Source organism: Centroberyx affinis, unplaced genomic scaffold (genome assembly GCF_046629955.1).
Source record: "Centroberyx affinis isolate AG114_WGS23_722 - 3 ecotype Tasmania unplaced genomic scaffold, CSIRO-AGI_Caff_v1 ptg001435l_1, whole genome shotgun sequence".
Classification (NCBI taxonomy): domain Eukaryota; kingdom Metazoa; phylum Chordata; class Actinopteri; order Beryciformes; family Berycidae; genus Centroberyx; species Centroberyx affinis.
In genome coordinates this window covers 81-71,139 of record NW_027279910.1, presented here as the reverse complement: position 1 = coordinate 71,139, position 71,059 = coordinate 81, and the positions used below count along the sequence as shown (strand labels likewise).

Below are 71,059 nucleotides of genomic sequence, written 5' to 3'. Positions count from 1 at the left end.
GGGCGTTCCAGAGAGCGAACTTTGACTCCGTGAATCATTGATTTCATTGTATGCTAGGAGGTCTTCATCAGTAATGTAACAGTCCAGTGGTGAAAGTCGTAATGGTTTCCTATCATCTGCTTTTCCCTCCCTCACCATCATCTGCTTGCCAGGTTGGATAACATATTCCAAGCTCTTAATGTATGAATATTTTTATTTACTTGAAAATGTTCTGAAACTGCTGGAACGAGACCGAACTACTTTGTGATATTTGCTCTGTAAATAAACACAAGATTTAAGATTGCAGGCTTGCTGAACATCTTAATCGTTTTCAGATTTTGTCGGATGTTATGTAAGCGATCTGAGCACCGGGATCATTCAGTAATTTCTTTGCCATGCTGCAAGATTATCTCTATTTTAGGTCTGCTGTTTGTTGGTCTTACCATTGATTTGGCTGATATGGTGTGGAAAAAATGCAACAGTGGTAAAGGCAAAAAACAGCATTTAAAGCAGCAAAGAACATCGTCCGACTCCGGCGGAATAATTGGTGGAGACAGTTCAAAGTCATCGCGCTCGCCGCCAAGCGCGCCCTTCTTTGTTTACTGGCTCTCCAAGAGACATGGGAACCAGATGAGTAGCCATGTTGCTGCCATTCAATCCCAGAATTCATCTGTGTGGCATCCATGCCCTCTGACTCACCCCTGCTTACTGCTGTATATTGCAAAACACCAATAAATATGAGGCGCACATTCAGGCTGTAAATCACAGGCATTAGGCTCATGCTGTAGAGGGTCTGGAGGGCTTCCTGTAGCTGTGGTTACAGTTGCAGTACCAGATATGCTGGTCAGCTCTGTAAACACTGCTGGTATCTATTGATTTCACAATCCATTATGCTTGTCAAATATGCATTCCTTGAGGGAACTCGCAACTCATTGGTGTTACTTTTATGTCCATCCTGGGAGTATTGATGAGATCTGGCAACATACAACCCACCGAGGCACAAACAGTTCTTCCATTGGGCTTTACCAAATAAAACAGTTATAAACAAGGCCCCGGCTTTCCTACCATTCCAGCATCCCAAAACAAAACAAGATGCTGAAGCTGCAGAAACACTTCCCAGATGTTCCCCATGAAGTGTGTGAGACTCTGGCTTCATAGAATGATTGCACCGCTGCTCTTGCTGAGACTAAGGATCATAAAAACGTAGATGTCATGATTTTTGCCTTCTGATGACTGTCTTGTGAATGTCTCATGTATGAAACAAAAAAATTACAGATAAACCAAGGCATTCATTGGGTTCCAAAAAATGACTGATAATTTCCACCAAGGGAACAATTTCTCATGTACAAATGATTTTGTTTTTATGTCTTCCTCTGCGTTGTTTGACTTCTCGGAGGTGTTAAACTAAAACTATCCTTACTTGCTGACCAGCCCAGAGCTTTCAGCTACCAGTTGGTGGCTTGTCTTACTGGAACGTGACCTACAGGCACTTAGTGGGAGAGCAGGGAGTGTCATACTGACTTCCAGACCTCTCTCTCTTGCCCCTCTCTCTATCTCTCAGGTGGGCAAAGTCACAGGGTGTACCGCACATCATGTCACATCGTCCCAGCCTTGAACAAAGTCTGAACAACCAGAGAAAAGAAGGAAAGGTAAAAAAGAAAAAGTAAACGGTGTGAGAGGTAGGGAACGTTCGGCCAGTCATTCTCTCACGGCCATTTGCTGACGATCAGTGGAGTATCAGACGTCATGAAATATCTGGGAAACCTTGGGGAGCTTTACTGTAACGGCCTCACGCTGCTGTGCGCTGGGCGTATGGGAAGGATCCAAATCCTTGGAGACAAATTAATATTCATGTGCGGATGGATGTGAGGACAGCTGGCGCACGCGTCTTCAAGTTTGAGGCCGGCTGAACAAAACGATACAAAAAGCGGTGTCCTTTGTGCCAGAGAAGTAGTGAAGGGGAGAGGGTAGCGTGACGCCACTTGACAGCTTTCAGCGAATACCAGCAGTTGACCATCAACTCATCTTCTGTCAGTACCAGATGATCAAAGAAACAAAAAAAGCTGATTTGTGAATTTCCCTGGCGAAGTTCAGGCTTGATCCGGTTGCCTCATAGTTTTAGGGCATGTACAGGACACTACAGTGTTTTGGATTGACGAGAAAGGTCCTATGGCCAAAATGTGGCCGTAACTGAAAGCATATTCTACTTAGTTTGGACTCAGCACAGCATGTCATACCGGCCTTTGAAGCGCAGCTGTGGATTTTTTTTTTAAAGAGGGAGGAGAGGAGAGGAGGGTGGAAGGCTCGCCCTGAGCTATGAGGTCCATCTTGGGGAACAACACTTACTGTACAGGAAACATCCACTGCCAGGTCCTATGTTTACCCTATCACCGCTTAAACATGCTTAGTGAATATCTATCATGTGCTTTTATGTAGACATTCTGGCCCATTTCGCCCAACCACATTCCCCCCCGCACAAGCGCAGGTGCGTGCACACTCACACACGCACTCTGACGCTCACTGATAAACTAACATTTTCCCCTGTAACAGAAACAGTCAGCCGTCTGTATTTAGGCACGGGCGAACAGATTGCTCCTTGTGGGACGTGCACATCAAACATTCCCGTAAAGGCAGAATCTGGGGAATGCTCAGTGGAACGTCGATGTTTCCACGTCTGTTTCGGGCCGTCCTACAAGCTGTGTGGTGGGGAGAGGATGACAGGATGTGAGCTTAGTAGGACTGGCTCTAGGCGGAGGTGGTTTACAGTAAGGTTTATGTGTGTGTGTGTGTGTGTGTGTGAGTGTTGGAAGGTATGGGACACTAATATGTACCTTTGCTGACAGTAAATGTTTTAGAGGCATCTTGTGAAGCAGGCTGAAAGCGTCTCTAACATAATTACACAGCCTGTCAAAGCTAAAGAGGAGGTTCCCTATGAGAGGGGAACTGGCAGGTCGGTGTGAAGAGTGGAAACCAGACTGCCAAAAAGGGGAAATTGTTGACCAAACACCTGTGTGTGTGTGTGTGTGTGTGTGTGTTGAAGTGTTTTCTATATTAAGCATGGTTTGCGGTTGATGAGCGACGGTAATAACCCCGCTGTACGTTGGAGCTGCAGATGGAATCCAAGTTGAAAGATTTTAACTGTGCTAGTTTGGCATTACAGACAAACTGCTACATTTCAGGCAGCTTTCACTGGTTGATGTGCGTTTCTTTGTGCTTTCCGTCCTTGTCGTTCCATTATAGATAAAAAAAACAAAACAAAAACAAAGTAGTGTTTCTGTAGAATGATCCTCAGGCAGAAGTTTACAGGTCACATTCTCTCAGCTCTGTGTTGTCATTTTGGTGTTTGCCAAGAAACAGTGGCATCTCTTTATTAGTTTACAGTCTGCTGCTCTGTCAGATCAATGTGGACAAATACATCACATGTGGCCTAGTTTGAACATGGCACCGTATCCTCGTCAGTTCTGGTCCCTTTGGTAAAGCAACAACCCTGAAACAACATGAGCCCTAACAAGAGTCACAATATTAATACCAATACTACTACTTCTACTACTACTAATAATAATAATAATGATATTAATACTTCCACTGCAACTGCTACTACCTCTAGCACTGCTATTACTTCTACTACTGATACTACTACTACTAATAATAATAATATTAATACTACCACTACAATTGCTACTACCTCTAGTACTGCTATTACTTCTACTACTGATACTACTACTACCAAAACATTGCAATATTAATAGTACTAATAATAATAACTCTTAAAAGTGTTCATGTTTCAGAAAGTACAAAATAGTTAACAAACAAACAAAACAAAATAATAAAATAGTTAAATACTACTACTAATGGCTGTTAATAGTGCTCATGTTGTTTCGGAAAGCAAAATAATAATAGCACTATTATTATTATTATTATTATTACCATTAGTAGTAGTAGTATTAATGACAATAGTATTATTGTTTTTGACCATTTCATCACATTAATGTTAAATTTGCCAGTCATAATGCTTTGGGCTGTAATTTTATAGCTTCCATAAGAAAACTGAAGTGTCAGACTCGGTGCACACCTGCAGTGGACTGCCCATGGGGACGGGGGGGAAGCAAATCAATTTCAATCCCACATGATATTCTGTGAGCTTGGGTAACAGTTCATGAGTTTATCACCCCAGGCGATGTTTAATGAAGTGTCTGCTGATTGGAGACACTCGGATGATCCTGTGGTTCAATATGGTAGAGCGTGGCACTGAACCTGCCAGGGTGAGGAGTTCAATTCTCACTGGAGCCACTCACATTAAAAACAACGTATGCACTCACAGTATTGCAAGATAGTAGTCTGGGCAAATGTGTCCACTAAAGCTGCTGGCAACTTTGGACAAATGAGCAAGAATTTGAAAGTATATTAAAAAAAAATACCCCCTATCTCCCTCTCTACTCCCTCCCTCCCTCCTGTAAACTCCTCCCTCCAATCAAAGCTCAGCAAAACACAGCTCTGCTAGCTCAGTCTAGTTGTTACTTAAGTATTCGTTGGCAAGAATTTTTTTTTTGTCATGCATAGATTAGCAGATAGAAAGCCATACCTACCTAACACCAGTTGATTGACTGACTGACGTGAATTTGGCTCCTTTCTGATGAACCGTCTTGTGCAGTGGGGAAAATAACTGGCTTCCTTACACAACAAGTTTATTCCAGTCCCAGTACTCAGTATGGATTATGGCTGTTTCACCTCATCTCTTCTGTGCATATATGTTTGTTTTCTCTCTGCAGTTTTCAGGCTGGTCAGAACTAGACTGAGCTATGTGCGTGTGATGAACAGGCAGGTAGGGGCGGGACGCCTCCTTCATAGCTGTCGGGATGTAAAGAGAATTTCACCAAATATTACCAAAATGGTTCTAAAAAAATTGCCTACCCCAACTTTAAATGGAAAATATTAAGAAGTTCACATTTTGTATAAGTGGTTGAGAGTAAATTCAAACACAAAGGAAAAAAAGAAATGCCAACTTACCAACACATTCCACTGATTATCATGTACAATTGATTACACTCCTCTCAAAGACCTGACATGTCATGTTCTCTAATGAAGTGATGACTTTCATGTAAACATTTTGTCAATAACACATCCCAGTATATCAGACCAGCGGCGTTCTTATGGCATGCCATTGAGCTACATCATAAATATCCCTTTATGCAATGCCAAATCAACAGGCAACTAGATCCAAATTGTCTTTTCCTTTTAGTAAAATCTTCACTACATGGTTGTGATGTTTAAAAATTTGCGGTTTCATGCTCGGTTGGCGTGTTCTTGATTGGGGTTTCATGGCGCATAAGGATATGGGAAACAGCGTCCATGTTTTTTTTTTTTTTTTTCAACCGCAGCTTTGTGAGTCAAGGCTTGGCACCAGTCACGACAGATTGTGTGTAAACATGTCATATGAGGCTGATCACAATATGCCCATAGGCCCTCAGATTTGGCTTGCTGTTTTATATGCTGTTTTCTGATGTTTCTCTCCTTGTGCATTGTTCTGACTGACGTGTCTGTTATCAGAAGCTCGATAGTGGCTTTCAAATCTGAAGGTTGGAATATGACATCTGCAGATTAGGATTAGACTGATATATTGGCCTTTTATTAAAAATTGTTTATGGTCCAGTCAGTGTCATCCACCTTTGATATGATGGATATGATGCAGTTTGATTGATTACATATTTGTTGTAGGGATGCCCTTAATCTGAATTGATTCTAATGAGAGATTTTGATCAGATTCCACACAAGTATCAGTAAACAGTAAACACATGAATGTGTTTATTACTTATTACTGTTTTTTTTATTTTGGGTTCAGTGGAGTTTTAGTGTCCCATGCTTTAAATGCAGTTTCAGAAGATTTTCCACACTGCCAAGTGTAAAATTCTGTAAGAAACACATGGAATACATGGCAGCTTTTGGAATTTTTAGCATGAAAATGGTCAAATTTAAAGATATTGAACATCGGCACAAAATATCAACTGTTGGCTTCTTCAGTCAAAAAAAACGCTTCAAAAACCCACATCAGTCAAACCATAGATAACATGATTGACCAACCACAGAGAATCAAATAGAGAAGACAAGGGAGTGAAGGGGGGTTGGGGGGGGCAGAAGTACAGTGAGACAAGTTGTGTGTGTGTGTGTGTGTGTGTGTGTAGGAGGGATGCTTTTTAATCAGGTGAGCGGAGGTAATGGTAATCAATGGAGGAACGTTTGGCATGCTGACAGAGAGGCGAGAAGATTGTAATTATCCAGATACAGCTGACTCTACCAGACCCTGCATGATGCAGCTCTTCTAGCCTGCTTAACACACACACACACACACACACACACACACACACAAACACAGACAGATATATTACAGCCAAGAGTGTGCACACTCATGAAGTGTGTGAGACAAAAATAGAAAAGTGTACCCACATATAAATTAAGTAAACAAAGAGCTTGCACACAGACACACACACCACACTACATACCACCCACAGAGCAGCCCAGAGCTTATACACTAAACTGACACACACACACAGACACACTCTACACCTCAAACAAGCTTGTGCCTAATACTAGTTTACTGATAGTTTTATATAGGCAGAAAACTCAGTATGGAGCGATAACACACATATTTTACATCTGTTTTAAAATTCATACCAAGATAAATAAAATGAGGAATAGACCGGCACAAAGACCTAATGATGTTGAACTATGGTACTTGTGTACAGTAGTTTTTTTGTGACCGAATTTTTGTTACTTTTGTTACTTTGTTAATTTTTGTTTTGTTCTTCAGCTCAGCTGCAGTCAACAAAACAGATGTTTTATAGGCATGCTGTTCACAAACGCCTCTCACACTGCCGAATACCCCTAAGCAAGGTCTCACCCCATTTTACCTCTTACACTGGTTTTAATTTCTGTTCAGAGAACAGACGATTATTTTGCCAAGAACTCGTGAGCCAGCATAGGAGGAGAACTATTTGGTCTCAGCCCATAAAGTAAGTAAGATTGATGCGATGTTTGATCTGCCAAAAGGAAGCCTGTCTTTCTGTCTCTCCACCTCCTTCTCTCCGCCTCTCTCCACTTCAGACGCTAGCTGACATGACTTATAAGGTGGTGGCCTGCACCATCTGAACGCATGACCCCGTGTGTCTCTGGGAGTGGTGTGCGTCTCCTTATTACTTCCACATCTCATTCCATACTGTCCGCATTAGACAACACCGCCAGAAATACAACACATCGGCCCGGGACGGAATTGCAATCATCCAATTACTCAGGAAGGCATCCTGAACTTTGGCCCGATGGAGGCTTCACAAACAGGCACGTCCGTCCATACACTGTCAGGGTTTAAATTTGGCCAGGGGTGAACTGGGGTGTGATGGTGTGTGTGTGTGTATGTGTGTGTGTGTTTGTGTGGGATGGGGGGGGGGCAGAGTTCCACCTAAGGTCTTTGCTCCTGCATTCAGACCCAGCAGAACTGACCCCTCCCTAGACTTTAAAGCTGCAATATGGAACTTTTTCTTTTACATTAAAATAACAATAAATAAATAGAATATATTATACATTATCACTCTCTGTCTGTCTGTGACAGTGTATGTTCATGCCTAAATCCCCCCGTTTAACTGTAATTATCTTCTCTGTGATTTGGGGACATTTTGGGGCGTGTACCATTTGCTGTGGGTGTGTGATATGGGCGTGGCCAGTGGTGAGTTGGTTGTAGCTAGCAAGGTGAGGCTTGTGGCCACAGAGCAGGGAAGTCATAGCAACAACAACAACAGTGGATAAAATAAAAGAGAACAGAGAATTGAAACGTGTCAGACAAGAACCGCTCAAAAACACAGTGAACATCAGGGTTGTTGTTTTTTTTAAACTGCAGATTGACTGGATTTGCTGTCTGTCGCTGGCTTTTTCAATGCCTGTGGCGGCTTTACACTATGAACATAAACAGCTCGTCAAGATGAGTGACAACAACAAATGTAACGTTACCTGTTAGCTGACAGTAGCTTGGACAGGAGCTGTTGGCAGCTGTCAGGAAGTGAACTGCTCTTAGCTAAGCGGCTAGTAGCGAGCTAAAGGCAAAGCTTCCCTGTACCAGTCAAGTCAAGGCAGTAGTAGTAGATCCGATCACACCGCTATAACCAATCCGGCTTTAGACTGAGGTAGGACCGCATACCTTATTAACATACAGACACAGAAATACAGAAATAAATAAATGTAGAAAAGTGGAAATACAGAAATAAATAAATAAATAAAAATAGAAATATATAAATAAATAAATGAATAAATGTAGAAATACAGAAATAAATAAATAAATGTAGAAATGCATAAATACATGTAAAAATACAAAAATAGTCTTTTTCATTACCAAAATGTATTTATTTTTCTTTTTTTTATGTATTTAATTATTTATTTCTGCATTTATTTATTTATTTATGCTTTTGTCATTTTTCATACATGTGACCGAAGAGGAGAGGAGGGGAATAGTTTTTAGAGGATTCAACTTCAATCTATTATATTTAGAGGGGGTGATAACAAAAGTAATGGATTCGCTTTTGATTGGTAACTATAATATTATTACTGATTACTACTGAAATAGTAATTTGTTGCCCTAATTATCTCTGGGAAAAGTAATAATACCCAACACTGCTTGTCTGCGATCAGCGTGGCTTTTAGCTTTTGATCTAATTAATGTAACTGAATAGGAAGGATTGAGCTTTTTTAAAAAATGTTTTGAGAGAAATTGTCTAAGCTGCATACACACAGTCTAATAAACACTGACAAGCACTGTCTGGAGAGAATAAAGATCTGTGTATAGGAGCAGAACAGCATTAGATTATGGTTTCTTGAGTCTGATTCAAATCATATGCGATCCATATGGTGGATGGTCTGTTTTGACTTAGAGGCACGTGCGTGAGTCATCGCCACTGAGGAAAAAACAAGTATGAAGGTCTGGGACATACAGTACTAATGCACGCTGTCCTTATCTCTGTCACATCATAAAATCACTGTCATTGATCTGCTGTCAGTGAACGGTGCCAACAAACGTGCTCGATAGACAACAAATAAATCTGTTGGCTCTTTGTCATGGCGCACTGCTGGTTTTGTTTTGCCGTTTGGTGCTTTGTCCATACTCGCTATTATACTCTCTCCACTTGCTGTTGGTACCTTGTCATCGCTGCTCCTCTGAGTTTGATTAACACCTCTGAGATGAGAGACAGAGCGGAGAGGATAAGCCGATATATGTCATATTGTCAACGACGTGACCTGCGCTTGGCTCAATGACTCTCCGGGGCTCTGGCTTCAATAGGGACGCACACTGGTCAGCATCTAACCAGAACAAGCTGTTTTCCACCATCTCTGCCCGGGCCAACGCATCATCATTTTGTTTGGACGCTCGCCCTGTCACATGTGTGTCACACTGTCTGGATGCTTCGCCTCTACTGTAGCTCTTTGTCCCTAATTGGTTGTGCACTTTCTTCCACTGCTGCAGAGAGTTCATTATTTGTGATGAAGTGCTCCCATTACACAAACGGGATCATTAAAGGGATTGATAATATACATTAATACTGTCTTTTCTGTGATCACAATCCAGTGTGCACTAGTCATGTGCAGTGCTGTCTGAAGCAGGCTTGAGTGATATTTAGGGAGAGTGGAGAGGTAGATGGAGAGAGTGTGTGTGTGTGTGTGTGTGTGTGTGTGTGTGTACAGGTATATTGAGTTCTGACTTATCTAGCCTTGATCAGCCAGATGCCATGCTGGCTCAAACAGTGGGTCTGAAAGGCCAGTGTCACCCAACATCAGATTGGAGAGTTTGAAACGTCCAGAATTCAATAACATCACACTGTGAGAGCGCTGCCATTCGCTTACCATGGAATATCAACATCAAAGAGTAGAAAATATCGAAAACACAATATTACCTTCGAGGCAAAGGGAGAGCAGGCTGGTTTGCGCCAGACAAACTGTCTGTACCACGGAGCAGAGCGGAGTGGTTACAACAACAGAGAGGCGTAAAGATTAGAGGACTGTTTTATGTAGCGCACAGTATGAGATCCATGTGGTCGAAACCAAGACCATGTGAAAGGATATGGAACAAGAATAGGACACAGTAACACTGCAGTAGAAAACGTTATATTTCCTAAATCAAACAATGGCTCATGTAATACTCTTGTTATCATCATTGCTTGAATTTCAGAATCATGCTTTTACATAGAAACTATAAGTAAATACACATTACAGGAAATAGATAAAAGTAGAATGTAGAGGCAAATCTGATTAAAGATATAGTATCGGCCTATTTTGGGGTCTGATTGAAAGGATCAGTCTTGCCATGCATTTCGAATAATTCAATAAATATGAATAATCCACGGATATTGCCTTTATCAGTCATATCAGATTATCTTATGACGCACAAGCCTTTGTATGTCACCAGGGGCTAAATGTCCCCATCCCTGTGACTCACAGCCTCTCGTCACAAATTCATGACGTTGAATATATCAGTCAACACTCTCTGGCTGCCAGTGACAGAAGACGTCACTGTGGGAGTCAAGGGTCAGCGGTCGGGGGTTAAGAAGCCAACATCAGCCAGAGATCACTCCTCATGACGTCTGTTTACGGGCATGAATCACAGCTAGTGGCATATCATATGGGAGAAATTCACGATGTGCCCTCTGGAGACTAAAAGCCTCTTGAACTCTGGGAACATGAGGAAAATAACATATCAGTCAAATCCCTGTTTGTGTGTGAGCCCCTAATCTGTTGCAAAGGAGCCTGAGTCTTTTACACAACGCTCACTCGCTGCTGTTCAGGAGACGGTTTTGCTCTTCGGTCTTCGGCCAGTGCAGCAGCTGCATTGAAGTAAATGGCTGCGTATCTGATCCGACCCTTCAGACACGGAACAGAAACGCACCTGGTGTAGCTGAACTGCATCCACATCTTCATGCTACGCTGGACTTCACAGACACCTGAAGTCATTAATTCCAATGGAAGATGTTTTGGCAGATGGTAATGGATCAGCGCCCCTAGTGGCCATCGGCTCCGGTCAAAATAGCCGGAAGTGACAAAAAAGATGACTCTGAGAACTGGTTTATGGGATAGAAAGATTTAAACAAAAATGGAAATGAAAAGTGAAAAAAAAGCATTTTCCCTTTGGAATGAAGGGTCTCTTCCCGCTAATTCTGACATAAATACATACATACAATAGACAACTTGCAGTTCATGCATTCAACATGAAATTTAATACACCAAGTACAAGCTTTCCTCCATCTTTGTTTGAGTTCCATGACTTCTGTCAGAGCGTGCTGCTGGTACTTTGTTCTGTCGGCAGGAGATTGCATTGAGGATGACACTGAAACAATGGAGAAAGATGTGAATGCAGCATTAGCCTGACAATATGGATGCAGCTTTACATTAAAATCTTCCCTATTGCAACTTTACCGACAATGATAAGCATTCAGGATCGAGTTATCTACTGGGATTTCATTTCTTTAAGCATTACGATTCCTTTACAGCAGTGGTTCTCAACCCAGGAGCCAGAGTCCTGCTGGTTTTCTATTTTATTTTACCTGGTAGCTGATTCCATTCACCTGGTGTCCTAGGTCTCATTCAGCCCCTGATTACACCAGGGGAATGAAATCAACTACCAGGTAGAGTAGAAAACCAGCAGGACTCTGGCTCCTGAGGACCAAGATTCACAACCACTGCTTCAGAGGATTGGAATACTTTTGCGGAGACAAAAAATGTCATGGCCTTCCACATACATCTGTAAAGACTGCAGTGCAACATTTTGGTCAGAACCCATGGAAAAACATCAATTGTAATTAGGGGTTACATCAACATGTGATAGATGTTTTTTTCCTCCGCGTGGGGACCCAATTTATGGGAGAACTCTTTGAGGTTTAAATCACAGAGAAAGTGAGAGCGCGGCTGTCAGACTAATTCAGACAGGATGACATGGAGGCAGTAAGGAACACACAGGGTGGTACGGCCTCCGTTTTCCTGAGGTTTTCTTACTGCGTTGTGTTGTGCTGCTGCATATTTCAGTGAACCCTTGAGGGTGGACAAGTTCAAGTTTCAACACTGCCAGTGGGGACACTTGGAGTGGGGTGGTTGCAGAGCTAAGTACAGTTCAGTTCAGGGCAGATTAAGATGAAATGAGGATAATGTTATAACTTGTGTTGACCTGCATGTCCCATAAAACAAGCATAATACACAGATGTAGCACATGGCTATTACATGGAGTACAATACAAAATACTTTCCAAGAAAGAGCGCTATATACAGTTTTATGTGATATAATCAACATGGGACCAGGCTCTTGGGAACAGGGTTAAATGATAGGGTGTACTTCTCCACGGAGGGAAGACGACACCAAAACCTCGCACGATACAATGTCGTAAAGTTCCCACTCATCCAACCATGGCATCCAACTTGGAGAGCCAACGGGCCAAAGACTAGAGACAGATTTATCTTTACTACATCTCTGGAGGTAAATAAAGTGTACTGGACTCTACGGGGAGGCGGTGCAGGACATCTACCACTATAGGCCACTGTCCGTCCCAGTGACACAGTGATTATGTCTGACCTGAGTAAATATTTTACATGGCAAAATGGGGATTTGACGAGAAGAACTGAAGGATGATGAACCCCGAGAGATCTGTAATTACATCGGTGCCATGCCCTTTGATGCCATATGGCCCGGTACTGCTGAAGTCACATAAGGACGTGTAGTCTTACACCACGATACTATTCCAGGTTGCAGTAACAGTAAACACACAGTAATTTGACAACAACCAGGAATCCACAGAGTCCACCGGCAAACACTGTGTGGTAGTAATGGCTGGTGTTCATCTCCTAGCATCTGTGAAATCTTCACATCTCCAAACAACCAGAGGCTATAGTGCAACGTTCAGTAAAATAATAACAAAATGAAATACTGTGTTCATATCTTTTTTCAATTGATCTCAGGGCGAAACCACTTCCATGGGACCCTGAGAGGAACGTGGGCAGAAGAAAGAGACGCTCTCTCTCACAGGCCGTCTGGTGAGTAATAGGAATGAGTGATGGGAGAGTGAGTCAAGATACCTGCTGCAACTGTAATTGCCTACTGTGCTATCTCAACGTCAATTCCCAACACTTAGTTTCTGGGTTCAAAAAATGGTTAATTTAAAAAACACGGGTTGTATAAGATACTGCAAGATAGTGTTCCTGAGAAACAGAGATTGATTAGATACAAAGGATTTATTGATGCTATTAGGATAATTTGATAATAATGAATACTGGGATTTGTCCTATTGGCGCAGCAGAGAGGGTGTTACTCTTAGACAATTTATCAGTTAGGGCTTTGCCATCTGTGATTTCAGATTTTCCTCTGTTGCTGTCTTTAATCTGTGAGCTCACAGGTTACTCATATTGCCAACATTTTATGTTGAATTGTACGTTCCTTCCAGTAAGTCTCGAGGCCTTTCATTGTCGTTGCTCTAACGATACTGTACGGTGCTTCAGCTCTCTTATTACCAGCTAGATGGACTCGCATACAGATAGAAATCTCAGCTACAAATTCTCACAACCCTACAGCACTATACCATAAAGATTTCCTGGAACTTACCTGCACTCTTAATCAGATCGGCTGCTGCGTTCGGTTTATTGGAATGTGAATCAATAAAGGGAAACTTGGAGAGTTTTCTGCATTTCACAGTACTGATGAGGCGGACACACTGAAATCTATGGGAAAGCATCTGAAGTCAGTGAAAACACATAAAACTAAATCATATGTTAAAAAACATTTTCGTATTATTGTCTCAGCTGGTGGTAAATAATGAGTTCTGGGAATGTTAGTTAGCTGTATTTTTCTTTCCCTTCTTCTATGAATAAAGTACTTTAGTATATCAGGTTCCGTAAAAAGACTCTGGGAATACACAGATATCGCCACAAAATTCTCTGCAGCTATCAATCACACATGCATAAAAGAGTACATTTTGAGTGTGTGTGGTCCCTGTATTTGTGTGTAAACACACGTGTGTGTGTACTGTGAAAGAGAAAGGCAGAGAGAATGAACAGTAAGAAAAGTAAAAGTAAAAAGTGCGCCTCCATGTAAATATTAGTGTAAATCATGGTTTAAAGTGCAAATAGCTCCCCAGGTCTGCAGCCTTGAATGCATAAATGCGACCACACAAACCTGGCAACACTATTTTGCCAATCTTTATCCCATTCAATGCCATTTTCTCTCCCAAAAATGACTTGCATTTTAATGTCAGCCCCGTTAGATGAGATGCAATCTGAAAAAGCTTGAAGCATAGGATATGCAAGCGTAGGATATGTGGAAATAAATAGAGGAGAGAGCAGGATAGACAAAGCACTGAGTTAAAAACACAGAGTGGCTCAGCTGTATTTAGCGATGTGTCAAACAGGGTACGTGGAGATGAGAAACAGCCTTCTGTGCTAGTAACATTGGCGAGTGGGTGGATAAACACTTGCATACAAAGACAAACAGATGAATACATTGAGAGGCTGACAGAAGGAACGCAGGAGGTACGAAAAGAAAGAAGTCAATGAGCAGAGGAAACAAAGTGGTAATCTGCAAGATCCTGTTTTTTATTTTTTTTTATTTGGTTTGCATCTTTTGCACTAAGCGCTCATTGCTGTGGTGTTTCTGCACTGCACTTCCCACAGATCACCTGTCAATCAAACAGTGTGTCCAGTACTGTGACGTCTTTCTCCTTGGATTTTCTGTTGATGGAGTTTGACATTCTGTAGGTGGTGCTCTTTTCTTTGTCTGTTCAGCCATGGTGGCTATCGCTGCTCATGCTAACTACCCAGTTCTTCTTCTATTTATTCCAAACAAACCGGAAATGTAAAACACATCACTTCCAGTGAGCCATCACTTCCAGCAAAGAGCTACCAGAACAGTTCAGAACAGCAAATGTAAAAGCTTTCATGAACCGGATATCGGTTGAATCACTGTTGCGCTATAGCAACTGGTGATGGAGCGCAGCAAAACATAAATGTATTCATATGAAAATGTCATGGATTATTAAAGAGCGTGTCAGAGATGCTTGTGTGAGGAGTCACAGCAAAACTCCTCCCTAACACAGAATTAACATAATGTTATTCCTATGAGATCATACAGTTCAGTCAACATTTGTCAACACAATGGATTCTCTCCAGAAGCTGGAAACCGGAGAGCCCAAGAATCTGTGATGTCATGACAAGACAAACTGACTTTGCAGACCCAGAGCATGTTTATTTGAGCTTTTACATTTACAAATGAGCTTTATTTAATTGTGGTCAGTGTACTCACTGATCCCAGTCAGATCCCCATTCACTTTCAACAGGAATTTGTCTCTTAGTGACGCGATGGAGAGTTTTGTCTGGCTCGTTTCAGCTTCGGGGAAAATGGTAACTGTGGTGCTTATAAGGAAATAAAAGGTCTCATAAGTGTATTATAAACACATGAGTACATTATTATAATCAGAGCATGATATAATAAACACAATGTGCAAAAACTTTAGAGGGTTGAATTGCTTTATGGGGCAATTTTATGCTTAATGGCATTTAAATGCACTTTTCTGACATTTATCTGATGATTATATTCTAAAAAAGTTTATCTCCGCTTCTAATGACCTTATAATCTGCTGATGTAATGCATCACAATGCACTTCAAGTGAAGTGTTGCTGGAGAAACCCATTCACATTTACAAATACTAATCTGGCTCTTTTTTCTTTCTTTCAGCACCTAGAGGAGCCATGCCCCTCCTAGCCCGGTTCGACCCATTTCTCCTCTTCCATAAAGGCTCCCAAACAGGCTGTTCTCATTGAAGTGGTATTAGTACCAATCAGTCCAACTGGCAAGCATCTCCAGAGAAACAGAGTAAGAGTCTTGATGGTTGTCTGTGTTAGGAAAAACACCGTTCACAGCTGTACAGGGAAGCATCTTTCAAAGCCAGGTCTTTTTTCCCCACAGCATCACTGAATTCCATGAATAATTCTCCATGGAGAGGCGGTGGATGGTGGAGAGGTGTGTGTTTGTGTGTTGTGTGTGTTCTTGTACTTCTATCCTTATGAAGACCAAAGTGAGGACATTTAGCCATACTTCACTTCTACAAGGCGGTAGTTTGGGGTTACAGCTTGGGTTTAAGGTTGAGGTTAGAATTAGGCTTAGGTATATGTTATGTTAGGGTAATACCAGTCGCACGAGTCCAACAGTTCACCTCCATGCATTGTCTATGAGAAGTGAATAACTGCATGCGCATGGCACCACAGGATGGGGGGCGATGCGAACCAGGTCGGTGATGCAACAAGCAGCAGTTGAAAAAGTTCTCATGGTGTGGTTGTGGCATGAGAACCAATCACACAAATCTGGTTCTCAAATTCTCTTGGTCATTAAATGTGTGTTCCTAGTTCCACTTTGCACCATGTCATTTTTTTCCGCAGACATATGATTATGGATTATATTTGGACAAAATGATATACCATAATGGCTAAGGTTAAAGTAATATTTCATTTCATTTTCATATAAATACATGTCCATTTTGCTACTCTCCATCAGCAATTGATATAACACAATAGTGATTCAGCCTATTCATGAAAGCTTTTCCATGTGCCGTGTTAAACACCTGGTGTCTGGTAGGTCTTTCCCAGGAAAAATCCTCTGGAACACAGAAAGTGATGCGTTTTATGTTCCCAGCAGCAGCAACAGTGGTTTGTTTGGAATAAATAGAAGAAGAGCTGGGTAGTGAGCTGAACTCAACCTTCATCAGCAGAAAATCCAAGGAAACAGTCACAGTACTGGACACACTGTTTGATTGACAGCTGATCTCTAGGAAGTGCAGTGCAGAAACACCACAGCAATGAGCGCTGAGAACCAAAGATGGAGACAAAATAAAAAAAGACAGATTACCACTTTCAAGTTTGTTTAGGGTTAGGGCAGGGGTTTAGGTTAAGGTTAGAATTAGGATTAGGTTAAGGTCAGGGTTAGGGGTTAGGGAATGGATATAGTCAATGGAAGGTCCTCACAATGATAGTAATACAAATGTATATGTGTGTGTGTTTATAGCATGGGGTCCAAAGCTATTCCCCCAAATATTTACCTTGGGAGTGGGGCTGGTCAGTGCCTGTGTGTTGGGGGCTGAGGAGAAAGAGGGCATGCCTGCTGAGAGTCACTGCCTTGTGTAAATACCAATGGAGGGAGATCAGAGGCCAGTTCTGGCCTAATTACCAGCATGTTTACACCTACACATCTGGGCAGCGCTGCCGAACGCTGAGTGAGGGATCACATGGGAAGTTTATCATGGGAACAGGCATGTCACCCGGGAGAAATTCATTTAGTCAGGGGGAAAATATGTGCGCCACCAAGAGCTGAGTGCTGTGTGGCAAACCAGCGCTGGTGGTGTGGTGGAGAAATGTCATAATTTTTGTTTTGTTATTATCATCCAAAAACTATAATTATCCACATGTCTGATTAGATGAAAAATAGCATAAAAGTTTACATTTTCTGGGTGGAAGTATTCACATTTCTTGGATTTTACAAGATGAAATTTTAATGATCCTCATGTGGAAATTGGGACGTTAACAGTAATGGGATACAGCATGAAAGAAAAATAGGGTATAAATAAGAATGTCATATAAACGTATGCAACCGACAATTTCAACATTAGAACATGATGGAAATGTAGAAATATATGGATGAAAGTATGAAAAGTTATTGATTACAGCGTTAAAGGGTGTGAAAAATAGCAGTAGGCTAGTTGCAGTAGATATATAGAGATATAGTAAATACACAATATGAGAATATACCAAAAAAACATGTACAGTATGAAATAAGTCAGAAAAATATAAATGTAAATACAATATATGACAAATAACGAACATGAAGGAGAAGGATGACAAGAACACTGGACATCAACGTAGTTTGGTTGATCATTCATGAGTGATTTCGGCAGGTAAGAGAAGATGCAATGGCGAAGAAGATGCTTCCAGTGAGTAATAAGTAAGTAATGAGTAATAGATTACTTCTTTGGGGTGACGAGCCCAACACTGACAACTCATCCGAAGCGGCTTAATGAGAATCACGTCGCCACGCTACCACATTCACATCGCCACGTTATTTTGAATCCCTCTCATTTCACAGTGAAATCTAAGCTCTGGCTCGGGGTATCGCTCACTGTATGGCTGCCATACAGCTTTCATGAAAATTAAAATTGATGCGAATTAATTCCTTAAATTACAGCGCAGTGGAAGCAGAATCCCCCCCCACTGCTTACTAATTTGTGGACCGCAGACAAGAGAATGTGTGGAGGCTTCGATTTGAGTTTCACTTTTAAAGAGGAGTGTCAGCAGGCAGCCAAGGGAAATGTCTGCTGGGCTCACCCACTCTTCCTGCACAAGCCTGCCTCCATGGAGGATGCAAACCCCAAACAGCTATCAGTATTAAGACACAACTTCCTCTTATCAACACCGCCGCAGGGAGATTAAAACACTTTGTTCCCTAAAACGTCTATTATTATGCCTTAAATCACCCTTGTCACCCATGATTAGGGGGAGCAAACACTTGTTAGAGCAGCCTTAATTATAAGCAGCAGACAATATTCATCTTTTAAGCTATGAATTATTATTATTTATGCAACGAATGTGCCAAAAGCGTCTGGTAAATCCTTACCAGACATGGTGCCACAGCTATGCATATTGAGCGTCAAACCTGCCATTACACCGGGGTTAAATCAACTCCCTGTCTTTGAGGAAAATAAAAAAAGGTAGCTGCAAGTTTAAAGCGTCAGCAGCGGTCCGGTTCGATGAGCTGCTGCGTGTCTGCACCCTAAATGAAGCCTTCGCTGACAGCCATGTTGAAAAGATCTGCACTGAGTCATTCTGTGAAGGCCTCGTCCGCTGCAGGCAGCCATTGTTTCGCCCATTGTTCTCCCTGGTGACTTAAATAAAGAGAGTCTCCAAAGCCACACAGCTCTAAATATGTATTTCTGCTGTGTTAATTAGAGACTGTCTGTCAAGCGGGCACCGAGCCCGGGACGAGGGATGGCTAAATATACCAAAACAAAAACAAGCTCCCAAATGGAAAATTTAGACATAAAGTCACAGACAAAATTGCAAATATAAGTGGAAAGGTGATTTTTTTTGTGTGTGTGTTTGTGTTAGTGGAAGAGGCGAGCTCTGCTGACAGGAGTCGGTGGTTCGGTCACATGTGCCGAGAATATGACTTTGGACCAGGAGCCAATAGTGATTTAGTGATTTGAAGAGGTCACTGTCAACGCAGCAGAAGCAGCAGTGTGGGGATATTAGGCACAGGTTCCCTGTGGTTTGCAATGGTTTGACATAAATGGGCAATTTCAGATTTTATCCACACTGCAAAAGTATGACTTGTTTCCAAATGTGATTTCAGTTTTTTCAGGAGTATTTCCAGAAACAAGCGTCAATATTTTGAAACAAGGCAGATCATTCCACAAGCATCGAGAAAGTGTCACTTGAATTAAGAAAATTAATGAAACAAGTTGATTTGCACAGAAAACAAATGGAATTATCTCATCCCATCTGCAAATTTTCTTTACTCATTTACAAAAATCAACACTAGAGTAAATGAGTTAAGATAGATATTTTTTGCAGTGTACTGATGTAATATGTCACATTCCATGACACCAAGCATTCCTACACTTTCATGTATTATGTGAGGAATTACATAACTCAGTGGCAGGAAAAGAAAGTTTTTCTGTGAAATTCCTTTGCATTGGATGCATCTCTGCAAACCAGCGCCAGATTCAAATTCATATGACTCACCTCTGAGGAAAGTTGGCACTGCGCGCTAAAATGATTCTTAGCAGGAGCATACCAAGGTATTTCTGGGGTCTAAAATGTTGTGCAGCTAAATCTGAATTCCTAACTAACTAACAAATTATTAAAGTGAAGCTCCAAACCTTGGGAATCCTACAAACTGCTATCTAAAATGTCTAAGCAAACATTTGCATTTCTTATCAACCAAACAACAGCTGTATTTGTCCCTGCTATACCCGACGTCCAGCAATAATCTTGGCACTTCAGAGAGTTCATGTAAGCCTCCAGTGTTTTTTCCCCCCTAAGAGACTTTTGTTCATAATTCTCTGTGTGGATACTGGCAGGGGGTAATAATCTAACTCACTCCTCCAGTGCGATCTCCTCTCTGTTCATGGTCGGTTCCCATCACTGTAAATGTCATTTCACCAGTCCCTCCCTCTCCCGTCTTCCTGCCAGCTCAGATAGAAGTGGCTGTGACTCAGCCTCCAGGAAGGTGAAATGTTTTACTGTTCACACATTTCCCCCTCGCTGACCTCAAATAACTCCTCTCTTCCCTCCTTGCAGAATAGCGTTCCTTGAGATCCTTCAGCACCGCCGACCGGCACGTCTGACACATCTGGGAATCAAGCACTCAAAGCAATGATGATATCACTCCACTGCAGCTGTACCACATAAATTACATAGGATAATAAAAAATGAAGCTGATGGTTTGAAAACTAATGTAAATTGAACTTTCCCACTCCCCCTTTTCTCTTTTAGTACATAGTGTCTTCAGTGATTAACAACATCGCCCAAAATGAGCCAGTTTCCCTGAGGAAGCTCTTTATCTTTTGGAATGCTCCGAGAAAAAACAGAAGAAATGTTGCTTTTTGCATCTGCAAATATAAATCTCGGACATGCAATTGAAATCATAACAGTATTTTGCGAAGAGTGATATGAGCCGTTTACACTTCTCCTTCCCAATGTGAGCCTGGCCGCAGATGGACATCAAAGTCTTGGATGGAGATGAAAAGTAACGGGTCCGGTTGATCGAGCACATCCGCACTGTTTTACCTATCCTGAACTTCCCTCCGACCAGCTGTGGAGCAGAGTCGGCACCGACTGACCACACGCAACACAGAGTGTACTGTATAGGATTGAATACACACAAAAGACTGTATACTGTAGGCTTGGCAGCATTTCACACACACCGACACACACATTGTTGTACTTCTACCCTTATGACGACCTTCCATTGACTGCATTCATTCCCTAACCCCTTATCCTAACCTAAACCTAATCCTAAATCAAACTTTAAACCTGAACCCAAGTCCTAGTCCTAAATTAACCCTTTGTCGTAGCGAGGATGGGCCAAAATGACTCACTTTAGAAGGTTTTCCTCATCTTATGCTAGTGAGGACATTTGCTCCACACAAACTCTCAGTAACACTGACCAGACTCTAGCTTTAGCATTCTCTCTTTTCAATTCTCCAACGGGTGCACTTAAAAGTTGGATCCAATGAAAAGACTGGGGAAAGAAACAATATTATGGTGGAAACTAACTCTAGCATACCAAAACAATGCTTGGAAAAGGTGGCTGACATTCAAAAAGAAGACAGTCGGAGGCCCTGCAGGTTTTCCTTTGTAGGTAGACAATCACTGTGTTTATTTTATTGTTTGGCACAGGGAGCCCCGTCCAAATATAGAGTAGACTCTGTTTCCATTGAAACCAATATCACAATGACATGACATCATCTGCCCAGTAACTGAGATGTTTGATTCACCAAAAGCATTTTGGGTTTTGCGAAAGTCAACTGAGAGCTGGAGCTTTACAAACACCATGTTCCCTTCACAGACAGTTTTGGACAGATGGTAGGCATTTGTGTGATATCAGCTTTCAGACACAATGATGTGCTGCTCGCAGCAAGCATGGAGAATGGAAACGCTGCCCTTGTTGAGGACGATGGAACATGCAGTACTCACGCACTCGCAAGTATCATCCATGCCTCAGTAAGAGACTCACTGTTTGCCATGGGGCGTAAATGTGCGTGAGACTTACATGCAATTCTCCCTCAATTAGGGCTGGAAATTATTTCGTTGCCACACAAATTAGCGCCACTTACGTCAGATGAGACTGAACTGGCCTCTGTGTGTCTAACAGAATATGGTTGGTACACAAACACCCGTCAAGCCGCCGGCCAGGCCAAATTACCTCCGCTGACCAAGTGTTTTTGTGTCCCCCCCTTAGCAACCATTTGTCAGCCCCAACAGCCAGAATTAAAACCAAGCCGCGACTGATTTGAAAAAACGGATGCCGATGATGAAGGAAGAGAAATTCATAAGTTCCAGTGTTCATTTGTGTGTGTGTGTGTGTGAGAGGAAAAGGTCTGATAGCCAGGCAGATGTACATGTGTTTTGTGTTTTTGCATTGTTGTGAGTGCTCTATTTGGGTTTAAAGAGGCAGTAGACCGCAGCTTGGAAACCCGGCAAACAGTATATGTTGTGTGGTGAACCCACCGCTAATGCATGTGTACATCTGCACGTTTGTGTATACGTGTGAACTCGTGTGTGCACACTGCCGCTCACAGGTAAATGTTTGATGGGGAAATGAAGGTTTGGATAAACGAGAAAAGCCGGCGTCCTCCATCCGTCCCTTTCGATTCTAGTCAGCCATTTCTGAAGCCAGATAGCCTACTGTACAGATACTGTACAAGAGTAAATGACAGTGACATGAAGGTATTCTGTAATATTCAACCTAATATAATCTTAAGAGGTTTCAGTTTTGGCTTTTTACCAATTCTGTCCTCAAAGGTGGAATCATTATCACCGATATCGCCTACAGGATCACACACCTTTTTAAAAATGTACATTTGAGCAACATCTCTTTTCTATGAAACACAATCTGAAGAGGTGACCACAAGATGAGGCACCGAGTTCAAATGCCTTTCTTCAATATACAAAAAAGGCTTAAATGCCATATTTCTGCATCACAGGGAATTAATAAAATATGTACCCTGTTTTGCATTAGTATTCCCTAGTACTGCCTTCCATGAAACTCCCGACTTGATTCGCTGTCTGCCAGGTCCATCACTATGCCAGACTCCAGCTCTTGTTGGCACATACGGCCAATACATCACTTGCAGCTTCCTTTAAGCCAGGGAACAGAGAATTGGTATCTTTAGGATGACAAGGATGTTAGCTGTGGTCACTGTGAGCCTGAGGAATCCTTTGATCAATGTAGGATTTCTCTGTGAGGCTGATGCAAGGTGACTTTCAATTTGAAAATGACTGACAGAAGCTGCGCCAGCGGTCATTACTGCAGATAAGTTGAACACAAATTAGCTTCGAGAAATGTGAATTGTCCAAAGCTGTGAGTATAATATGATGTCTTGCTCATTTGCTCTTTTTTAATAAAGCCAATAGACATGTTTTTCTTATCAGTGAAAGTGAACATGTTTCTTGGGAATGAGTTCACCTAATTCAATTATTGTGGCAATGCTGGAAAGAGCAAACAAGCCTAAGTGATATTTAACCAATTTGGCATCCAACAAGCGTTTTTCAAGCCACACATCATTTCTTTTACCACCATCTTTTCGCACTTTAACCACCAGCATAAACTAGCCCATGCTGTACCTATTAGAATTAACTATATCAAAATTAATTGTGCAGTGAATATTGGATGAATACATTTATAGCAATCCCATAAATGTGTAATGGTGCTATAAAACATGACCCGGCAACCATTAAAATGTACAGCGGGCCACATTAGAGGCCAGGCGGTTCTATAATCTTCAGTTATCTCTGGTTGTATAGTTGAACATGGACCAGAGGATCTTCACCCCCTGTAGCTTGAAGTTGTGACCTACCTCCCCTGGTTTCAGCGTTTCATGTAAATATAGTGTGTAATGACACACTGTCAGAGCATGGATTGCTATTATAGCCTTCCTACCAAGCAGAGGTCATCTCCGCCACCCCGCCCAAAGGAGGGGCCGCCTCACCACCGTGGTTAAAGGCCCTGCTTTCACCCTGACCAAAATGACAGACGTGATTTTATCTTTACATTTTGACCAGGCTTTGCGGCAGAGAGCGCTGAGAATCCTATCTGAAGCTTACAAGGGCTTAGCAGATACTCGCTGATTAGTGGCGTTGTTTCGATCATTTTGTTACATTGTCTGTTTATCTGCCCCCCCCGCCCCCCCCTTTAAGCCCGAAACCGCTGCTTCTGGGTGTTGGGAACCGCGCAAACTTTATGATAGGTGTTGAACTTACGAGGTACAAGGGAGGCCAACATTATCTCAGCGCTCAATGATTATGAGAGACAGAAAGAGCACATTTGGCATGGAAGCGAACATCCTTTGTATTCCAGCTTTGAGTCAATCTGAGAGGAGATTTACAAACTTTTCCCTTTGAAATTTCATATGGTGATAGACTGTATATTTCCTGAGAAACGGTCTGGTCAATGTTACTCTAAAAAACAAGACTTCAGTTCTATCACAACCATTCCAAATGCATTCATTTTCACAGGCTCCAATTAAAAAAAAACGTGTAGTCAGCTGGTCATATTTAGCAGTAAAGAACTTGGAGGTCTTAAAATGTGAAGATTGTTCTATTACACACAAATTCATTCCTCACACTGTCACAACTTGTTTGCAAAGTGACATATTGGAAGCAGTTCCTCCAAACAGCATGCCAGTCAGGCAACATCTTGATACTCTAAAATACTTCCAAACAACACAAAGAAATGGCCAAAAGCACAGTCACGATCTTCTCAGAAGATTCTCCAGATGCTATGTTTCAGATTAAACCCATGGGCCTTTCCCTGGTGTCCAGATCTGAGTTCAAGACATCTTCACAAGACACATCTCACATATACAGTATATCTTCCATTTGATCTCATACGGCCATGGCAGGCTGTGCCATGGGGCAAACATTGCACACACACAATTATTAGTTGTGCTTTGAAGTCACTCTCACCTTTCGCCTGAAGTCTGCTGACGGTTTGAGTTTTACACTTCAGAAGCAAATTAAAAGCAAAGACCTTCAGGCATGGGGCCATGTGGTCCAGCTGGTCCTTCTTCTAATGCACTCCACTGTAGACATTTCATTAGTAGGCGGAATATTCTTTCCCCATAGGCTTTAACTGCATGAGTAAATGACCATATGGCAACCATACTATACAGTGAGCGAGAGGACAAGCAGGGAACATACAGGTGCTGATGTCTAATGGCAGAACTGCCAAAACATATCAAGCACATATCAAGAAAATATCCAATACCACACTAACCAATAAAAAAAATGGCCCATTAGGTTTACACTAGTAATGCATCCATCAATTCCCACAAGTTTATCTCCTCTCATACAGTATGTTGTCAGTGTGAGGCTGAAATAAGCTCAGGAGACCCTAAAAGAATGAAGTTGCTGCAGCACAGTATGGGTTGAGGTGTTGTGTCTTGACCAACAGGCATGCATACATGTTGACTGAGCATAGTTTGTGAGCATATATTGCATGGAAGAGTCTGAAAAACAAGTGAAAACTACCTTAGAGTTATAGTTTCAAGCGCGCCAACTGTTTTGACTGAAGCCGACCAATATAACAGCTTAAAGTATCACATCTTTGGCTGAATTGCTCTTATATGCAGTTGAAATGAGGAGATTTCCTTTTGTGTTTGTTTCAAATGTTTTTATTGCACACAAGCGCTCTTGATGTGGTATCCATGATGCTGATGTGGTATTTGTGATGCTGTGTCCCATAGCTGTTCATTGTGTGGTTGTTGTAGTCCAGTGAGTGGTCTGTGATAGGCTGATTGTTACAGTTGGCACATAATGACTGTTCAGTGCCAGATTTACATTATATACGAGTTGTGTTGTGTAATGTAGTGCAAAAACTCTATAGTGTTGCCACATAATGTATCGCAAAATACTCTCTCTCACTCACTGTGTGAGTGTGTGTCCATCCGTTGGTGTGTGTGTTTGCCAACTAGCTGTGGTAGTACTGAGAACCCTGCAGGTACCATTGATAGTCATTGTAGGATGATGGTCTTATCTGCTTTTGAATTATTACTTGCCTTTTGTTACAAAAATAAATAAATAAATAAAAATTGATACTAGGGACAAGTTGCTTGCTATGCCAATAAAGCTGATTGAAATTGAATTGAGACAGAGAGAGAGAGAAAGAGAGAGAGAGAGAGAGAGAGAGAGAGAGAGAGAGAGAGAGAGACTGAGACTATTTTGGTCCAATAGGCTTGCTCAAAGACTACCTAATCACAAGTCATGACAAAAACAATCTGTGTGACTGCTTTGATGCCAGAGTCTGTGGTTACCTTGGCTGTTGGAGCGCAATGTGAGCATAGCCTGTGCTTACTGTCTGCTGGAGATGGGCTGTGTAGAAATACGCTTCTGGTCTGAACAGCCCAGCTGCAACTTGCGCGCGTAATAATAATAATAATAATAATAATGATGAATTTTATTTATATAGCACACTTTAAAATACAACAAAATCTCAAGGTGCTTCACAGAAAGAGTAAACATTAAAACTGGTCAATTTACATTAAAAAAAAAAAAAAAAAAAAAAAATCCCTCTACGCATCGGTTCTGCTTACGATAAACAAAGCCTAAAGGTAAAGTGAGTAAACATGCTCTATGTGCAACAATGTCGACTTCAACTAAAACCAACTTCTAACCTTCAGGCGAACCAAAAATGATAGCTAGCTAGCAGACCATCAACAAATCTCGATACAGAGAAAAGCTCACAACAAGAAAAGAGAATAGGTGCTATAATATCAAGCTTTGATAAACAGGCATTATCCAACACATAACAAGGTGTGGCCATATATTGCTGCACTAGGGTGACTGTTGGCGCGTTGTAGAACCAATCATTGTCAGTGAGGAAAATCAGTTTTTGTAAGTGTATAAAAACAGGACCTGGCCACTTTACTTCTTTTAGTGAAGGCTGATACGGAGCAGCGCTAGCAAACTTGCTGTGTGTTATGTGGATATACAAACAGCGTTTTTATTGACATAAGGGTGAGTAGATAATGACTTCATTTTTGGTTGAATTGTTCCTTTATGGGCGCTATTGAACAAGTTAATGACTTACCAAACAGTCTATGGGAACAGTGAAAATCCAACAATGAATTTAAAGCAAAGCAAATCACAAACCAAACGTATTGCACCAATGTAGATTACTTTATTTTCCTTAAAAACCACAGGTCCATTATATTAGAACAATAAAGTTTAGTTCATGTCAAACCAAATAAAGATTAGAAAGACAACGGGCACATTCAATCAAGAGTAACAGCAAAGTGAGGCAGACAGACGCATTAAACCACCTAGTCTAACAGGTTTCCCATACAAATACAGTATCCAGCTTTAATGTCTACGTGGAAATTAAATTATATGTATCATATTGACAGTCGAAGCCAAAGGAGTTTTTCAACATATAGAATAGATCATGTGGTCATTGTGGTCATAATTTTTCCCTTGAAACAGAATAAGGTTCCCTAATACAGAGGTAACAGTCTATTAGCTGGCAAGTGCAGAGGGACATCGAGCCCATATGGATACTGCTTCCTGATTGGATGGTTGACAAAGTGTCTTTTCCTGGCTGCTCTCCATTGATTGGATAAATGAAGAGGGAAGGGGAGAGCACAGAGTTCACGTCTATCAGAAGTTGGCCCTGGAATAGGAGAAAGGTTGAGTAAGTTGGCCGTCCACAGCGAATGGCAGATGGGAAGAAAAGAAGCGCTGGATGGAGGAGAAAGGAGGAGGAGGAGATGGTGCACAGGGAGGATGAGAGGTGACTATCGTTGGATTAATCTCTTCAATAGCTCCTTCCCCCTCCTTCCCCGAGGCTGACGTTTTAATGGTTAGTATTCAAAATGACATTAGCAATTAAAAAAGGATTAAAATACAGCTTAGTGGATTGACACTATGTCCCATCTCACAGGATATTACACTCACTTCTGTAACCAAAAAAAGACAACAGTCTAACCTATAATATAGCAGCATGGGGTTTCAAAACTAAATGGGGCATATCTATGACATCTAGAATGCATGTTAGACTCATCGTGCTGTTCAGGGCGAGGAAAAAGACATGGGATTTTTACAAAGCCATTGTCTCTGGATAAGATTAAAACAGGAATGTAGTGGAAGATACAGTAGTATCAAACTTATGTTATGTTATATGAAGACAGACTCTCTCTAGGAAAAAATCAATGCTTTTATGAAAATATAATTGACTTTCAAATGGCAGTTGTTTGCCCTATAATAATCACTGATAACAGGTTATAGTTTAGCCACCTTTTTATATATTTACCACTTACCATTACTGGAATAAACAATATAGAATGTGGAGTGGCTGTTGAATAACTCTGATATCTTCCATACCTAACAGGGTTTCAGTAGTTGATCATCCTCTTGATTGCGTCAAAGCACTTCCACTTGTCTGGGATGTAGAAGGGTTCAAAGATGTGAGGGAACGGAGTGTCATAGCCACAGACCCTGGCAATGGGAGCCTCCAGGTTAAGGAAGCACTCCTCCTACAACAACAAAGAGACAGAGATCAGGACTCTGTTAGTCTAATGCTGTCAGTGCTCACACATTATTCACCTTGGCAGAGATGGCATGTCTGGGCTAACGCATTCAGACACTGACAGCTGTCAGACAGCAAGGGCTTCATATAGGCTACTGCATGTCACAAGTATGCTTGATGAAGACCAGAGTAGAATCATATTTTACTAATATACAGGATGTGATGTACTAATCCCTTTTACCATAGTGCAGGGAGGAATGATGCACCAACCCACAAATGGTGACTATGGAAGACATCAGGCTACGCCTACAGGGAGAAATATAATAGAAGAGGCAGATACCAATTTCTCCACCAAGAGCAGCCTTAATAAATATTTTCAAGGAGCATGACTCACTTTCTTGACAGGAAAAACTCTCCCTCTTTTGTTCTTACTATGCTATCGCTATTGCTCTCTTCACCTACATGTATAAACCACAGCTGAATTATCATACTTTCAAGCAGTTCATATGCCCACACCGCACGTGATTTTTTTTACCATAACGAAGTGAATGGAAACGAAGGGCTGCCTGGGAGGTTGGAAAAACAATCTTGTTGAAAGTGAATATCAAACACTCATGACACCTCCATAAGGATCAGGAGTAAATTACAGCATCCCAGAGCCATCCCCCTCCACACCCGCTCAACACTAAACACAACTATAGTCACCTATCTTTTCTTACATTCCCATTTCCTAACATTATCCAGGGGCATTTACGATATCTCCAGTAGTTATTGGAAATTAAGCTGTAAAATGCTCATTTTAGAATTGGGCTAACAGTTGAATACTTGATTCTTTATTATCATATCCGACTCTTAAAATATGAGCAAAAATGGCTTATTTAGGCTGGTCAGAGTCGGCCAGCACTAAGGCAATTTGGCCAGAGTGCAAAACAGGCCATCACTCATGTCGCTCCATTGGCTTTTGACCTCATCCCATGGAGTCAAAGCAGGATGAAGTTGGCCAAAACACTCCACAGGAGACAAACCCCCAGCTGAGTTAAATGAACACACTCGGACGCATGCACGCAGACTTGCAGACAAGGACCTAAAGTACCCTCTTTCAGATTATACTGTGACCTGCACACAGCTCAAGCAACCAAAACAAAAGCAAACCACTCTATGCACAGGACCTTCCTCCTGGACAGCCTGTTTGCGCAGTTGCTGTGTCTCTTAGCCAGCCTGACAGAGGGCGGAATTTGACCTCTCTCTCCTCACTCTGACAGCATCGAAAACTCAGCCGGACATGTAATCCCAAATTACAAACCCACCAACTGACTGCCATGGTGCCGTTTGGCAGGGCAGAACTTGTATATTTCTCACTATGGTTTTTCATCTCTTATAAAACATCTGGCAGAGTTCAGGGGAATGTCAGACTTGATGAGGAGTCCTTTGTGCGTCGATAATCTCACAGCCTGTAAAAACACAACACACACAGAGAGAGAGAGAGAGAGAGAGAGAGAGAGAGAGAGAGAGAGAGAGAGAGAGAGAGAGAGAGAGAGAGAGAGAGAGAGAGAGAGAGAGAGAGAGAGAGAGAGAGAGAGAGAGAGAGAGAGAGAGAGAGAGAGAGAGAGAATGCTGTTCTGTGTCCCTGTGGAGTTGACGGCAGGTCCTGGGAGGCATTGCTTAATCCAAAAGATCACCAACCTATTTTAGCCTGAGGTTTTAGTGGTCTAATAGTACAGTGTGCAGGGCAAGGGATGATGGACATGCTAGGGGTGGGGTGACAGTTGTGGTATCTCCAAGAGTGAATGAGAACCAGAAAAAAGGGGGTGGAGAAACCAGAGCGACCTCCCAGACACCTGGTTTGCTGTCCAGGGCTCTGCGCTGGACTGCCTCTGCCATTATTCACCCTGCGACTGGCAATCCGCTCCACCCGGCTAATTAAAGGTGATTAGGTTCAATTAATGTACATCGTTTAGTGCCAGCGTCCCCTCCTCTCCTCCCCGTCGCTCTGTCTCCTCCTCCCTCTTGGGCCAAGTGGGCTGAACTGCTTCCCTTGGAGAACAGTCCTCTCCAACAGGCTGTGGCAGATCCTGCCAAGGGCAGCCTTATTGCAGTGGCATGAAAACCCAACTATGATGTTGGCATTTTCCTTTTTTTTCTTTTTAAATCATCTTTATTTTAAGCTTTACATTGCCCTTTATGTGCTGAGAAAGTTACATGGCCATGGGGTTCATGAAGTGTATTCAAACTCCATTGTATATTTTTGAACTATGCATGGGAATAGGAAACAAAGCCAGCGGTTCTGAATCCTGAAAAGTTCACTCTTTGAAGATGTGAGGCTTTCATTGAACAGCAGTACTATGCTGCAGCCTGTAGGCAGCTTCTATGCGTTTCTTCCTGAGCTCACAACAGCCTACAGCAGCTATACCAAGACTATTTCATAGGTTTCTTGGGGTCATGATAACCTCATGAGCGGATATCAATTACGCCCGAGCAAGATGGAAATGAAAACCATTCCAAGCTCATTACAACAGTTCAGTCTTGCTTTAAAGATCATTAAGGATCTTTATGAATGCATGCCATGCCTGGCACCTATCTACAATCCAAAGAAACAGCACTTCAAGTGGTCTTCTCGGGTAATTGATGTTTTCTTGGGCAAGTTTCAGTCACTCTCACTGGAAAGCTACAACTTGAGTCGAACAGGAGTGTACTTGAATAGAGTGGGCCTGGAGCAAAGCTGGATGTGGATGTCCTACTCTTGCAGTTGACAGGCAGATGGGAGGCCCACGCAATCTCACACTCCGAAGAGGATTTGTCTGGTCAGGCCTACATTTCTGTGTTTTGTATGTGATCGACACAATAAGAGCACTTCGATAACAGCTTCTGTAGGGCTTGAATCAAAACAGATCATTTTCACAGTGATTTGCATTTGACAAGATAATATACAATGAATGAGGATTTGTCCAACCTATCTGGATAAGTTTGGGCAGTTTTAAAAAAACTGGAGACTGAGGAAAAAAAGCTCATTCACAAAAACTCTACCACCATTTTTTCTTACCAATGACCCAAAAGAACCAGATACCTGAACAAGTTATCTTACTTTCTTTTCAACCCAGTGTATTGATGGAGGTGGCAGTGCGACCAATCCATGACCGCAGAGATTACAAACACAAGAGCTATTCTCTGCCCTTCTACAGACACCCAGACAGACAGACAGTACCAGGGAGTTTGCTCTTTTGTCTGGATCAGATCTGTAATCTCCTCTAAATACATTTACTGGAAGTAGGAGAAAAGTACAGTAGTCTGGTTGCCTGCCACCACAGCTGGACGGAGAATGGCCACACAACTCAGATTTCATTCAAATCGGTGTTTATCTTTTGGGAAGTGCATCATTATATGTAATATACTTAAAATGTCAGAATAAAAATATGACAACATGGCAGAACCAAGAACCTTGCGTCCTGCAGTGAGGCAGGATTTAAAAATACTACCCGGCGGGGGCTCAGAGTTGCCGTCGTGATATTGTGTCTCCTGTCACACACAAATCAGAGTTTGTCAGAGACAGCCACAGATTGGTGGGTGCAGTCACACAGGCAGTGGCAAAAAATGCCAATATCACTTGCTGTACCAGCCAAAAAAGGCAATCACAGGCCACCAAACGAACACTATGTCAACTGAGGACAGGCTGGGGTACTGCAACTGGTTTCAATTCTTGAACATGTTGCTAAACCTCTCTGCATACAGTTCAGATCAAATAAGTTCTGGGCTACAACACAGCGTTTTCTATAGACTATATAGTATATAAGACTTATAGCCTATATAGCCTGTGGTCGGCAAGCATTTATCTTATCACAGATCAATCTGCTTCTAATCATTCTTACATCTCCTGAAAAATGTCTGAACAAATATGCAGCAGTCAAACTACACTTTGACATCACCAGCTGTCAGTTTGAGTGGAGTAAATATCTTGGCGGCTGGAATGACAACTTGAACAGGTTTAGACAACAGGCTGTTATGCCTAATATAACACTATCAAAATTAGCACCACAATTAAGGCTAGATGTCAAGCTATAAAACATCCTGAAGAGCTCAGTGGAGTCCTGAAGTGTTAATTTATTACTTATTCAATTGCTTGGACAGTTACAAAGGAAGTTTATGGCAGCCGCATTCCAGGTGGTAGAGCACATCCCTAAATCTAAGCCATGTTTTCATTGAAAAACTCACTGGGCGGGCAGTGTTTGTTACCAGGAATACAGATTTGGTAGATTTATTAGACAACATAGTAGGGTTGTCACGATACTAGAATTTCTAACTTCAATACAATACCCAGGAAAATAACGATATGCGATACCATTTTCGACACCACGGGGGAATTGTTTTTTTTTTCAATCTTTTTTTTTTTTAATTTTCATGTTAAAATATAATTTTAACATGAAAACAATATTTTAAACCACTCTGCAGCTTTTTTTGCTGACTGAGTCCTGGGTAAGACGTTAAACTGCATCCAATTTCCCCGCTGCCAGGAGGGTCAGTAGAATGTCACTACACTGGCTAGGGCTGGAGTCCCAACAGATCCTCCTCTGCGTCCTGCAGGGTAGGTTTGCCTACAACAGGATGGCACGGGTAGGAGCAGTGACCGCCCGATGCTCTATTTTCGCTACTGAAAGGCTATTATGATGATGAACACGGACACAAATCCTATACTGCCAGCTGCGGGAGTCAGCAGGATGCCAGCTGCAGGAACCAGTGCACGCCCGCTAGTCGTGCCTGAGGAAGACACTCCTTCAAACCTACTGAGGAGGGGAGCGGCTGAAGTGTGCACTCTGGGACCTAAGGCGAAATTGCTCAAATGCAAGCGGAACCTCATCCTGGAGCTGGCACAGAGCATGAAGGAACAGGGTATTGCCATCTGCGGCATCCAGGAGCACTGGATTGTCCATGAGGATGGCATGCTCACAACTTTGAAGACCAGCAAAGTGCTTGACCAGTACATGATCAGGAGAGGCAAGATCTGGACATGGCTCTCACCCCACAACACCAAGCATCAGATTGATTTAATTTTAACTCGCAAGAAGTGGAGGAACAGCATTGTCAACTCACAAGCCTACCGTACTTTCGCTACGATTGGTTCAGACCACCGTGTTGTTGCAACAAGAGTCAGACTTAGTCTGAGAGCCAAGAGGAAGGAGACCATCAAGAGGGTGAAGTACAACTGGAAACAGCTTGAGGACAACCTGGAACTACAAGGCCGGTATGCAGTGGAGATCCGTAATAGGTTCCAGCTGCTTGGCAGAGAGGAGGGGGAGACAGCAACTGACCGGTACCAGCACTTCATCAGGGCAAACGAGGCGGGGGCTGAGGTCTGTCTCGAGAAGATCCCCAAGGCGAAGAAGAGAGTGAGGTCCTCTGATCCTCTTGTGGTCAAGGCACGAGAAGAGATGGTCACAGCTTACAACACCTTCGTAGCCGACTGCAGTTCCATCAGCAGACAGGCGTACGCTGAGAAGAAGACGCCGCTTTTCAACACTTACAACGCCGTCGAGGAAGAACATCTCACTCAGAAGGTCAGAGAAGTGGAGGTGGCTCATGCAAATCAACAGCACGCAAAGAGTTGGCAGCTGATAAATGAGATTTCTGGCAGAAGATTGGCACAGGCGACTCAAATCATGGGAGAAAGTGACGAACAGCATGTTGAAGACTGGTACAATCATTTCAAGAATCTCCTCGGCAACCCCCCAACTGTCCTTGACGAAGATGAAGAAATTGGCCAAGTTTTCACAGACCTCCCTATTGATGATTGCCCATTTACACAGGCAAAGTATGTGAAGGCAAAGACATCCCTGAAGAGTGGCAAGAGCTGCGGTGAGGATGGAGTGGTTCCAGAGGTGCTGACGTATGTTCCAGTTGACAACATCATACTGGACTTCATCAACCAAGCCTATGATGCCGGAGAACTACCGGACCAATCGAACCTTCTCAATATCATCCCGATCCCAAAGTCTGGTGACCTAACAAGCACAGACAACTACAGAGGGATCATCCTCAGCTCAGTTCCTGCCAAAACCTTTAACAATATGATTCTCAACCGCCTTCGGCCTGTGCTAGACCCCCTGCTGAGACCTCAGCAGAGCGGCTTTCGAGAGAAGTGGACAACCATCAAGCAGGTCTTGGCTCTGAGAAGGATCATCGAGGGAGTGCAGAACAGAAACCTCCCAGCAATCATGACCTTTATCGATTTCAAGAAGGCCTTTGATACAATCCACCAAGGCAAACTCATCCGCATTCTGAGGGCATACGGCATTCCTAAGAAGCTAGTGTAAGCTATCAGCAGATCGTACGAGCACACTCGAGCCAAGGTCAACTTGCGTGACGGCGAGACAGACACCTTCAACATCCTCGCTGGCATGCTTCAGGGCGACACTCTCGCTCCCTACCTCTTCATTATTGTACTCGACCACGCGTTGAGGAAGGCCATCACCGGACGTGAAGAGGAGCTCAGGGTCACCCTAGCACCCAGGAGGAGTCATCGTGTACCAGCTGTCACAGCTACGGACCTTGACTATGCCGACAACATTGTGCTCATCTCAAACACCGCTGAGCAAGCCCACGAGCTCCTGCTGGCAGTCGAAACTGAATGCCTAAGAGTGGGACTTCAGCTGAACTCAAAGAAAACCAAGGTCTTGGCCTTCAACACCGACGACACAGTCGTGTGCCCCAGCAGTGGAGAGACCCTCAAAGTGGAGGAGGACTTCAGGTACCTCGGTGCCTGGATCTCATCCTCCCTGAAGGACCTCAAGACCAGAAGGGCAATTGCTTGGAAGGTGCTGCATGACATGAGGAAAATGTGGAAGTCTGAGCTCAGCAGGAAGATCAAGTGCAACCTCTTCGTCTCCACTGTTGAATCCGTCCTGCTGTATGGGGCAGAAACATGGACACTCACCACTGCCCAGGAGAAATTGCTGGACGGGTGTTACACCAGGATGCTCCGTATGGCCCAGGATGTCTCGTGGATGGAACACATGAACAATGTTGACCTCTACGCTGGTCTAGCGCTGGTGACCACAAAGATACGCCAAAGGAGACTGAGGCTCACCGGCCATTGCGTGCGCCATCCTGACCTCATCGCTTCAAAACTTCCAAAACGTCCTCTGGGAACCCATGCATGGTAAAACCACACGTGGTGTTAGGAGGATAACATATGTGGACGTGCTGAAGAAGGACACTGGCTACGCCAGCGCTGATGAACTGCACTCTGGCATGCTGGACCGGGTTGCCCCAGTGGACTTGACATGATGATGAGGCAACAACCCAGCTGACTGCTACTAGTGAGAGGAGGGGCTGTGGGCAGTGGTGCAGGGTGCGTGTGTGTGTGTGGCTAGTGGAGGCGGATAAATTATTTTAGATTTTTCATTAAGAGAAAGCACTGCTGGTATCGATACTGTTACAAATGAGTATTGTATCCGTTTCAAATTTTTAGTATCGATACTTATCGAAGTATCGATACTTTTGACAACCCTACAACATAGTAGAGATGCACCGATCCACTTTTTTTCAGTTCCGATCCGATTCTGATACCTGAATTTGGATATCTACCGATACCGATACTGATTCTGATACCAGAGCTCTTTTTTCTTGAATATACAGACAGAAATTTGGCCAATTGAAGAAAAAAGGAAAAAATACAACTTGCAAAAAGTAGACAAAACAAAGAAAAATATACAAGGCAAAAAAGGATATACTTATAAATCAAATCTGCACTATAGGCAATGCTCCTTTAGATAAGGGCCCTCTGCAGACGACAGCGATCTGGCCTGCTTCTGCCAGCAAGGTCTGGTATACTCTCCCAAGGAGCTCCAGCCTCCACCTTTATATAGTAGCTGGCTCCTACTAAGAGACATCAATTAGTATTTGGCAATTAATTATCTCATAGCATTAGTTACCTGGTTCGTAATATTCCACAATATTAAATTCAACAATTAATAAAGGTCATTAGACATTTCCAAAACAACTGAGGGAAACCCCCTCCAGAAAAAGAAGTGGAATGCTCCGCCTCGGGTTTTCCGGGTCTAAAATAGAGGAACGTCCAGTGCAGCACAGAAGACAGGTGACAAACAATGCCAAGACTATACGTCTCTTGTCTTTTTATTTTCACTGAAATGTTTTGTGTAAATGCGTAAAACTGTTGCTATGTGTTAACTCTACCAATACTACTATTGGCGGCCTCTGACATCACAAACAGAGAGAGGGAGAGCGAGAGAGAGAGAGAGAGAGAGAGAGAGCAAATGCAGCGATAACACGGCAACACGGACACCTCTATGCCGGCAAGATGTAATTTGAAGACTAAAATATCTCCAAACTAAGGACATGTTGTTGAGTTAGCCAACTGCTAACGTTACTAGCTCACTACTACTACTACTTACTAGCACTGTCTCATGTTATGTTACAGCGGGTTCATGGTCCAGCGCAAGCTATGGAATGGAATCTGGATCAGTACGTGAATTGACGATGTCAGACCGATATCTGATGCGTGAATTATGTCAGTATCGGCACACGATACCGATATTGGATCGGACCCGTCCCATCTCTACAACATGGTAGTAGTTCTAGTTCAAGTAGTAGGTTCTTTCCTTTTTTCTAACCGGTTCAGCCCATTCCTGTCAACTAACAGATGCCTCATGAGATAGCTTCCACATTTTTTGGGCACAGTTAAACAAGTAATCCGCCCACCCTGGAATGAACACTGGATTACAGTATATTCCATCATCTGGTTACAAGATTTGGCTGATTTTTTTTTCAGATTGAGATCTACCTCAAGGGTCTGTTCTGCAGAGCATTAAATCTAGATAAAAACACTGCCTGATTGTGTTAGATTTAGTCTGTTTTGTTTTGTCTATTTTTGTACATTTGTAAATGGACTGCATTTTATATAGCACTTTTATCCAAAGCACTTTACAAGATGCCTACATTCACCCATTCACACACACATTCATACACCGATGGCGGCAAGCTACCACACAGGGTGCTGGCGCAACCATCGGGAGCAATTTGGGGTTCAGTATCTTGCCCAAGGACACTTCGACATGCGGACTGGAGGAGCCGGGGATCGAACCACCGACCTTCTGATTAGTGGATGACCCGCTCTACCTCCTGAGCCACAGCCACCCAACATTTGTTTATTTAAGCTGCTACCAGTAGAATCTAAAACTTGATGACCTCGAGTCCCTTAGTGGTAGTGTTTTACAACTGTCGCAAAGACTTACCACAAATATGTATATAGAGACGTGACATGAAACTGCCACAATGCAAACTGAATAATGGAGCGGGAATAAACTTGTGGAAGGAGGCAAGTTATTTTTCCCACAAAACAAGACATATTCATCAGGAACCAAATTCAGGTCAGTCAGTCCATCAGTAAGTCAAACGGCACTCTCTTACCTGGTATTGAGTAATGCTTACTTGGCCTATATTAGGTTTAGCTTTGCAACTGCGGTGGCTGATCAGTGTGGCAAACAAATATTTATTTTTTGTTGGTGAATATTTTGGAAAGCTGTTTTTTGCATAACAGGTGTGGAATTTATTAAAGGCCTATTTCACTGCTGTGAATATAATGATTTATTAAAACTAGGTCACCCATGTAGTAGAAATGTGCAATTATTTTTGAAATTGGAGCCCTATGACCAGAGAAAACTGAGAAAACGGCTGTGGATTCCCCATATCGCTCTTAACCGGTGTGTTCACGGTCAGTGTAGCACCAAAGACAAAGTTAGCAGAGACAAAGCAGCATTATATCTCTTTACTGAGGATTATTTTCATTTACAAAACGTTTTTCGAGCCAAACCAGCGCACTGGAGTCAGTTACGTTATGTGGATCAACTTACCGAGTGCTGAAGAGTGCCGCTGGATGTAGCCGCAAGTTACAGGTAAAGTTAACACAGTCGCTGTTCGCTGTTGTTCTGTATTCAGAGTTGGCAAAGTCCGATATAATATTCTGTCAGAAAACAAAGTCAGGTTCACCAAAGCACCGTGAAGTTCTAACCCTATCACCGGGCACAGGTGTTCAGCCTTCCCCGGCTGTAGGCGCGTCTCTCTCGGCTGACGCTGTTACAGCTCCCGTGGTCGCCCTCTCCTCCACACTCTGTTTTGTCTGATTCCACAGCACTATATTTGGCCTCATAAGTTGTAATAGTGGCGCCACATCTCTGCTCCGACATTATATTGTAAAGCTAGTTATTTTTTTGTGTTAGATTCAGCTCTTCTGGATGAATCACAGAGAAACTTAGCAGCTTAGCTTAGCTTAGCTGCAGCTGAAATGTCGTTCCGGTCCGGTGGTCGCTTCCTCTTCCAGACTCTGTTGTGTCTGATTCAACAGCGCGACATTCGGCCTCGTATCATGAAACTAGTTTTCTTCCAAATACACTGATATTTTAAAGTATTTAGTAGTATGATATTTTAGTGTCTGCTTTTCACCGTCCTTGAAGGCACCACTACAGAAAATGTGGAAACGTAGTTTGTAGTCTAAGGCTGATCTCCAAAGTCCGACAGATGCTGCGTTTTGCGTCACACGGCGGACTTTTGCTAGCAAATGAGCGGGGAGCTCTGGGTGCAGGCAACATGGAGGGAAGTTAAACATTGTTCATTTGCATATACTACCCATATTGTAATGATACAATGCTGGTTGAAAATCAGCGAAGTTTCCCTTTAAGTGTGCCCACTGCTAATGAAACGCTCTCTCACCTTGTATTGAGTGATGCTGGCTTGCCCAGTGTTCCTATCACAATATGTGTTTCTAACTGCGGTGGCTTTGCCAGGGAAAATATTTTTGTCATGCTTAGATTACATGTATAGTTACAACTACACTGAGCTAACAAAGCAGCTTTGCCTAACAGATATGGGATTTATTAAGTTTCGGCAATGGTAACTAAATATTTTGGCTAACAGGCTATGATACTGAAAGACAGCTAACCTACTGTAGTGTAGCAACATAGAGTGGATCTATTCTTCTTCATAGTAACTTCAACTACAGCAACAGTTGATGTTGCACACCTAGCTAGGCATTGTGGGACTGGACAGCATCTGGACTTTCTTTCTGTATGAACAAGTAGAGCAATTCAAAGTGAGTCCTCTTTCCGCTTTTGGTTGAGGCTCATATCTTTGTGCCATTTAATTTAAATTTCTAGTTTAAATAAAGTTTGTGCAATTTATACCAAGGTGGTCTCATTTTTCTACAGCCATTATGCTATCAAAATTGATGATGAAACAATCTTGCTATTGCTTCTACAACAAAGTTGCATTTCCATAATTTAGGGATTTAGCTTGCTGAATTAGTGATGTTGGCATTGGCCAAAAAACATACATAACAAAGACATACTTTCGTGATTTTAGCTCAAAGTTGAGAAATAACTCCTCATGACACCCTGCAGTTATATGAACGGCAGGAGTGGCTAATGAGTGAATCAGGCTCCGGGCTATTTCAGCAATCGCCTGGAATGAGGTGGTATAAGCAGCAGCATACCATCGCTATATGACCTCCGAGACATTACAACCTATACTGTAGTGTAGCGGTACCTGTATCCAATTCCGTATCACTTAACAGCAGCCTTCTTACATAAACACCATCCTTTGAAGGCAATTTAGTGTATTGCCTGACAGAGAGAGACATGGGGAGACAGACATGGTTTTACAGCGGAGCACAACGCCCCGGGAAACATCAGGCCGACTCTGCCTCCCATTCAAACAAGACTGACAGGCAACTAGTGCTCTGGTTCTGATTCGGAAGACATTTATGGAAGAAAACACACAAGCCTTCATTCCTCGACCAACACCAACCGGGCCGGAATGGAGTCAGTAGTCTTTGAAGCGTGTCCCAAAACAGTACCACAACTCAGCGGTAAGTGCTGGGTTGTAGTTGGATGCTGGATTCTCCTTGATTCGGATTACACACAAATAGCAGAAAGCACTAGAAGTGGAACTAGAATCAGGCAATTCAAGCGCCTCAGAAAACTGTGGTGGGTCTTCAGGGAACACTGCATGATTGACTGTAGCGTGATCTATGGTTGTGTGATTGCAGGGGGAAGATGGGGCATGAACTGTAGACAAGACTACTTAAGAAGGCACAGCTTGAACTACTAAACTACCATCTTTAGTAATGGTAGCCTACATGCAGGCATCTGTGATCTGCAGTTGTCTGCCTAAGCAGGCAAGAGTTCTCTTAGTACACCGCATGTTAACAGTCAATATGATGCAGTATTTCACTCTTGATAAAAACAAAAACTGATGGCCAAGCAGTCTTTTTCTCCAAAACAAAAACGGACACGCCAAAGTTTTTCCCAATCTGAAAAAACTATAGGCGAGGTTGGAGAGTAGTTAGTAGAGTTTAGGAAAGAAGGATGATTCACCAGTTCTCTCTGTGCATCCCTGAGGTCCATTAATGCATTGTCTTTAGCCCCATCTCACTCTGCCCTACTCTATCCTATCCAGTCAGCAGTGAGACACTCAGCAAGAGGCCAGCCAATGACACATTATCAAACCATGAGAGCTGCAGCCAAATGCTGACGATGGAAACTTGCCAAACCCTACCAAACTCCCTGCTGTTTTTAATACAAAAGGGAAAATCTAATCCATAAATGGATCTTTCTGTAAGGCCCCAGAGGCCTGAGGTGGATAGGTTAGGTCTAATAGTCCCTTAGTTGAAGCCTCTCTATCCAGAAATAATAGACAAAAGTTTAAATGGTGCTCTCAGACAACAGTGGCTAGACTATACAAGCTATATTGTCAACCAGTCTGCTATTGACAACCTTTTTCCCTTGATTTTGAGCCCTGGAGGACTGTAAAGAATTCCAGGGCTGCACTAGTCAGCAGGAAGAAGTATAACAGGTCAAGACCTTTATTGTCCACACTTCTGTTGTTGCTCTGGGCCACTCTTACTCTTTCGTCTTGAGACCCAAGTGCATTTCATATATTATTGTTGTTATTGTAGCTGCTCAGCACCTTTCCGCTGAAAGCCCTATTTTTAGCGGCTTTTCCGTTCCATCCCATTATCAGAGCCGAGCCTACACCACATCCCCGTTATTTCCGGGTGAGTCACCGTGGTTGCGACCTCGCTGCCGCTCTGCCATCTGGACAGGGGGTAAGTATGTATTATGTTTCCTGGGTTACCTAGCTGTGTGAGTGGGTCCTGCTCCAAGGTGGAGGACAACATGCCATGAGCTCACTGAATACACCTGGACAGGCTACTGTGAGTACATGGAGTACAAGTACTTTCCAACTTTTAACAGGCAAAAGCCTATATTAAGATAAGGGACAAAACTTCCTGTAACTGATAGCCTTTATCAGCTTCAGACTTATCCAAGGCCAAAGTATTCCACAACATGAATAGAAGCCTATGGGTCAGGTTTTAGGTCAGGTTGTGTACTTTTAAAATATAAAAACCAACCATCCTAAAGCATTCTTTCCAACAAAACCTTACCACTTGAAAACTGCAGATCATGGCAATCAGTGAATGCACCAACAACTTACATCACCCGCACACAATGTGAAAACATGGAAACATGGACACGAAGAGGATGACTCACCGGCCATTTAAGCCCTCAGTGAGAGAGGGAGAGAACAACAGTTGACTGACAGTAAATCAGGAGAGGATGGACTGTTTTTACAGCTTCATCTATGAGCTCACACACACTCACAGGGAAACTACTCCAAGTAACGCATACCCTACATACCATTAGCCCGATGCCTTTTGAGGAGTCGGGCAGGAGAGGGAGAGTTGCTGACGTTGTTGACACTCGATTCGCTCATTGAGAGGAGAGTGGGACTCGCTCACTGCTAAGAGCCTCACAAAGGGAGAACACGTCACACATACTTAAGATCATCATCTAACCATCCCAAATATAGACTTCATTAGGATGATGGGGAAGAAGAAAGGGGAACACCTAAAGTTTCATTTAGTCACGGATCACTTTTAGCTCAGAATTTCTTATCACCCGTCTCTGGCACTGCATGCCTTGGTTACAGTGTCCAGGCCTTCTGCATGGCCAGCAACAAGCAATACTTCATCAGCCTTATATGGGTAGTTAGACCCTCTGTGTCACCGATTGCAGATGAGTACACTGCCAAGACACCCTGTGTGTGCAGCATTGTAGATCATTGTTGAGAATGAAGCTGCTGCTCTATATAATCTACTTAACTCCTCCAGGTCTCAAAGGTATACAATACAATCCAGTTATACACTACAATACAGTCGTATACTGTAGATCAGGGGTTCTCAAAAGGTTTCATCCCACAAACCACCAACTACAGACCCCAATTGCTAAGACTTCACCCCATAGATTGGGATAATTTCTAGTGAATTAAATTATAGTGAAATTAAAGTATTCCTCGTTTTGCTGGGGACCTCCTAGAATCTCCAACAAGGACACCGGGGGGTACCCAGACCACACTTTGAAAACCACTGCTATAGATGGCTATAGACTGGCAGATATGTCAGTGCTTCTTAGGGTGTAGCTTATCACCTCTGTAGCTCTGGGCTGTTTACTGAAAGACATGGGCTATCTCTGTTTTGTTACAAATTAAGATTATTATTAACAAAGCCATTGCAGCCCATCAAGGCCCATGCCTCTCTCCACCACTTCACATTCCTGAGGGGCTACAGATTCCAATAAAATGCTATCCAGTAGGTTTTCCCATGGGAATATACAAGCAAACACACCATACCCAGACAAATACACCTATACAACTTGTCAATCATGATATCACATGTTCAACTTGCCAATCAATACTAACATACACACACATCCTATCCACCAGGCGCATGGATACACAGAGTACAAACACTCACCTGTACTGTAGAGCTGATTTCAGCAGCAAACCCTCCAGTGACTGGTGCCTCATGACTGATGACCAAGCGCCCGGTTTTCACAACTGACTGAAAAACACAGAAACATACTGATAATTACAATCGGTCCAGCATTCTGTTCAGTGGTTATTGTCAAGTATTTGGCTCACTCGCTGTGTCAAACCAGGGGTGTCTCTGAAAGACACGCAGCGCACATCACCTGCAAAATGAAAATAAAGGAAGTCGGAGCTTCCTTGTGCATCAGAGAACAGATTTAATGGTGTTAGGTCCATGGATTGCAAAGATCAATAAATGTGGCAAAACAAAATATTGATAAACTATGCATCATCTTCAGATTCAGAGTCCAAATTCATTCCCCCAAAATGACTTTACATTTATTCACAATATGTTTACAATAGATCATCCCATCATATTGTTGCATGTATTGGTGGGTCTGCATATATGTATGAAATGCATCAATAATAAAGAGGGGTATGAAACTAAACATCTCCAGCCAGCATGATAATTACAGGTGGACTAATGGAAGAGACATGGAAGATCTTACTAACACGCAAACAGCTTTCACTGCACGCTCCAACAGAGTCATCACGTGTGCTTTGGCACAGGCAATTAGACACATCGGTCTCTTAAAGTGTGTGTCTTGTCTGTGTGCATGTATGATTGATGTGTATGAGAATGTGTGTATACAGAGGTGAGAGGTAAAGTAGTGGAGGTGCCTCTGGTGAGGCCATCTGTGGGCCAGGAGAAGGGCGTTACCAAGTCAAGGCGGTTCACATGCTGCCCGCTGTGGTACGCTATATCTGCTAACTACCCTCAGGCTGTATGTGTGTCTGGCTGCGCGTACGCTCTATTTGTGTGTGTGTCCGTGCGTGTATAAAACGCATGTCACACACTAGTAAGAGCTGGAGGTCTGATTTAGGCTGGTACGCAGGGCCAGCGGGACAATCATGGACATTAGAGGTCTCAGCCTCCCAGGCATTTGCATTTGGGTTTTCTATAACCCGGCATTACTGCAGGAGGATGCCTCTGCTCCACCCGTTATCTACCACAGCATAAAACCAATACTATACTATAATCTCATCCACTCGCCACTGGTCCAGACCAAGGCTATGTCTGTTCCCTTCTTTGCAACTTCAGCAAACCTTTCTCCTCCTCTATCCATTTGTTGTATTTCTTTTTTAATCCAGCAATAAATTGTTTATACACTATATTGCAACTTATGTTGAGTAACAATAGAAGAACAAGTCAACTCTGAATGAATACCAATACTGATTTGTTTGTTGTTGCCTAAATGATCTATTTTGCTATGGCAAAGTTTCAATAGGGCATAAAAACAGATGCCTAGGCTGAGCTGAGTGAGGGAAGTGGAATCCCTGGTCCATATTTTGGAAGGAGAGTGGAGTTTCCACTGCAATAATGGGACTACTCAAAGCACTCTTCATTTAAAGACATAGGGTGAATATCACCTGCCTCCCCCCTTGCCTCAAAGCCACAAGCCAAACAGCACATGGCCAACGCATCTAAATAACCCCTGAAAATATGCAACACACAGCCATATGGTGCTGCAAATTAGGCCTGACATTTGTACCCAAGAGGACCACATAGCATCAAACACAGGAGCGTTCTGGGGCGTCATGCTGATGCTAAAGAGGCAAATGTTTACATTGCTGAGGTCCTTGGTTTGGCTGTGAAGCACGAACTGACTCTGGCAGACTGTACCACACACTAATATGGGAGCTGACTGAAAGAGTCAGCAGTGTGTGACTCTGAGACACTAATACTTGATTCGATGCCAGCGGGCCTCTTCCTGGTGGGGCACACTGGAAGGGATTGTATTGTATGCTGAGCTATTTAGAAGCTGGAATGCAAAGGATTTTAAGAGTTGTGAATTCAACAACATTAGTGTAGCAAAACAAAATTGAATGCTCATGTCAATTCACTGAGCCTGAATAGCTAGGAATCATTAAACAGCTGAGGTGAATGAGTTCAATTTGCACAAATCAGTGATCATATGACACCATCTTCAGGAATGTGGAAGTTTATAACAACATGGGAAGATAATAACAACACCTGGCAAGCTGCACAGTGCGGAGGAATCAAGCGAGGGTTTGAGACTGGGGCGATGTCTTGATATGACACGTTGCTGTTAAGTTCGCCTTAGCAAGATGACTCATACAGGTCTGACGAACAAACAGCACCGCCGCCCAACGCTCTGCCACGCCCTGATGCTGAACCCATTCCTCATCTTACGCACAGTTCCTCCATACACACACACACACAGAATGTGTTTACATAACTGTTTGAGTTCACCCTGTGACACCAGCATTGCCTCTACCTCCCTCTACAGAAACCAACCAACCAGGAGGGGAGACCCATCATCATACTCGCTGCATCGGGAGCACATTCTTCAGATGCTTTTGACACAAAAGGAGCCTGCCACTGTTATTACAATATCGTGGGATAGAATTTTGGACCCCGGGGGCCGGGGGAAACTCGCGACCCAGTTAGGAGACCCACTCCACAAGCCTGCTGCTTTAACAGAAGTGACAGTCATTGGGAAAGCCTCTGCTAGCTGGCACAAGCTAATTCAGTAGGCTATTCTCGGAGTAATGCTGCATGCCAGTGCCTAATATGACAATATGTTTGAAAAATGGCAAAATGTGGTAATGTCTGGGAATGCACATGGCCACTGGGTACATTGGTACAGTAGGTAATGCACTTTGAATGCTGAGTTGAGCTGCCATTTAGTCACAGAGGATGAAGAAAAAAACAAATAAAAGTACGCACACCGTTAAATTAAAACGATGCCATTTCCTTTCTGCACTATTGCTTCATACATAATCATACCTTATTACATTTCCCTATGAGCTGGTTTGTAATGGGCTATATAACCAGAGAGACTTGGTTTCATCCCTATGTATCCATGCTTTAGACAAGGAATTATACTGCTGCATCTCCTGTGCGGTGTAAGGAAGGATGCCCAAAAAAACAGAACAGTGCACAGGAGAAAAAACACAAACAGGCAGATTTTTGACATTTGTCTCTGCACAGATTTATCTGTGTGCTCATTTCTGTCTGTTTCAGTGTGCAGTATTCACGTCTATACAAAAGGGCAAATCTAGTGGCTTCTGTTGTCAGACTGCAACCTATTCATGGCCGGCCTCAACACTAGCACTGTCCAACTCATTCAACTCATCTCGCTGCCTGGGGTCCGAAGACACACACACAGTCTTTTTTTCATCTTTGACAGGACACACTGACAGCACTGTAACTTGTACATAGTAATTGTGGCTGTAGCCTTTAACCCCGTTGTTTCCGGTGCTGGATGAACCATCCACTCTCATCGTGCGGTTTGACCCTTTTCTCAAAAGTCAACCAGTCCTCTTATTTGCCCATCATGACCAGCCTTTCATGTTGGTAAACTTGGGACTCGGGGCTCAGAAGGGAGGCAAAGCCGTTACTGTAAAGACAGTGGTGGAGCCACAGGAAGAGAGAGGGCCCCCATATGAAGATGATCAGTCAGACAAATCCAAGAGGGAAATTATATGCCTTGAGTGAGGACAGTACAAACAAACATGCAATAAATCTTTCAGTACAACCTCAGAAAGACAAAAGGCCCGCTGGCAGGGGGATCTCTTTGTTGCGATTTTACTACTTGGACACGTGCCTGATGAGTTTATTACACAGTGGCTCTTGTCCTGTGTGCTTCCAACAGGCTCCTCTTAAAATAATGACCATTTTGGGACTACAGACCTAAGTAATGCATCAAAGAGCATCTTTTCACTGAAATATAGTGAAATGAGGTTGCTTGGAGGAGGCAGTAGGCTATACACAAATGGTAAGGTAAGAGTGATGGTGGAGAGGATGGAGTGGGTAAGAGAGGGGGAAAAAAAAGAGACACTAGTGAAGAACAGAGTTAGGGATACAAATCTACAGTGAGGCTGGATCTGGAATGGGGTCTCTTAATCTCTGAATAGGTCCTGAACGTGGGTTCAGTCTGGAATAGATCCTGGTTCAGTTCTGGTGCTTTAAGGTAAGACTATCCTGCTAGTTAGGCCAAACTGGGTTTCAAAGACGGTGGCTCAGCTTGAGGGGAAATTTCACTCTAAAGCAAAGGTTACAGGTGAATGAGTAATGGAAACTGGAGTGGGGAAATGGATGGATGAAATTGGTAAAGAGAGCAAATGAGAAAGCAGTGGAGTTGCTGCATTGCTCAATTCTAGTGAACGGGAAAGCACATTTGTGGTCTGGTCTGTTGTTTTTATTTCTCTCATGATTGTTTTTCTCATTTTCACCTGGTAATTGTTATCTGGCCTGCACATCACTCTTGGACTGGGTAAGGCCTCGAGTTTGACTGAATCTGTTTCCTAGCACTGTGTCCAGCTTCTGAGAATTGCAAATGCCAACTATGCATATTTGCATGTCTTGACTGATTTCTGTAACTCAAGAGATGTGTACATGTGTTACCTCCATCTGTAAAGCTAATAATGTCATTAACTTGCACATTTTATGTCTGGACACATTTTTGTATATATGTTCTCCCATCTGTATACCTGTAAATCTCTCAAATAAGATGCTGCATTTTTATGTGCTCTATTATTCTCCATGTTCCATTGTTATAATTGCCTATATTATCTTCAGTACTCTCCATTTGTCTTACTCTTATCTATATCCTACTTGCTGCTTCTGCGATTATCTAATTTCTTCACAGGAATCATTAAAGTTTCATCTAATTTAAAGGATAATTCTGGTTATTTTCAATCTGGGCCTTATTTTCCCTTGACATTTTGCCTTGATGATGATTGATAGTGTTCAAAGTTTCGTCACTTACTTCACTGTAGAGCCTCATGTACCCCAATTGCAGGATGCGCTGCTCTCCAATAGGCGAACCCAAAATGCGATTTAACTATATCCTTTCAACACAATACCACTTACACTGTAATGGGACCTGCTGACATCTGATTTTCCGATTATCCATTGCCTGGAACTTGCACATATTGCGTTACAAGAGATGTTATTTTAATTAGCGTTAGCTAGTTGGCAAGTGGGCAATTCAAGTACTGCATTTTGTAAATATGCAAATACAAACTGCCAACTGGGAAAAAACTTTCACGTCAACCTTAGAAGTAATTATAAGTAGGATATGTGGGAAATTTTCACAGGCTCCGATATCTCTCACCTGGCATCACGTATTGCATAAGTGTCAACACAAGCTGTAAACATAGCAGGCAATCCACTGATGTCGGTAGTCCAAAATCAAAATGATCAGTTTCACACTAATACACTAATACAATCAACCACACTCATACAGGAATAGCAAGAAATATCTGCTGTAGTTTGTTTATGGTTGATTTTAAATTCATAAATACAAATGATTTTGGATGTGGGCGTTCCAACAAGTAAAACACAAAGAACGCTTTCGAAAATTTCATTATCTACCGATATGACGTGAACGTGGCAGAAGACCGGCAGCCGGCAAAGTAAACAAGGATGTGTGTGACAACACTAAAAAATAAGTATCAAAGGGACTATTATAGCTGAAATATTGTGATAATTGTTCGATGACAGCTATTTAAAAACATGTGTAACTGCAGTGTGAGTGTTACTATGTAGAAAGAGTGTGTTAATTGCTTTTTGGGCTCAACTGTTGGACATTACTTTGGCCGTCTGAGTGTGTATTGGAGAGCAGCTTTATTATCAGTACAAAGTGTGGTTGAGGCAATGCTTTTTCTACAAAAAAAAATAAGTGGAATAGTGTGAACACCCTTTGATCAGCATTCCTACTTTCTGGGAGACGCTGGCTTGATGAATCCTGCTTCCTGCCTCTCTGCCCTGGCTCTGAGAGAGGAGGTGGAGGAGGTGGAGGAGGAGGAGGAGGGCTCCTGGTTGGTGGTGGCTGGTGGTGGCTGGGCTGGGCTGGGCGACAGCGCTGGTGGCTGCAGCTTTACTACTCATTGTGCTGCAGGGCTGTCATTAGACGGCAGAGTCGTTCCGCTGGCTACAGGGGAAATGTCATGTTTACTGCCATTCCCATACACACCCAAACGTAATGAGCGGCATGGAGCTCGTCCTCCCGCCTGCACTCCATCCTTCCCCCTTCGAACCATCCCTTTCTCCCTCCAGCTCCCTCTCCCTCCTACCCTCCCCAACTCTGTCGTTCCTCCACGCATCCCATCCTCTCTATCTATCTCAGCCCTCTCAACCGTTATCCTCCTCCCTCCATCCATCAAACCATCCATCTATCCCACTCTCCTTTCATCAAGCCTACGCTCTCAATCACAGCGCTCCCCACTAAAGGGCCTGACCGCTGAGAGACTGGCCGCCAACAACCTGGCATGGCCTCAGAGGCTAAGGTCACAGCGGTCACTCTCCCATGGCATACACACACTCACACAAAAACACACAGGGGGGGGGCACAAAAGCACGTGTACACACACTCAGCATACACACATATACTCACTCAAACGCACACACATGCTGTGCACAAACACACGCAGAGCTTTTCATAAGCTGCTTATTCAGAACTGATTGATTTAGGTTTTATGACAGCCATAGGGAGCTAGTTTCACAGGTAGTTACCTCCTGCTGCCGATGCTGTCACGATGCTTTGACATTAAAGTGTTGTTGCTTGAGCCAGAGGGAAGCCAGAGACACAAACGCAGACAGACAGGAAAGATCTAGACAGACAGAGCCATATTTATACAGTAGACAGTTATCATAGGGCACTAACTCATTCTAAAAGGACAGTGTACAGACTATGGGGATGAGGAGTGAATAAAAACAGTTCATACTTGCAGCTAAACAAGGCTGTGGTTTGACTGGTGCAGAAACACATCATGTGCTTTTGAATGACCCAAGTACTCAAAAAACAGAAGAAGCTGCCAAAGGGTTCATATATTTGTTGGATCTGTATTTTTATGCCGCTAAATTGGTTCAACCTTTCAAGAATAATGTAAAAATAGCAGTGATGACAAAAACAAAATCTGGCGTGCTTTTACTGTGTACGCACACACACACACAGTGGACTGCCATAGCCGCGGGAGCAAGTGGCTCCCAGCCTTCCCATTCAGTACGCCTCTTCTTCTCTCAGGCCGTCCATCAAAATGCGACAGGAAGAGAAAGTTTAGTTCTGTGCCGCCAGCGAGGAGTCGTCCTCGCCGCCGGGCCCGCTGGCTTTGCTCCCTTCCGCCGACCCTGTAATTGCGCTGCCACCGCAGGGTCCTAACTCATGCGCCATCATGTGATCTCCGTGACAAATGAGAGTCGAGACGCAGCTTGACTTCTTGCTGGGGCCTTTAAAGTGGCGCTCTGCGATTAGCGAGAGGGGTGAGTGCTCGGCGAACCGGAGGCCCCGTTAAATCACAGCGCTGAGAGAGAAAGAGAGAGAGGGAGAGGGAGGAGGAAACGCAAACACTCACTCGCTCTTTCAGTGCCATACAATCACTTACTCTCTCACGACAGAGGAAGGGAGAGAGAAAGAGTGAGAGTGAGAAAGCCAGAGAGAGAGAGAGGACGAGAGAGCACAAGAGTGAGAGAGCAAAAGAGAGAGAGGGGGAGAGAGAGAGAGAACAGCCTCAGCGCTGGGACTGTGGCCAAGCCATCCTCCAGAGGAGCCAGGACGCCAGGGGAGACCTCAGACAGAAATAACTCCAAACATCCCATAAAGACCCATTAAAACCAATTCAACTCAATTACACCCTGACACACACATATACACAGACACACACTCTACCTTTCTGCCCTGCAACCATATTGTACCACCAACTGTGCACCAGTATGTACACACACGACTACTAAGATACACACACGTGATGACAGCTTAGTGTGAGCATCTCACAGCCACCACATGTATGAGCACAGACAGAAAGGCAGTAAAAACAATCAACTTTTCTTTTAAGGCCCAATAAAACGGAGAATAACATAACCGAGTGGTGGATTCTGTGCGTCTAACATCCCAGCTATGTCTATAAGAGCGCAAATGGAGGCTGTAATGGGGATAACTTAGTAATAATAATATAAAATGAATATTAGGACTTTCTTGTAAGGAGGATTTCTATTTACAACAGGATAACCTGTATAAGATGAAGTAAAGTATATAGTATTCGAAGTAAATGGAATGGAAAATTTGAGTTCACTGTGTTAAAAAAATAAAATAAAATAAATCAGGGATTCAGCTAAATGTCGACACTACAGCTGCAGTGAAGGGAGGGAAGGATAACTCACAAACAAACATACCCGCCTCGAAATTCAGTAATTATTACCTCTGCCAAGGAGGTTTTGTTTTCACCCCTGTTAGTTTGTCTGTCTGTCACCAGGATTCCTCAAAAACGTATGAATGGATATCCATGAAATTTTGTGGACAGTTAGGCATTGGGCCGAGGAACAACTGATTTGATTTTGATGGTGATCCGGATCTAGGATTTGTCATTGTACGATCATCATTTTTAGCCATAACTATGAAACTAATAGAGATAGAGACTTTTAGAGAAATTAGGGATAGGAATGATGTCTGGAGAATCAGAGAGTCTGCGCTCTCCAAGAGTACAAACTGTGATGATGTGTGATGGGGGAATCACACTACTGTGCACTTGCTGAAGTTGCAATTCTCTCTCTCTCTCTCCTTTTGCTGTCTGTTTGTTTTGTTGTTCTGGTTATTTGGCTGGCTCATATGGAAACACACAAACCTACCCTTGCATACAAACACACATCTCCCACAGCATCTCTGGTTTCCCCCATCTCTCAAAACTCAGACAAATGTAAAATTTAACTGAACAATTCTTTATCCTATCATGTAGTTTCAAATCACATTGGACAGGAGCTGAATCAAATTTTATTGTCAAGTTTTCTAGTGGATCTTTCAGTGCACCATATCCTACACCATGTATGAAGACATGAATAGAAATCGCCTAGCAAACACCCAATGTCTGTACAATCTTGGTGTGTCCTAGTCTGCTCAATAGCTCACTGCCCTCTCCCTTCTCAGGCCAAGCAACATGTCTGTCATTATGATTACCAATGGCACTATAATTCCTGAGTGTGACTTTGTAAAGCCAAATAACCATCACACTGTAGACACAGAGGAGCTCACCACCTGTCAGAGGACAGCTCCTGGCCAAAGCCAGCAGGTCCCAAAGGAGGCTTCAGAGTACAGGATATCTGCAGGTTTCAGAAAGCCAAATTTAAGACCATTTTTATTTTTTAAATATATACTGTATATATAAATAAATGTCAGTTTTGCTACTCTCTATCGCTTTTACATTTTCAGCAGCAGCAACAGCAGTTTGTTTGGAATAAATAGAAGAAGAACTGGGTAGTTAGCATGAGCAGCGATAGCCACCATGGCTGAACAAAGAAAAGAGCGTCGCCTACAGAAACTCAGACTTCACGTCACAGTACTGGACACACTATTTGATTGACAGGTGATCTCTGGAAAGTGCAGTGTAAAAACACAGCAATGACCATTTAGCACCACAACTGTCGCCAAAACAGGGAATGAAAAAACAAGGATCTTGCAAATTACCACTTTAAGACCGTCGTGATGGTACCTGGAAATGGATTTAAGACCATTTTTAACAAAGTTCACAAAACCAGCCCATCTCCAATTGAACACAGCTAATGAAAGTTCAGGAACTACAAATGGAAAGTCTAAGAAAAGGGCCAAAACATAAAAGGGACATGTTAAGGGACATCCAATTGTGTTTCATACAGTAGACACAATGAAAAAAGCTAAAAAAAAAAAAACCAAAAAAACCATTCATACTGCTTTACTAACCCTGTTCTGGATTAATCTAAGCTTGGGCATGCAGCGCAAAGATCATTGCATGTTGAAAAAAATAAGACCTCTAAAAGGCTGTATTTAAGACATTTTATTACTTTTTAAGCCCTTAAATTCAGATAATTTATTTTACAACTTTATGACTATTTAAGGACCCGTAGATTCCCCGGGGCAACAGAAAATCACTGTTAGTGTCTGTGAAGCTCTTGGATGTCTGTAGCATCCTCGTGACTCTTTGCCTTTTCCACTCAGGCCTGCTATCGGCCTCCAGGCTGACCTCGATGATCTCAATCTGCCCAGACCTGTGGCCAAGGCTCCTTAACTAAACCCTTCTTCTCCTCAGTGGAAAACCGACGACCCGGCCCAGCACAGCAGCAGCCCATCAGATCTAAAGTGCCTTTTGCTTTAGAGGGTTCATTCTCATGACAACATCGTCATCGTCATCCCCCTGCTGCGAGTGTAGAGTTTAGCCAGCAAACGCAGTATGAAAAAAAAAAAAAAAAAAACAATACTTAAGAGTAAAAGCGGGGCTTCCTTGCATCATTTAGTTTATTCGCCATCATCTCAGCACTCTGTGGTAATATATTAATCACATCTGTTTAATCTCTATGGGAGACAGGCTGCAGTGAGTGACACAGTATGTTGATCTATGGTAATGATTGTAGTGATGTTATGTTGTGTGCAAAGGTTTTAGTGTCGGTGCCGTATATGATGTTTTGGCAAGGCTGCAAGGTTTTTCTAGTGTGTGCAGATGTGTGTTGCTGGTACAGAGTGGGCATCCACTCACAAACAAACAAACACAAATATCCTCCAAGAAAAACCCCTGACAGAAAAGGATAAGGATTTTTTTTGGTCTCTCGTGGATCTAGCAAACCGAAGGCTAATCTGTCTCTTTCATCAACAGAGCAACCCTATTCGATACTCACTGTGCGTCTGTCTCTCTTCTCTTAATCTCTATTGAGCGTCTATCAGAACTAGCATAAGCCTATACGCTTTTTCACCGTGTCTCTCTGTGTGGATCTAGAAAATTTAAGGCTATACTTCTCCAGCGAGTGACACATGGAGGAATTTGAGAAATCTCCAGTGCCTAACTGAGGAATGTGAGCACTGGCTGATGCCTGGAGGATGAATGGAAAAGAAGTCAGAGAGAGACAGAGACAAAGTGGTGGGGGAAGTTAGACGACAGAGATAGACGTTATTACACCTTTAAGATTTCAGGAAAGAAAAACATAGGATTGCTCAACCTCAAACTGTGAATATACCCTCCTAACCAAATAAATCACCTAAATGCCATGGGTTGAAAAGCTAGAGAACAGCATATTGCTTCTGCAGTGTCGCATTACGCCATACTTTTCATCAGCAACACCAGAAGAGAGGGAGAGGGGAGCTGGATCCACCACCGAAAACAACCATGAGTAATTTTCCACTGATATAACCGCCGAAACACTGCCGCTGTACGACACATGACAGAGTTATGACATGCACATTGGCCAAAAGGCATGCATGACCCCCCCCCCCCCTCCCCTTCTCCAGTCTTTATCCAACTCCCTCTCTCCCCCCTTGCTTTCCCTCTCTCCACAAAGTCCTGCTGGTTCAGTCCACAGCGCCCAGTGTTAACATTGTAATTACAGACGTGGGCTACAATAATAAGAATGCAGGGAGTGGGGCCCAAACCTCTGGCCACTTTCTTCCTGTGCCATTTTCTTCTACTTTGATTGTTTCCAGTGCCTGGTGACAGTGGGCCAAAGATATTAGGAGTGTTGTGGTGGGCCAGTAAGCAGATACAGGCTGAGACCTCTGGACTGCAAGGGAAACACAGGCACAGTCCCAGTCTGTCTGTGTGCTAATCACTAGCAGGAGGCCTGCCCCATCCCTGGCCCCGCTCCAGACCACAGATACAGATAAAGGCAGAGTCAGCTCGCCACTGGACTGGGTGTAAAATCTGGCCAGGTATCGCCAAGGCAAAGGCACTGCACTGTAATGGCCCCATATGAATCCCAATAATATCTACACTTAAGGTAATAATCTGCATCATTATCATATAAATAAATGTCTATTTTGTAAACTATCACTGATAGATATAACACCTGTCAACGACAACTGAAACTATAGCCAGTTCATGAGAGTTTAGCAATGACCGTTTAGCAGCAAAGATGTGGCCAAAAAAACAATAAACAACAAAAAAAAACTTAACAAGAAACTTGAGGATTGCCACTCTACGACAAAAGATGGGGCTCTTGCCAACTGGGCTCCTAGGCTTTGGAACAGCCATTACTTCAACTTATTTTTATAGTCTTGCTTTTAATTGATGACTTCTATCCCATTATTTTTTGGCATTTTATTGTTTGACTTATTTTCCATCTTGTGGTGCCTTATTTTTTTTTCACTTGATGGTGGTTGATTTATGATTGTTAAGGCCCTTTGTAAACAGTTAAAAAAAAAAAAAGTCAGCTATACTACTACAACTAATAATAATTATATTATTATTCTCATCATTATCCTCATCATCTACTTAAAAACAAAACAAAAAAAAAAAAAAACGCTAGCTACAGACTACCTAATATTATAAGCAAGTTATGCTACACACCTGTGGCTACAAGTGAAATTTCACAAATGATGGGTGCCAATGCCACTTTAGCTGGTTGGGTGTATTTATGTGTTGTTACAGCACTGTCCAGGTATTTTTTGGACACTACTTTATCCTATAACCTTAGCCATGATTCATTGCTCTACATCATTATCATGGTGACAAGCTCAAGGCTTATCTTTCAAATTGGGAAATGGAGCAAAAAGATTGGGCCAGCATTTCTATATTCTACAGTTGGCCTTCATGGAATTACATAGTTCATTGGAAGGTGCAGGATGCTGCTGGAGCAAGCACCTAATAAATTAATTTAATTTAAAAGTGATGTTGCTGACATAATGCAGGCTCCAGATTATGTGTTTGTTTGCCTTTGCAACAACTTAACTAAAACCTGCTGTGCCACGCTGGGCCTCAAGTCTCCTGCAAGCATGTTCACATGCAACAGGCAATCAGGATCAAGTAAGCGTGCTCAGTGGGTGTTTGCCAGCAGACTTGCTTCAACACATTTCCATATGGCCGTTCAGAGACCTGACTTGGTTGGATGGGTTCCACACATTTTCATAACTCAACATGATCGTAGCTGAAACACTGGCCTGCTCCTTCAGGCCCCACTGGGAGAATGAGGCTACTATGAGTGAGTGGTTGATGTCAAAGTAGCCTGCTTAAGTGACGGGATCTTGTCCAATCCTTGTAAAAATATAAATGTCTCATTTTTCTCGGCTTCTAAACAATCAAAATCCAAAATTGAATCAGTTTATTTTTTCCACTGACCGACTCATACGGCACTCAACATGTCTCAAGTTGTGAGATGGTTAATAAGCTGACATCATCACCTTTTTTCTGCAAGTTAGCTCAAGGGAGCCGAGTAAAACTCTGTTTATTATAAAGTTTCATTATCAAAAATGCCCCTGCCAGATGCAGCAGAACAGTCCTGTTCTGCTGCATCTGGCAACCTAGGGAAATGGAAAAAAGGATCAGGATTAGTGTCTAACAGTCCCTGGTGTTGCCATAAGGCAAACAGAAAGCCGACTGAACCACAGCATCCTAACAGAACCAGAACATATTGATATTAGATCAAATTTTCCAAAATGACAACAATAAAAACCTTGGGAAAGGTGGAGGGGGGCAGGGGGTAAAATCAGTGCATGCATGTTCCACTCGTTTGGTTTCACTGTCTGTCCTCCTGAAAGCAACAGCCAGACTCATTTATTAATCATAAATATTGAGGTTATGGTTTAAATGTTTGAAGTGAAGCAAAACAAATTTTGCGGCTTCTTTTTTGCAATCGCTATCAAAAGATGGTTTCCATTTGGGGGCGCCAGGATTAGCATTGCCTAAACATTAAAAATCGAATAAATATTTTTTTTGCAAAATCATCTTTTTAATGATCATGTTCCATATTAGAGTGTGGTAGCGATTCTGGGATATTTTCCATTCATCCATCTATCCATCCTGCACAGCTCTTCTAAAGTCTTTGCCCAACTTCAGTTTCTCTTTATAGGCTACTTCAAAACAACTGAAACTTATTCATCATTCCCAAATGACATATTATTCACTCCATATAATTATGGTAGGTAGTATTGAAAACAATAACAACCACAGCCGTCGAAACAAGAACAGTACGTTAAACTTGACACTGAGCAGGAAAACACTGGTGCTCCCTGAATCCATTTGCCTTTCATGTCCTTTTCCACATCAGTGCATGACAAACAAACATGTCTGAGCATACTGTGTCCTACCTGACTCCTGGCTGCTTCCACATACTGTATTTACTTGCTGTCTTTGACTAGGACACACATTATGGCTTGGAGCCACTTAGTGAGACTGAGAGGTAAGCAGAGCCTTGATAAGAGGGTCTTATCTGTGCAGCAAGTCAACAGACCCCCGAGCTCTTGGTACACTCGCACACTGCAACCTGCATCACTTCCAAGAATCACAGCGCTGCAGAACAGACGCTGCTGCACCTGTGCCTTACTTTCCTCCTTAAACCCCTGCCTACCTCCCCACCTCATCTCCTCTTCTCCCGTCATGCATACACCCATCTCTTCCTTCGTTACTGGCACTGACAAATGAATTCATATGCTGCAAGACTTGAGATATTGGTGCACTTGCGCACAGTCCTTAGATGACTCCTCCTGCATGTGTTGCGGAGTTGAATAGGTTCAGCCAAACTGGTTGCATCACCAGGAGGGCTGAGTCCCTGGAAGCACTGGAGTCACTAAGACTCCAGAGGGAGCGCAGGCCAAGAGACACATCTGTCAAGACAGAGAGACAGTTTCCGGTGCAGTGCAGTGGTCGTCGGTGCCGGCCTTGGTGCCATCCCTGATGCTGCTCCCACCTATTGTGTCTCTGACCATGTGTGTTCTGTGTGCAGCTGTTTTCTACCCTTCCTCTGTACGTGTGTGTGTGTCTGGTTGTGTTGTGTGTGTGTACGCGGCTTCCCCTCTCTCCTCTTCTCTGACCAGTGCAGTGTTCTACCTGGCAGTGACGGGTGCTGCCCTGGCTCTTCGTCGTCAGTGCTGGCCTTGCTCTTCCCTGCTGCTGCCCTCATTTCACTGAATTTTTAGCGCTGATCTCAGCCCCTTCTCATCGCTACATGCCGCCTCTCCTTCTTTTTGTCTCTCTCAGTTTTCTCCTGTCCTTGCCTCAGCCCGCCCAAGGTTTCTTCCAAGTTTTCCTACTAAGGTTTCTCTTGGGAGTTTTTCCTTGTGTGCATTAGGGTCTAAGGCTGGGGGTGCCGGGTAGGTTAGGCTATGTAGAATAGGTAGATTGTTTGTCTTGCTAAAATCTGCTCTTGCCTACCTTGTGTTTTTCGCTATGCTTGTCCTATATAATTTTGTTCACCATTGATTGTGTTTAGTTAGATCTAGCTAGAAACATTCTTTGTAAAGTCCTCTCAGACATGCTTGTGATAAACAAACTTGAACTTTACGTTTACACTCATTTAAGACAAGACAATGAGCTGGAGAAGAGAGAGTTACTGGTAGTATCGGAATCAGGACCAATCCAGCTAAGTATTCGTATTTGGATCAGCAAATGAAGATGTCCCGATATTGATACTTGAGTGACAAGCGCTTTGGCGGAATATAAAACTTTTCTGAGGGGAGGAACATGGACATGTCAAAATCCTGAAATGCTACTATTGGTTAAGTTCATAGGCATAGCAGCTACTGTTTAAAGGCTTGGCTGGCGCAGGCTAAATGCCATTCTGTTTTATTGGGACTCTACCTACCGCACTGTTGTTTAGCTGTTGTTTAGCTGGACAAGCCGTTTTTGAGTCTGTCAATAAGCCTTGTTTGACAAATGTAAAAAAAAAAAAAAAAAAAAATACGGAATTGAGAAGCTATATATTTTGTAGCATATTTGCTATTTTATTATTTCATTTGTCCTTTTTTTTTTTTTTTTTTTTACCGAGGATTGATATACAATGGTCGGTGCATAATTTCAGCAAATAAATGAACGCAACTGATGCACTTGTTGCTGATGTTCCTGTAATTGTTTATTAATAGGCCAATACTGGGCAGCATGAATGACAGCTAGGCTAGATGTAGATTCATCTTCATTAATCTACTACAGACAGACGTAAATAGCTTCCACTCTGGCAGTGAACTAGTCTAAACAGAGTTACCAGGGGCACCGCGAGCATCTGCCAACACACGCCTGTTACCAAAGCAAATGGCGGCGGTAGCAGCATCTACTGTCTCCAGCAACCTCAGGTAGCTGAGCACAGCCAGAGTTGATACTCTAACAAGGGTAAGACAGGACAGCAAGACACTTCAGCCTATCACAGTGAACTTCAGAGACAAGTAGGGTTCGACCAATATGAGTTTTTGATAGCCAATATTGATTCCAATACTTTTGGACTTGAAGCTACTGGTATCGGATATATTGTGCCGATATTCAATATATTTATATTTGACCATTTTCAGGCAATAAATGAATAACACATCACACATACTTGTGGAATCCGGTCAAAAGGTCAGATTAGAATCAGTTCAGGTTAAGGGCTTCCCATAGACAACCAGTGTCATACTGATTAATTATACAATAAATATGTAATCAAATAAACCATATCATATCAGAGCTGGATGACACTGCCTGGCCAATATCCGGTTTTAACAGAACACAAATATTGGCTCAACTTATCCCAGCAAACTGATATACAAACTGATATCAGTCTAACCCTAATGACAAGGCTAATAGTAGTAGTGCAATTTGTATAAATTATATACAACAAATAAAACACAATGAGTAACATAAGATTACATGAATTCAAGCTAGCACCGTCGGCCTCATGTACACATGCGTTCTGGGGTTCATTCAGGGACACCATACGATGAGTGGAATGTGCGGTACCTGGACTGAAAGTGGGAACAGTGTATCTTTTATAGGAGCAGATTAGACTTGCAAACTCATAGACCAGCATAGACTTGCTAAGAAGACAAACCCTAACACACTTATTCAGTCTTTCTGTCTTTCTGGGTGAAAAGACAAAAAAAACACTGGGTGGGATGACTGCTGTAATACTGAGAGAGTGAGAGAGGAGATAAAGGGAGAGAGGCAGAAATATGTCAGACCAAGCTTTGTGCTTGGCGAGAGACTAAGAGATACCAACCAAACTTTGGAAATAGCCTTCCCCCAGCAGATATTACCACTTTTTATAGTGACAGCTTCTTGGCCCCCTCCATCTAGTGCGCATATCCCGTAGTACAAGCATGTTCTGGTGATGAAAAGTTGACTTTTTGAACCCATCCATCAGGACAGCGGCGAAGAAAAGTATACATGAACTCTACTGTAAGGTTAGTGGAGAACAATGTATGACTGCTAGGCTTATACGCTCACTTCCAGCGCTCCAACAAATTGATTAGGTGAGGTAAAGGGGGCAAGTGAGCCAATCCATCCACAAGCTTCCTGGAAAACAAAAAAAATTTGACATTCATTTTTCTGGAAAGCATTTTATTGGTGACATGCGCGCAAGGAGCTTGGAGGCCATCTGCGGGGCTTCCCTGAAACTAGCAGCCACATCTTGATCACATCAGCCGGTTGAGGCCAGCAGGTTTGTCTTGGACAGGCGTGTCTGGAAGGGCAGTTGTGCCTCATGGTGGATAGAGCAGTCAAATAACTGGGGAGCTGAGTGGAGGGCCATGGGAGAATATAAGAGGCCCATTGTGGAGGGACATAAGGCACTCCAGGTCCCAGAGCTGCTGCCCGACAGACTCTATGTGAGGCATTATGGGAAGTGCCATCTCCAATCATGGCTTAAGAGCCAACAACTCTATTACAGACCGGCCTTGCGGCCCGCTCTCCCCGTTTCCACACTGGCTAGATCTGGAGTCTGGAAAACCTGAGAACGAAGCTGAATCACTAACGATGCACTAATACAATAACGGGAGCAGAGATGTTTTATACTGCTGACTGGCCCACTCAGAGCCAAGTCATACAAATGTGGAGCCATGGAAGGATGGGCAGAAATTTGGGCTGAAAGGCCATCTGAAAAACATTAAAATGTAGTAAAACAATAGGGAATGAAGCACCCCACTCAGAGAAGAATCAAAAAGCTCTCCTGCAGTGTGTGCTCTTGATAACATGGGCATCTTTATAGGACTAAAACTCCACACATACTTTGACCAAGTAAGACAGGGAGACTTTCCACAGTATATCATCTGAGCCGTGGGTCTGGCAGGGGCAAACCAGCCATTTTGTTTATCCCTTAAATGAACGACTATTACATTTACTGGACCGCTCCAGACAGTGGGACAAAATAAAATACACTCACTTTTTCTCTACTTTTACAGCAATTTCTGCCCATGATTCCCTTTGTCAACAAGAGGGTTGAATATATTTAGATCCAAGTACAGCTAGTTGCTGCCAGAATGGATCCCTCAGGAAACGGAAAGATGGCATGTTCCTCTAAAGCGCTGCTTTAATGATCTCTCATGCTGAAAGACACATCATTCTTCATTTATTTTACTCACCATGCTCAAAAACAACAAGCAGGCTACATATAAATCAACTGCACAACACACACATATGCACACGCTTTTTCAACTGAAAGACGCAAAAGGTAAATGTGACTCATAGCACATGAAAGATTTTAATTGGCTGCCAGCAGCCGGATGTGCGTCTGCGGCCTATCTCGCTGTCTGTACACTCACCGCATCAGCCCATGAGTTAATCAACGGTTCAAAAGGCCAGCTTTAAAGAGATGTAAGCATGTCGGAAAAGCTGGACACCAGGTGTGCAATCTTTTGAATTAAGAAGCCGATGCGATTACTTGCCTACTATCTCTCTAAAGTCAAGAATAGCATTCGCTCCAAGAATCTATTTATCAGAGAACAGCTTTTACAAAAGCAAAATGTATTCAAATCCAGTTTCCTACACCTTTAACTATGTATTTAATAAGCCAAAATAAGAACTCAACTTCATTTTGTGGTCAAAATATGTTTTACAGCACGCCATGCCTCGGGAATAAGGCACACTATGCGATGATTTGATTTGCAGTGATGAAAATACAGGCTAGGTTCCTGCCAATACTTATTGATCATAGCCTGGTTATTTCCTTGGGCAACTGTTTTGAGAAAAGGTCGAGGCCATGTTGAAGAACCGCATGGCCTGGGAAAAATAACAATAAAATTCATACACACTGACCTTAACACAATACACAGAAACAACTGACGGCTTTCCATAAAATGTAAATAGCATTGTATATAGACATTCCACTCATAGCAGTTCTGCATGGATGCTTTCTTGTGTGAAGAAATAGTCTCAGCATCAGCAGAGTTGCAGCCACAGAAGCATCCAGATGCCAGGCCTGCCCAGGGGCCGGGAGCAGTCGGGGAGCACCCAGTAGTTAGGGCACCACTGTTTGGGGTGACTGAGGGCACGCAGGGCCTTTTCATCATTTCATTCATTTGTCTAAATGCTCTCCATTGTTGCAGAAAAGTCATTGCTATACTATAGTTAGTAGGCGTATGTTTTTCTTCTGAGGTTTTTGAGAATAAATTTTATTTTTTGGGAAATCAAGACAATGTAATTGTGTGCAGAGCTCTGAATGTGTGTAATATTTTTCAATGAGATATGTAGAGGTTTAAGACTGAAAGCCTTAACGGCACAAATGAAAAGTACATAGCTCAAAAGAGGACCTCCACTGGTGGCAATATGTTAGAGAGGTATTCACATCAGCCAGTAATGAGTTCACTGAGAGAATAATTCTCCATCTGACTATGCCACTGACTCATAAATAATAGAAAGCAGTCTGTGTGTCTATGGCAGCTATAAAAATTAAACCTTGATAGTTTGAATTTTAGACAGTTATTTTTTATTCTTCGCCAGGAAGTCTTCACCAGTCATAATGTGGTGAAAAGGTTTTTCAAATGGCGCTGCAGTTACCCGGACGACAGCCCCTTAACGTTGTTAGCGTTTATCAATAAAACCAATGGCAAGCGCTTTAGAAACTTGTTCCTATAATGTGACAAATGCCTCGTTGATAAAAAGCAACAGATTACAATTCAAGATGTCAAGGTATCCTATCAAGTATGTTGATTTAATTATTCCATCATACAGTGAACGGCCTACATGTCAACACACACATAACACATCAATAACACATACTTACTCAAGTTAACAAAAAAAAAGGCATCAGTGGTACATTTAGATTCATTTTGATCTTCTGCAATGTGTTCGCTTCATAATTAGCAAAGATCATATCTACCATTATAAAAACACATGTCTGTTTCTATTTTTTGACAACCAAACACTATCTCATCATAACGTCTATAGCACCTTTTATGCATAAAAGAAACAGGCCAAGATATTTGATCCCGCTGTCCTTTGTTCATCAAGTCAGTGCTGTTCCCATTCCCTAGTTTCTCGCCATTTCAAAACACGAAAACACAGAGCTCCTCTGCTTTTTCTTTACAAAGTAACTGGAAGTCTTACATAAGCTTAACAGAACCAGAGACTCACGCTTGTTTTTGTTCTGACTAATGCACATCTGGACGGAAAATTTGGCACTGCGCTGCAGATTGATTAAAAGATAAAATAAAAGATCGTAATGTGTATTCATATGCATTAGCCCTGGTGCTAATAATCATGATTTAGTCTGAAATGTGTTAATTCTGTTCATCGCTATTCACCAACAGCTTGATTAAAGGCTTTTTCTGTGCTAAGTCAGCAGAACATGCCACAAGAAAGCATCTCAAAGGGTGAAACATCTTGTCTAAGGACACCAATATAATATGACAGTAACTAAATTGGCAGATATAAAAGAGGATAAAAGGCTGTGGCATTATTAGTAGCAGGAGTGGGGGTAGGGCAGCGATGGAAAGGCAGGAATCAGGTTATGGGTGTGAAGATGACACATATCCAAGGAGGCATTTGGGTGGAGGAAATGTCAAGGAGAGATTTTGTTGACAAGCCTGAGACGGCAGGCCTGCCCATAGGCCCACTAAGCAGCACATAAACACACTATTCAATTTCATGGCAGTTGTTTTAATGTGGCAGCATTTTCAAAAAAAAAAAAAAAAAATCTTCACATTTGAGACATCGCCTCTTGGAATAAACAATCTGTAACAGACTATTGCTCACTTCAACTTGCAAGTCCCTCAGCGCCAGCAGAATACTACAGTCTATGCCATTGGTTCCAATCGACTCCCTATTAAATTACTACCCTCCTACCGCAATTTCATCCTGTGCCTTAACTGTTGGTTATAAGATTTGCTTGGCAGCCGAAGCTGCACAGTGCTCACTGACTGTGTCATGTGTTCCACCAGAGGGACATGAAAATTGGACAATAAATATGCAAAATAAAAATGAATCTGGCAATTCAGTTGAAGGATGTCTGCAAAAACTAGTGGTGTTGACACAACAAGACGGCGCGTGACATATTCTAAGAGGGCCATTTATAAAGCAGCATCCCGAGAGTGGAGAGGATGCATATACATGGTTCATGTCCCACTGTCAAGCTTCTAGAGGCTCGCCTTAACACAGAGCTGGACTTTCATTTCCACAGAGCTTTTCAAAACATCAGACTTTCTCCGTCTGTCTGCCGGCCTGGTATCCTGGTGGTTTAGTCTACTGACACTCAGCGCACTTGTGGTGCGGATCGCCCCTGCTGACCAGGAAAGAATCCTGCATCTGCCGTCTGTTTCTGTGCCATTATTCCCCAATTTGTCTTGCTTTCAGCTACCACCCCCATCTCATAATAAAGAACGATGGAATCCCCACTGGAAAGCACACTCCTTTCTCAAAACCCTCCCAAATAAAACATTTTTTTGGTTAGCACCATAGCCTGTGTAAGGCCGAGGCAACATAAACTAGCAGTCAAATCTTACCAGCTGTGGAAGGAATCCTGTTTATCACGCACCACAGGGAACCACTCTGTCGAGAAGAACATTGTTTCTGCGCCACAATAAAGCAAATCTTAAATAAAATGTGAATAAGGGGATGAGTCCATTGCTGAACAACGATTTAATCTTCTCGATAATATCAGTGTAAGTGATCCAAATAAAATATTCTACAGGAGTGTCATGTAATCACTTGGGAATGCAGAATATGGCTGCCGTCTGTGAGCAAAGATGAATAGATGTCAATCTAATGTGCAAGTATCACCCGAAAACTATTCGTAGCACTGACAGATGTACAGTGCCCTTCACAGTTATTGGCACACTTGGCAAAAATGAACCCAAAATATATATCTATGCATATATATCAATGTATCTGTATCGAGAGAGATTTAAAGATAGATAAGCACACAAACAATAATTGTTTTTAGAATTTCAGAATATTTGTCATCAGACACTGAAAATAAGCAACTGCCTCCAAATAAAAAAAAAATAATTTTCTAAATGTGCTCAGCAAAGAATAATTTTACTTGTGCTGTTCACTGTTTTGCAACTACTTTGGTCTCATTTTCACTCAGGGTGAAAGGTGCTGTAGATTTGTGTTTGTATGTGTATTTCTGTGTCACCTTGCAAACAGTTTCAGTGTCCCAGGGCAGGATGGTCTGTAGATCGATGACCTCGCAGGACACTCCCAGTTTCTCCTGAGCCATGTTGGCGACCTCCCTCATCACATGGATCTGAATGGAAAACATCAAAGGAGGAACACATAATGCAGTTTACTGTTACTTTACAGTTTTACTGTTAGGCTGGGATTTTATGCGTGAATGTTGTGATAATTGTTTGATCACAATTATTTAAAGACATGTTTAACTGCAATGTGAGTGTTATGAGTGTTGAAAGGACGCGTTTTAATCACTTTTTGGGTTCAACAGTTGGAGAGTACTTTGGCCCTTGACTGTATTGGAGAGCAGTGCTACTGGCAAACTGAAGCTATATAATGCTCTACAGTGAAGTAAGTGACGGAATTTTGAACACAATCAATCGTCATAATGGCAAAAACTAGAAAAATAAGGACCCAGTTGAAAATAACTGGAATTATTTAATTAATAAAAGGCATTTATGCAGCTCCAAAAACAGCAATTTCAACCTCAAAGCATGGAGTGAGAGTTAGTCCCTTCAAATCATCTTTTGAGTAATGAATGAAGCACTTGGGTTCGTTGAGTCCATGTTTACTGGCAGGCCCTATTGGCTGCTCCCAGATTAACAATGGCTGTGATAAATCTGAAATCTCACAGCTGGAGGAGTTGTCAGCAGTCAAACCAGTTTGAAAGATACAGGCCTAACCCTAACAAATAAGCTCATAATTGTAAGCATTCATTATGCAATGATGCTGTTGTTACATTACTGCCAGCAGATAAAGTGGATCTTTCTGAGGCAACACTCAATAATAGATAGAGATTGCGAAGACTAGGGGGAAAACCTTCCTGTCTGGCTCATTAGAAACCTTTACTGTGAGCACTGGGCACTGCTCCTACCACTCCACTGTGGAAGCTGTTTTCTTTACTCTCATCTGCGCCGAGCTGACGGATGAGGGAGTAATGGGGTGGGAAAGAAGACTGGCATTTCAAAAAGGAGAGCCATGGTTTCCACTACTTTACTGGATCTTCTTTCTTTTCTCTCCGCCCTTCACCCTTCAACGATAATACCGGCTTTGATGGAGCCGTTTTCCTCCAATGCCTTCTGACCACCCTCTGCTACAGGTACATTAGGCCCCCTCTACCGGGCCAGGATAAGCCTGTTAAAGTGGCTAGGCACAAGCTACGTCAGGGATGACTCCCGGAGAGCTATAGACACCTTGATACTAAGCTGCGGAAAATAAAATCTCAAGGACGAAAAGAAAAAGAAAGGGAACAATGGAAAGTGTTCGACAGACATGTACTGTTAACATGTGGAGAGCCAAGAACAGCCTTGATGCTGTGGAGATGTCTGGGAAGATACAGTCACAGACCGCTGGCTGGGAAACCCCGCTGAGAGACAGGGGGCTTGTGATGGAGTTAGAGTTAATCCACTGCTCATCTCTGTGGCTTTAAATGTCACTGAGCGGAGATGAGACGAGGTTCTCTTTCCTCTGGCCGCAGGCACTGTGCCACAGATAGACGACAACTTAGGACTGCTCAGGACACCCATTGAGAATCTGCCAGTGATGCTCTGAATCTCCTACCTGTGTCCCCCAGGCAACCAAAGTGACGTCACTTCCTTCCTGTAGGACCTCGGCCTGCGAGAGTGGGATGGTGTAGGCCTCCACTGGGACCTGCTCCACTGAGAAATCACACACACACACACACACACACAAACACACACAGTGACAATAACAGATTAATATTCCATCAGCATTGTCACTCGCTTGCATGCAAGTACATTATGCACATGCTCATGCACAAAATAACTGAGGGTCAATTCCGAACACATTCATTAATCATTTCATTATGTAGCCTGTGGTCTCCATGTAAAATAATAAGGTCCCAAACTGCCCATACCTCTCTGTGATAGAGTGTATGACAAACTGGTGAAATGACAGACACAGTTAGAAATACAATTCCCAGTCAAGAACACACTATCTGACCCGTTCCAGATGCCTGTTCATGCTTTTTCCAGAACCTCATCTCTCACCAGAGGCCAAGTGTGCTTTTATCAGCAAAATCTAATGTATGATGTAATGATATCAGCTGCCAGCTGACAGGCACATAACCCTGATCAAGCTTGACAAGAAAACACTGGTGGGATGGGATATGGTTCAGAGAAGGGCCCACATAAATGGGACATTAGTCCAAATAGGGGGGCCGTGCCGCCAGTCTCTCTTTGAACCAAAGTCCAAGACAAAGTGCATGTAAGTACATGGTTTGAATAATAGTTAATAATATCTTGGAACACTCCAGCATAGTCATGGAATTCATTACAAAGCAAAAACTTATCATAAACTCAAACTGCCGTCACTATCAAACATGCAGCCTATTAGCAACGCTTCTACTGCATGAACACAAGGCATAAAAACAAAACGTAGTATTTTAACCATATCTTTGGATCTCATTCACCCTTATGGCTTTGACTCAGAAAAAACAAAGTATATGGGATCTTAAGAAAGTGTGAGTGGATTGAGTGAGTGGGGGAAATGTGGTCTTGAAAGCATTCCTGCATGGCAACGCATGAACTCCAAATTGCAATTAGACACAGTAATTATACTCAAGGGAGACGTGGGGTTTGAGACCTTTCTGGAAATTTTGTGAATGACTTCCATCCTTGCAAACCTTGTAGAAGCTGTAAAGGAGGAGACTGCCGATCTCCACAATTCAGGATGTTAAAACAGCTTGAGGAGCTTGGGCTAGTCCTATGTGACTCAGATCCTGGTTTAGGCTTCCAGACAGACAGAAACTGGGCCATTTCAGTGGGATAATAGCATTTAGCAGAATGTTACAATTGAATTATGAAAACTAGGTTATGCTTTAATGGTTATGCTTTAATAAGTGGAATATCAGCCCCCACATAACAGTATGGCCTAGATGAGGCAAATGTGTGGTTTTTATCCACTCCTGCAAGAGAAGAGAGAGACCGCTGCAATTAAAAACATGACTTCATAATCCAAACAGAGATCACTCAGAGCCATGTGGACCCGGCACGAGAGCTGGCTCTCTTTGCCCTTTTTACGAAATCAAAATAACTCCTTAAACGCTACCAGTTCTGAATCCTGTGTGTGAAATAGATGAGTGATTTGTCACACAGCTGGCAATACAGTAAGAAAATACCTAGCAATGGGGGAAAAAAAACTTTAAACCTGAAAAAAAGGAGGGGAATATCCATTAATGTGGGTGGTACTGGAAAGTAATGTCTTTATTTTAGCTTGACAAAACCACCTGGTCAGTAAATTCATCCTCTTGCAAACATATGGCATTTCTCAACATTACGCTGACTTTAACCGACCCATATCTTGTCACAGACTCTTCAAAAAAGTGGATGTATTATATTTGGCACTGGTCCAGCTGAAAATGCAGCAAAAAAAAAGTGACATGGAGAGCAAGACCTTTCTTAGAGAGATAAGCCGATTACTGGTTTACTGTCTCATCACTCTCTGAGAAGCTAATATACCAAGCCTGTCAAGAGCCATAACAATTCAGCAGCAACGCAAACAAAAACACTCCCCAGAACCCAGACACCTGCTCTTGGCTGCCCTGTTTTACTTAGCGTGCAAAAACCACATCAATCTGGGACATTATGTTTATCAATCTTATTATCAATGTCTCCCTCTGACACAAAGCTACACATCATCCAACCTCTCTCTTTATACGATCATGAGACAGATCAATCATCAGGTGAATTTGAGCCCAGCTTTTTCTTAGCCACTGAATCATATTGTTCTTCAATAGATTATTAGGCCACAGGTTTGAGATATTAAAGACATCAATAGTAATAAAATAGGCCTGTATCAAATACCTACCTACATATTTTGTTTATGTATTCTATACATATATTTTCTGTTTTTCACTCACATTTGAAACAGGTGAGACATTATGTGCTGCTGTAAAACTACACAATACCACATTCATCATCACTGAGTCCCTATAGGACTAAAAGTTAAAACTTTACTTGACTAAAAGTCAAGTAAAAATCTCAGGAAACAGTGAGGGAGATGTGATGGATGGAATCACTGCTTTTCAACAGATGAGTGGTTTTAATATCAGACTACACTGTAACATGAGAAATGTTCTGGGCAATGATCGCTCATCTAGCGCCATAATCAAAACAGTCTCAGCAGTCCATTTTAATATTTCGCAATCTCATCTGGCTCTTATCACAGAGGGAAAACTAACAAAACCTGTGAAAATCAGAGGCTTCTCTTTGAGGCTGGAGGTGCCAATCCATTCGGGTTCTGCCTTTCGTTACTATAATGGGCTCCAACAACACAGCAATGCAAGAAGAGAGTCGGTAGCCAGCATCGAGTCTTCACACAACAAATAAAACAGTTTTTTGTTTTTTTTAATGCCCAGGATTAACATCCAGCCACTGCAGCACTGGTTTGGCAACATATGGCAACAACTGTTTAGACTGGACTAAGACTTTACTGGATACCGTTTGGCATGACAGCCTGACCAAAGCCACGCTGCTGACCTCAAGTTTAACCATGCTACTCTGAACACCAACGCCGCCTTGCAGCAGAGCGGTCGAGCCAGGGAGGGGAGGGGAGAGAGGATTCAGCCCTGCACTGTCAACAGTTCACAGCCCATTTGAACCGGCTGCTTCACACTTGTGATCCTGCTGAACTCACTCACAGCCAGGCACACTGTTTGTTTGTTTTGCTTCAGATCTCTTAAAAAGGACGACATTTGCTTTCAATAAGGGATACAGGGAAACGGATAAAAGGCCAGAGATGGAGGATCCTAGAGAAGGCTGAACATGAGGGGAGACAAACAAAGAAAGCAAACAAACAAGCACTCACAGTTACGTCAACTCCAGATTCATTTCTACCCACAATCCAGCTTACCTGCTGCTCTATAGAGGATCTTGGGCTCGAAGAATATGCAGGGGTTCTGGTCAGCGATGCAGGAGAGGAGCAGCCCCTTGGCCTGCACCGGACCTCGAGGTATTACAACCTGAGGAACACACAACACACTTGAATAAGGCTTTGTAGCGTTGTCATGACAACTGAAATTTCAATACTACTTCAACACCATTGCACAATATTAATTTCAATACTACATTTTATAAATGTTCAATATTTTCACCAAAAAATTATTTTCAACGTTGCCTCCACAAGGCGTATATGTGCAGATGGCACATGGATTGAATAGATAAAAGAAGAAGGCGGCTTGGAATAAACAGAGCTGCAGAGAGTGGACAGCAGAAAAATTCAAGTGTCAAACAGCTGAAAACATGGCAACGTCAAATAAGCCACCATGTCTTAAACTGGATGCTAGCCCAATTAAACTGGTGCCAGGAACGCAATATGGAACTATTTCACTTACAGAGCCAACAAAGACACAAAACCAACATATCAAAACCGCTATGCAAAAGCGGCTTCATGGCTCAATGATTTTTCTTGTTTGTCATGGTTATCATACTTGTACTGAATTTTTAGATATCAAACTTAGAATTGGTATTGAAGTCTAAATTCTGGTATCATGACAACACTAGGCCCAAGCTTGATCAAATCTGTAAAACCGTACGGTGGAAATGTCAGTCAAACACAGCTGACTGTGCTGACAGTA

The 71,059-nt window shown here is 42.7% G+C and overlaps 1 protein-coding gene across 1 annotated transcript; it reads right to left on the bottom strand.

Moving 5' to 3' along the window:
• Positions 1–26,903: 26,903 nt before the first annotated feature.
• LOC139650077 (2-oxoisovalerate dehydrogenase subunit beta, mitochondrial) lies at positions 26,904–70,444 on the bottom strand (the record flags this gene model as incomplete). The annotated part of the gene is made up of 6 exons (XM_071526634.1): positions 26,904–27,414; positions 28,125–28,276; positions 43,085–43,171; positions 65,429–65,539; positions 67,024–67,121; positions 70,336–70,444. Coding segments are annotated over 5 exons (546 nt in total), but the record flags the coding sequence as incomplete, so codon positions are not given.
• Positions 70,445–71,059: the final 615 nt, after the last annotated feature.